We start from the raw sequence: 72,089 nt of genomic DNA, 5'->3' as shown, positions 1-72,089 counted from the left end.
TCTAGTTTTGTATGTGACAGATACCTGAAAAATTGATGCACCTACTATTAAACAACTCAAGGTCGCCAATGGAATATAGTTATATAAGGAATAAAACGACCCATCCATTTGACATTGCCAAGGGCTGTAATTTCTATACCAAACAAAACAAGTCAAAATTTGATGCATTAAGAGTGCGTCTTATAAATTTAATGGATGTTTTATCAAATAAAAAATGTATAATATTTCATACAATTTAAGCGAATTCTTTATATTGCTCAGGTCAGTTGAAGTATCTGAATGAATTTTTCTCCTTTTATCGTTTCCAATGAAAGGGTCAATTGAAATTCGTTTATAAATATACCCGAGTAACAATTTGGCTCTGTACCGGTATCTCAAAAAAGAGGATGACGTCACACATGCTTGTAGACTATTTTAGAGACACAAATTTCCTTTGATCTGGAAAAAGGACAACATCTCCATTGAATGCAGCATATCCGCCTCCACATGTCGGATGGGAGAGGACGAAGCAATGAAATAAATTAATACATTACCATTAAGACTGGGTAGATGTATAATCATTCTTCTTTAAACGACGACGGCGCGGTAACGGCGCAATTTAATTAGGAATTATAAACATACGTTTCAAAAGGACATTGTGATTGTCTGGGTAAATATGTAAATAAATTGTGTTTAATTTTTACTTGAGAATGTGACCTGCGACTTTACTGCAAATTTATTGATACCTATGAGCATATACCAAAATAGTTGCTTGTCATTTACGTTGCATTGAGATGACTAAACGAATGATTTTCTTTTTGTGGACGCTTCATCATATTAAGGTATCCGTGCCAATAAAATTTATGGTAATATTTAAGAAAACTTATAATATTTGACATCGCTTGAATATATGTCAATGTTAGTGCATTTGTTGACATTCTTCTAGAATATTCTTATTTTATTGTATTTCCAGACGTTATCGAGGGGATTCGAATTAGACAATATTTTTTTTAATATCCGGTATTTTTAGCTGGATCAAATAATGAATCATGATACAAATTCTTAAATACGAAACAACAAGTATAGAGTATAGTCTTTTTATACAATTTGTTTTTTTTGCATAGTATGCAAATTTTCAATATCGCTTTAGAAAAATTATTTTTACGATACAAAAACGGCGTATCTACTGCTTATCTAAATATTCATACAACGGAAAGAAGAAAAAAATAAAGAAAATGGTGATCTCATTTGCAATTTTATGGCACAAAGACGTACTTGTTTGAACTGAAAATAAAATTAAATCCTGTTTGGTCTTCTGGAATGCGAATTGTATTTTCTATTTTGTTAAAAAAAGGTATAAAAGATTAAAAAAAAAAAAAAGTTTGTATGATTGGAGGGAAACATGCATATTGAAAACGGAGTCGGTTATTATCCTGATAAACATGAGCATTTAAATTGAACAGCACAAACTTTTGGAATATTCTGAAATAAAATATTTTGTAATGAATGTTATAATGTATTTGATCTATTGAGTAACTGTGATTTGGTGAAAGTAACCGACGTGATCTATTGAGTAACTGTGATTTGGTCAAGTAACCAACGTTCTATTTAGTAACTGTGATTTGGTCAAGTAACCAACGTTCTATTGAGTAACTGTGATTTGGTCAAGTAACCGACGTTCCGGAATTGACAGTTTGGTCAGATACTATTTTTTACAGATTGATTGCAGTATTACTGTACAAGCATTCTTAGAGAGTTAGTATTCATAATTGTTTAACTTGCTCCTTGGTTTACATTGAATATAATACTCATGTTAGGCCTCTTAAAGTTTTTTTTAACCTAGTGGTGCTGTCGATTTGCTGTATACCACATGTATGCTCTAGTGCTTTTTGTAAATAGTAGTTTTTGTTTTTCTCTCTTTCATGTGACAGAGAAATAAGCTAAATTAATACATTAATTTTTTTTTAATCCAAAAAAATATGTATACTATAGTATAAACGATGATTGCAATAAGTGGGAAAATGTATTAGAATATGACAATGCACTCATTTCACGACGAGGGTGGGGATTGCATTGGGGTGGGGTGTTGGTGACATTTTCTACCCATGAAGGGGTTGCACAGTCGGTTGTATGTTTATTTCATTTCATTTATCAAATCATTAATTGTATTTATGATAATACGACTAAAATATTTACATTGTAAAACCTTTGTAGCAATTTTCCATGTAAGAAATGACTGTAATTATATTTATAAAGGAATCGCATTACTGGAATTCTTCTAACCATGTTTGTCACATGTTTGTCACATGTGAACCTTAAATGTCAAGTCATGTGACAGCTATTGTAATAACTAACTCTCAACTGATCAGTAACAATACTTGTCTGTTCCGATTTTCATATGTTTGAATGATTTACTTACAATCATTACAACAGTTTAATGCAAGTAGCCTTGTTATTATCAAACGATAGTGTGTCAAGGCAAGATTCTGTCAAGTAATAAGAGAATATTTAGGTCGATTTTAATAATTAAAGTCATCACAATTTGATGCGGGTATTTGCTGACATGTTGTCTGAACATGATACATAGAATGAGGCTGAAATTGAAAAACTAATATGTAGCTGTGAGAAAATACCGGTATAAATCTAAAAGACAAATATTCTATGACGTTTAAATAAATAAAACCTAGTAGAAGAAACATCGTAACAAACTCACAGAAGTTGAGAAGTACCTCATAACAGTAAAAGCACATCATATAATAGTAAATAGATTAATATGAATGGAATAAGACAGTTTTTGCGTTCCATAGTATACACTGATAATTTTTTGTCTTGTACATGTAAACTATTGATGTTCCAATCCGCAACAAAATCAGATTTTTATTGGCAATGCATCATTATCGCATATGTTACAACACAACAAAACCGAGGGAAACACGTCAACCAATAGAGGAAAACAAAGGAATAACAGGAACACTGAAGTGTACATAAACAGACGTCAACACTCATAGAAACGAACCATCCGACAATATTTTTGAATAGTATATATACAGAAAAGAACATATTATCGATGTTAAATTCATCTAAAATCAAAAGTGCTGATGGTTACAATGTACCAAATAAAATTACATGGGCGCAGCCATTTTATGAAGGGAACATGACATAGAGATAAAAATAGATGGCTCTCTGTGATTGGTTGTTATATCTTTTATATATTTTTCTTCTGGAAAGCATTATGAATGAAGTTTCATGCAAGTACAAATTTGTCCTTAAATGTATAGTATGAAATGCCGAAAATAATTTTTTTATGTTGCTCAAAATTAGGGAAAATTTTCTGCGAAATCGTCAGGTATCGTGAAAAACCCCAAAATTCACCAAGAAAAGCCATGGGACCATATATATTTGAGTGCGGTAAAATCACAAGTAGATATCGAGCTTCAATTAGAAAACAACAGATTTTCCGTAATTAGTTTAATGAAAACGCCTTTTAAGGAGATAATTGCTAAAAATAGCATTGCCGGCAACGGGGCCACCATTTAGTACGTTATATCCTGATAACTAGGCTGATGATACCCTCGTGGCGAAACGTCTACCAACAGTGTGACATTGATGCAGTTGCTGAATATAAAACTCAGAAATACAAGGGTAGTATTTTTCGTGAAAATATTTCTAAAAAGCACAAAATCGAGAGTTTCGTAAGAAACAGATTGAGAAGAGTATTTGAGATTTCATCGTATTCAAACTTGTATACTTTGTTATTAAATCGAAGGTTAAACACTAAGGGAAATGTTTACTTTATCGAGGAACATGGCATTGTTTATAATATTCCGCAAGAGCGAGAAGGTATGTCTTAAGGACCAATGCAAAGATCGCTATAATCGGATCTCATATAAATACCGTTTTATTGTCATTATCTAGTGTGAAATTATGCATATAAAAATAATAGATGTACTTTGCCTTTAATATCATTTTCACCCTTGAGTTATCTTAACCATTGTATAATAAACAAAGAATTACGGAACAATGATTTATACATGTGTGGATTTTATCAAGTGTTCTCAACCCACCATGTCGTGACCCATTAGGACTATATTTTAAAAATACTTTTTCAAAAGATTTAAGTATAATTATGTAAGAGGTCGTCCAAGAGATACGTCTAAAGTAACTAGAATGTCTTTTGATTCATTTGATAATTTTATTATTTATATCGTCTGATTTTTATAATGATAAAACTGACTTTAACAATGGCGAACAAATAACTTAAGTTGACAAATTATGGGGTTCTCCATTAACGGTGGTATCAGTGTTACATTGTTTTGTCAGGAAATAAAAGCCCACGACAGACTTCGTTATTATTGAAAGTTTACATAAAGAAAATGACTTTCACGTTAAGATGTCAAGAAAAACAGGAGGTCTTAATAGTAGCTTGTATTCAGTGTGAATTTCTAAATTATAGGGAATATAAACTTGTATTTCAAACAAGGTTTTAAAACATTTTGTTAAATATATTCGGTATATCAATCACTGACAAGGTTTTCAAAGCTTTTAGAATCATTACGATAGCATAATTTTATACGTTTAAAAGTACAACCATACAAATCTGTGTTTTTATTTAACTGCAGCTTACTTCTAAAACATGGAATTTGAACTTAAAAGGACATCTAGCCAATTATTCACATATCGAACTACCGTTTAATTTGAAGAATCTGTGGTTTTCACAACGTATCATAATTTATGGTACCCTTTACCTTGTAGATTTATCCTTTCGTGACAAAATTGTAAATACAAATTCCAAAACAGAAATATTTCTTGTTGATAAAGTACATTTAAATTCTTTTTTATGTGGCAATCAATTACATCTTTAATTCAAACATTTGACAATTAACGTAAAGTTTGAAAAAGATTCAAGAATATTTGTTACATCGAACTTTTACAGAATTTGCTTTGGGCACACAAATTTGCCATTGTAGACTATCAAACTGTTACCGTATATCTTATATCACGATCGTGCAACTTGCTCTTTGCCACCCGACAGAAAACCAATCCAGATAAAAACGGTAATTTGATTCTTTAATTATGTTTAAAATGTTAGTATGTCGTCACTAAAATAGAATATTAACTTTGATTTTATTAAGTTAAATGAAATTTGAAGAGAGAAACAGTTAACAGTATCAAATGCAATGATAGCAGAATGATGCAAAAGTAATGCATTACTACAATTTAAAGAACATTAAAACTGTCTGCGTAGTATTGTCGTCGTTCTATAAAAAATATTTTAGCTGAAATGTTAAATAAGAAATTCCTTACTTTCTGGTTCGGTTAAAACATTAATTTCCATGTTTTTGCCACAAAAAAATGACTACAGATAATAAAAGCAGATAATCTGACATCATTATACATCATGTATGCACATTATGTGGATAATTTATACAAAAGACGTTAAATATACATCACATTCGTATGAAACCATATTTACTTTCCCTGTCTTTTTACCAGCACTCTAGTTATGCGAGAACTAAATAAATGTTTGGAAATCGCTATTATAAATTCGAACTATTATATATATATATATAATTAAATGTGAGTAAATTAAATTATAGTTTACCACATATTCACTAACCAGTGTTTTATTCCTAGAAATTAACCATCATTGTCTATTAAGAACTGAGCTTTATGATATAAGAGAAAAATTCAGCTTTCTATCTTCAACTTTACATGTAACAGCACTCTAGCAGTTCCATCATACATATATGAAGTATGTATCTTCCATTCTAGAGCTTACGTTTTTTATCATGATTAAAAAATTTCCTTGGCAGAGGTTCGCTTCGTACAAAGATGCTCTTTAACCAACCTTTGGAAATGTTGAAGTCAGCCATTCGAAAAATTTATGGACACCATCATGGTTCGGTTTATCGTCATGGAATATCTGATTCACCGTTTCAAATTATCGTTATCCAGTTCTCTATTCTTACCGAAAATGACTTGTTACCGAATTTCCCATATACAACACGATCGGTGCCTCTGTTTGAGCTGCTTATTCTTTCAGACCACCAGAGATCACACCTATTTAGGTTTGGGTTTTGTTGCTCAGTATTATACTGTTATTTGTCTTTTGATCGTTTTCTGGTTTTTTTTCATGACAGTTTGCCGTCTACTTATGAGTATGAATATCCATTTGATTTCTCCAGACTCTTTTTTATCTGGTCGTTTTTTATCCTAAAACTGATAATAAGAAGACAGAAGAAATATGTTACTGAAAGCTTGTTTAACAGCTGGATAGTTGTACTTATCATATAAACACATGCAAAATCACAAATGTTCATGCAAGATGTGAAATTACAGGTTTGTATTAAAAACTGATTTTCGTTATAATTCAATGTTTAGTTGTAAACCCTTGCACCTAAATGATTTCAAAATATACAAGCTTGTTTGTAAGTATAAATCATTTCAAAATATACAAGCTTGTAAGTATGTTAGTCTTAAAGCTTTATAGTATTTTTTTGTGTGTAAAACTCCAATACATGCATGTTTTTAATGTAATGAATTAACCAGAAGTATCCCTAGTACTGACGAACTCCAATTTATTTTACCCCAGATGATTCGAAATGTAAATGAATAATCTAAAGACATATATTGCTACATTCTTAATCCTCATTTATCTTCTTAACTGACGTCTGTCTTGCTTCATGTATCAGAACTTTAATGGTTAATTATAGTTTTGTACCGACAATATCAAAATATTTCATCTAAACCCTCCCGAACCGTATTATTACGAGCAAATCAAGTTGTAATATGCTATACTAAGAGTTTCTTTGATCTTTAAATGTGCTGAATTCAAGCTATTTAAATCAGACATAGTATACTTATTTTTGTGAAATACAGCTGAAAATTGTTATCTCCGATTTAAAAGATAACGCATTAATTAAGACAAATATGTATTACTAAAAGGAGTGATTAATAAGATTCGTTGAGCTAACAAAGAACGGTCCATTGAATATATCCACCCCTAATACTTAAAGGTTGTGATGTGCATATTGAAATTCCGCAAATTTCAATGAAAGTTAATTAAGTGCATTCATCATGCAAACGCACCAGTCAATGATTGTGAAATCTTAAATGAAATACGGTTTATTTGATACAAATTACATTAATATATACACAGGGCGAGTCGAGAATTTTAATGCATAACCTTCAAAAACATATATATCAGCGCTTCGGAAACATTGGTAATAACCTATATGTCAATCTTACTTTGAGTAATCTTATTTTTCGTTTCGTTTATCCCTTTTACAGTACCAGCTATCTTTATAGTAGTAGTAAGTATACTTTCATTTGGTATCATGTCATAATAATTAACCTAAAAGAAACCTGCTTAAAATATTCATAATAAGACGAAAAATAATGTCTATTACTTATAGTTTATTTTCATCTTGGTGCTACAAGTAAAACTTATTATAAACGGGATATCACATCCTATTTTTTATCCTCCCGTTACGATGATGATGTTTATAGAGCCTGTAAATTAAGATATGATACAGGTAAACTTATTTATTTTTCAAATAAATGTATATTCTTCAAGGTTATCGCACTTTAGAAATGTATTTGGATATATTCTTTTCTGTACTTACATTGATTTTGTTTTAGTAAATTAAAACATATTAACTAAATACATATTATATTCATATAAAGTTATGAGTCTTTACGATTATACATCCTGTCGATTCTTATATTTTGACATTGCTCCAGGTTATATATGCCTTTTTCAGACTGTTTAGTACGTCATTGCACTCAATTCGTGGGATGTGCAATTGCGAATAATGTTTTGTTTTGTGCTTCTGATCTGATCAGTCTTCCAATTTCCAAATAATTTTAAGAGTGTTCCAATGTTTTCCTATTATGCCACTTCACAGGTTATAGGATATTGAGAGCTCAAAATCATGTTTAGCTCTGTGATGTTACCTAAGTTCATGTGCCAAGTCAGAAACCTGTAACTGTAATGATCTGGCCGATGGTTCTCTTTTTGGACTAAGTATGTCATTCCAGATCCTTTTTACAGCTTCCTGTAAGGTATGGATTTAACTCAATGTTAAAGAAAACGCTGATGAAGACAACTTTCATATTCCGTGGCATCAATCAGTTTAATAGTGGTGAACATATTTTGAATATTTTCATTGTTTGTCTTGATTTTCACATCTTCTCCATTCTCACCAGATCGACTTTCAATTGTGTTCACCCTTCAATATTTGATAAACGGATTTTTGTTGTTTATTTTATAATTTTACCATCAGCGGATATATTGTTGGAAAAAAATATACATGTATGATTATTAAAAGCGTGACATAAGTACAAAAGTACTGTCAATGGAATTTAACACAATATTTTGATTAATTTGTGAAATGCAAAGACAACATATAAACTTACATATAAAACATATAAAATGATTTTACATTCATCTTGTACTAAAGGGTCGATCGTTGTAATAGTGTCAAGGTATTTAAGAAAACTTCTGATGAATTGTTTAATACATGTATTTTAATTAATGTCAAATTAACATGATAAAGCTTGTATCAGTCGAGTGCTGAATCAAAACGCATACTTTCATAGAATATGACCCGTACTAATTTTACAAAATTAAATAATTGACAATACGACCGGCATGCATTACTAACACAGATATGACAAAGTACCGTAAAATTCAGAAGTACATAGTGGCACATATAAAAGTATTTCAATTAGTTCAAAGTATACACGAAATTTTACTCTAATTTCCAAAGATAGGAAGGTATGTAGGTCGAGAATTGACAACTAGTTTTAACAAAAGTCCATCACGTTTGGTAAATAATGTGTCGTCTGCCATTTCGAAGGCTGTTAAAGGATTTTTTTTTAAATATTTTACATGCAATAAATGAGGCCATTTGTAATGTATTTAGATAATTGGCTTATGATAAATGATTGAAAGTACATGTAGTACTGAAAAGTCATGCTGGTATATTATTGTCTGGTATGTACTGCCATTTTCAGTTGTGGTATTTTTCAAACTCAAACGAAGAGTTTGGAGATTTATTTTAGAATTTCTCTATGAAAAATTGTTAATTTGATATACATATTATATAGTGTGTGTGTTTTAGGTCTCATACGATTGATATAATCATTATAATAATCTTCAGAGTAAGAATTAGCACCAATCTCATTTTAGGACAACTTCCTCTTTGTCACACCAAGGAGGTTAATATAACCTCCTTGGTCACACCAATTAATTGTTTATAAATCTGTGGTATATGTTTTTCAATGAAAATAGGAGAATGAATAACTTAACAAAATCCTAAAAATATTCAGTTGTTCTTTTATTTACTTACTCGAATATTTTAATAAGAATACATTCCATTTGAGACTATTGTGATGAGTATAATTAGTAGATAATTTACTTTAAGTTTTATCATAAATCACGCGATAAGATACAAAATATCCCAAAACAAAACTGATATTGTCAAATCAAATAATTGGTAGATACTGAATATTTTACAAAAAGGGGTCCCAAGGAAGGTTCCTGCAGATTTGGATAATTTTTGTGATTCCCACTATAACAAATAAGACATGGAATTTTCACATTAATATTTATTTACCCAATTTGTACCCGTCAGTTTTTAACATGAGAGGTACAATTACAGTTATTACATTTTTTTTATGTCCACGGTATCATGTGACTATTTATTAGGATGTTAGGAAGGCAATAAATATAACAAAATAGTGAATTAACTTCATGCAATAGAAGGTATTGCGGATGACATCGTGCGAAATGATATCAAATAAGACAAAAAATGCATCTTAAATTCTAAGCTCATTCAGTTGATAAATTAAAATGTCATCTTATATTTGCTTTCCCATTCATTTTAAAACGGTTTATTTTACGCAAAAGATAACTAACCTTCAGTCTTTACTCCTCTTTAAGATACACTTTGTGGATGTATACCGTCATATAAATGGATATAATGCAAAGTTGAATTAAAAAATATTTTTCAATAAACAAAAAAGTCTATGTATGCTAATTTAACCATTACAACTTCTAAAACTACTTGATTTGCGATTTAAATATTATTTTCCCTATTTGCCCCAAATTCCACGTTTTAAGCCTATTTTTGTAGAAACAGTACGGTAATGTATACCCCAAATTTAATTGCGGAAAACATGGTCGGAGACTAGTGCACACATGTAAGCTAATTTGCGAAACTGCCGTGAAGGTGTAATGCAATTTGAAATTAAATTTATTTTTATTTACATTGTCTAAATTGAATTTTAACACGTAGAACTGTTTCTGATCTTACAATTAAGATTTGAGATGCTGCCAGAATTTAACTATGAATTGTAATTACATAAATGGGGTTATACGCACTGGTACTATATGCTGTTCCTATGCATTTAATTCCACTACTTTTCAAGATTCATTGGCTGATGCATTCATGGAAGTGACGTAAGACGTGAAAACTTCAACGACACATGAACATCTGACCAATCGGTATGGCATAATGCTGGGAGCTCTCACAACTTAAGGAAGACCAAGTGCCAATTTTTCTTTTCAAAAATATATGTTTAGTACAATAAAGTAAATCATACATATGATGCTTGTGTTAAAGCGCTGTGCAACTTAAATCGCTAACAGGCATAATTTTAAATCAAATATGAAATAACCACGTCCAGTATGATTGGTGCCGTTAAATAAATAACATGTGCTAGAGAATGCCAGGATCTCTGAAATCAATCTGAAAATTATTTTTGTTTTTGCTGGTAGTGATACCATACGTTTTAAATTCCATCTAAAAGTATAAAAAGGGGTTTACATTTGGTTTCATAGCAATACTAAAAACTTCTTTTAACACAAAATCCGAATGTTTGAAAATCGTTAGTAAACCCACCTTCCTAACATCCATAGAGCATATGCCTATATGCTTTGTGCAGTACATACTATACCCTGTTTACTTTCGTACTTGATTTCATTCATCACATTCATCTAGACCTCACTGCACATAAAAAGCATATTACAGATGACAAATCTGAACCTTTTGAAGAGCAGTATTAGAGCACCATTCTTTTTTTATATTGGTAATTTCTTAATTTCAATATTTAACCCAATATATCATCTCTTTTCTCAAATAACTATTCTTGACCTGTAAACGTCCAGTTTACAAGATTTGGCGTCTTGGTATCACAATGTTACAAGACTGAGGACATTGTACAAATACCAAGTAATTTAATTATTAACGGTTCGTACGCTTTTAGTGCATCGTTGTTAATTATTCATTAGTTCTTTTTAAACAGTTTTCCTTTGATATACACATTTCGTGATTAGACACACTTGCTCCCTTTAATAAGCGTGATGGCAAAATGCATTATTTCATCTTTGTTCTTTTAATGTTAGCCAAAGGCTTGTAATTTTATTTAAGGTCTTTATATAGTACTTTTTATATCGCGTGTTTCTGCGTAGCTAGTCCAGTCAAGTATGTGCTAGTTACATACGGTAACAGTTTATCCTTGCGGCTTCTTGTCGTTAATCGGCGGCTTTTTTATCCATCAATTACATAAAATGAAATACACATTTGCACCAGGAAGACAAATAGTTTTACACTAGTATGAAAGGATACAAGAGATATATACAATATGTACGCAATGTTGCAACTTCAAATAACCCAGAAAATATCGTATCCCTGTTGGACGATTCAGAACGTGCGCATGCACAGGTTCATCAAATAATTATCAACTTCCGTTTAAGTATTCATTATTCACAGCGTACTGACCTAGATAGAGGGTTCTTCTAAATGCTGATGCAGCATTTTAGCTTTCCGTCACTCTGTCATTGTAAACGTCTTGTTACAAAGAATAAGAATTAAGATAAAATAGTATAATTATGGATATTGTTGAAAACATACTAAAATTCATTTTAACGTAAATTAAACTGTTGTTGAAGATCCTGTATTGACCTCTATATGTCGTATCTTGTTTATTCTGTCGTTTGGTTCTGTGCTGTTTTATTGACGAACATCTCATTTCGCAATTCATTATCCGAAGGTGTTTTCACAATTATTTAAATGATATTCTAAGGTTTTGAAGGTTACGTCTAGTCTTAGTGTTTATAAAGTTGAAATGCATGATATAGTACTCGAATCAAAGTAAACATATTCAAGGACTCGCGAACTGAATCAATAATACAAATACCCTGGAGGTTGATTTCCTCAACAGAGGAGAGTATACTGACTTACCTCTGTCTGTTAGTGCGTGTAAACATAACATATATATCAGCATCTACTAATCAGAGCTTAATGCTATTTTTTAGTGAACATTATATAAGTAAGTTATACCATGTGACATATATTTTTCTTTTAAAGTTTATAGTAAACTTTGTTTGAATGCTTTAAACCAATACTGGATATAAAAATATGATTTATTTTAATGAAATGTAACAAGCTTATATTACATTGCTGACCAACATATTAAAGGAATTTATATTTTATCGTTAGCGAAACCGGGCTTTCCCTATTGAAATCGACGCCAATATGCTATTTGCTTTACATCCATAAATAAAACAATTACAAAGTGACAGACTTGTTTTATCCTTATCTCAAGGCTGTGGGACTGACATTTGACGGTGCAGATTTGACCGTTTCTGTCCCCAAGCAAGTATTGTAACTACTAGTCGTCGCCACTTAAGCCTACCTATGTAAACCTAGACAGAAGAAATGAAAAATTATTAAGATGAATGTAAAATAAAATGAACTAGTCAGTATATACACCTTTAATACCTCGTTAGCACCGTCTAATATTTCATACAAAGAAGGAGCACTAATAATCGTACAAAATATTTATATGTAATATTTCATACAGAAATCTTCAACCTGAACGTTTAATTGAAATACCTTTAACAAACAAACATACACAAATGGTGTCGTGGGATTTCATATTTTCAAAAGATAAAACGTTTGGTCAAGATCTTTATTATCTATAATTTTCTATGAAAAATCTTGTCAAAATTTAACCAAAAACATAAACCTAACAAATCTAAAACATATGCAGAATATACACTGTAGGGAAAAGGGTATCAATAATACCATGAACAGTTGGTTACGTGTTCGATACTTTATCTATATTTGAAGAATTGCAAACTGTAACTAATTGAAAGACAAATCTCTACCAGATTGTAAGTATTGAAAAGCAATGAATGGAAGTATTCTAAGACAGAAATTAATCAGAATATAAGAATTTAAAAGCAGATCCCTATCAGAATGTAAGTATTGGAAGTCATAACTCTACCAGAATATAAGAATTGAAAGAAAGACCCGAAAAAGAATGTAAGAATTGGACAGCAGAACCCTTCAAGGACTTAAGTTTTGAAAGGTAGTCAATACCAGAATATACGAATTGAAAGACAGACCTAGAAAACAATGTAACTAAGAATTGGAAAGCTGACCTCTACAAGAATTTAAGTATCGAAATGCAGACCCCTACCAGAATGTAACAATTGAAAGGTATTCCCCTACCAGAATTTAAGTATTGAAAGGCAGACCCGTAACAGAATGTAAGAATTGAAAGACAGACCTCTAACAGAATATAAGAACTGAAAAGCAGACCCCTATCAGCATGTAAGAATTGAAAGACAAACACCGACCAAAAATTAAGAATTAAAAGCAAACCCCTAACAAAATGTAACAATTGAAAGGTAGACTTCTACCAGAATTTAAGTATTAGAAGGCAGACCACTTTAAGGGTGTAATTACTGAAAAGCAGACACCTACCAGAATAAAAGACCTCAACGGCACATCCTCCCAAAATGTAAGAATTGAAAAGCAGACCCATACCATAATTAAAGTATTGAAATGCAGACCTATAACAGATTTAAAGTCATGAAATGCAGACCCCTATCAGAATGTAAGAATGAAAAGTAGACCCTTACCAGAATTTATGTATTGAAAAGCAGACCCTAGCAGAATGTAACAATTGAAAGACAGACCCCCACCAGAATTAAAGAATTGAAAAAATAGACCCATTCCAGAATGTCATTAATGGAAGGCAAACCATACCAGATGTATGAATTTGAAGACCGACTCAAAACATGATTTAAGTATTCAAAAAGGAGGTTTATCTTCAATCAAAATTTTTTTCCTGATTATTTTACTCTTAGATAAATTAAATAATATGGTTATCTACCTGTGAACGTCTACAACATTGGTAGAATTAGTTATGTATAGCATAATTATAAAACGTACCACAATTATGTGGTACCATGCTATCTGAGGTTTAATCCACCATTTTCTAAATAAGGAAATGTCTGTACCAAATCAGGAATATGACAGTTGTTCTCCATTCGTTTGATGTATTTGAGGTGTTGATTTTTCCATTTAATAAGGGACTTTCCGATTTGAATTTGCCTTGGAGTCCAATATTTTTGTTATTTCATGTTTTTCTGATATATAATTAGTTATCAAAGATACCAGGATTTTAATTTAGTACGCCAGACGCGCGTTTCGTCTACATAAGACCCATCAGTGACGCTCACATCAAAATATTTATAAAGCCAAACTAGTACAAAGTTGAAGAGCATTGAGGATTCATAGGATTCTAAAAAATTGTGCCAAATACAGCTACGGTATTCCATGCCTGGGATAAAAAAAAAACCTTTAGTTTTTCGAAAAAATCATAGTTTTGTAAACAGGAAATTTATGAAAATGACCACATTATTGATAAAAAAGATAAACGTTTTGTTCTCAGCCAGAATAAAAACCAAAGGTGATCAAGGTCAATTATTTAGTCACACTAAAAAGACAAAAGAATAAGATTTGCTTTTGTTAACTCAAAGTATATCAATGAAACAGCACACAAGTAAAATAATTTGGTCTCTTTGAGATATGAATTTCAACACGTTTAGGCTGCAATCTTCATTTACATATAGTGTGATATTTTGGTAATGATTTACTACATTTTATTTTTGAAAAAAAATCCACAACAGTTTTATCACAATAATTTGCATTTATATACGAAGATGCGAAAACAGCATGTTTTTATGCATAAGAGTTGAATGGATAATTCTCAGGTAAAGGTAAAAGATCGCCACAACCTTCTGAAACATGTAAACTTCCCTTTTCCCATGAAGCATTTTTTGATTCATCCATTCATTTCAGGATTTGATAATTATCTAAATTGATCATTTTGCACGTATTTTACCTCAGACTTATCTCATTCTACGTTTGACCTTATTTGAAATTATATGCAACTTAAATTTCAAATGCATTTTATATTCATTTTCATTCAAATTGTAGCCCATCTTTTTTCGATCTACAGAGAGTGCGGTTAAACACAACCAACAATTTTTATCCCATCAATAGAAATGATTTTTAAAACGTTTAAGCCATATCTAAATTTCTATGTTAATAGATTCCGGAAACCTTTCTTTTCTTTGACGTAATGGTTCTCCTCTATTTTTATTTATGGCGCTTTCACATGACAGTTAAATAAATTTCCTTAAGGATATGCCTAATATATGTAAAATGAGACCAAGTTGTCCAAACTTTGCCCTGCCGATATTGTATGTTAAATTCAAGCTTTGTGTCTTTAAAATGATAGAGGCCTTAGATCACATTTACGATGTTTCAAAACTATTATGTATTAACATTTATTTTAATACGAGAAACTCTTTTTCGTCACATGATATAGGGTACTTTTTGAACTAGATCACTTTAAAATATTGATAAATTACCATAAATAGTTCTAACACACTTAATAGAGGTTAAATTTTCACATTGATCACAATCACAAATAAAATCTTCTGTGTTTTCAGCATACAAGGGCGATTTACACGATTAAAAATTTCCGCCAAATTATCTGGCTGCACAATAGACTAGCTTTACGTGGAGTCAACGAAGGATACATAATGTTTTACCCTCGATGTCAAACTTCATGTGAGTCCCATTATAGTAGCTCTATTTTAACGTAAAATCTTGTCTAATTTTCGATTATTAGGTATTGATAAATTATTCATTTTCGTCCATTAACGTGAAATTGTACAAAATAGGAGGACCCTCCGCGGTACGACGTATTTCAATGAATTTGACTTGAGAAATCTTTATCTGTATTGATGTCAGTGTGTAGTATTACGCACGAATTCTTTCTTTATAACGATGATAAGTGCTGGTACGTTTTTCTCTTACGTTCTGATAAATATAGCACTATACTTCTATATATACTGCGTCCGTATGAATGTTTAACCACTTATTTAACTATTTATTACAGCGAATTAATTTCTTATGCATCAGCTGAATTAGTTGAAAATAGTTTAGTAAGTAGTGGTAATGTTTATATTATAATTATTATAATTATGACATGTAATGTCCTTGTAAAGCATATTTTACATAAGTAAGTACCATTGTACACTTTTAAAACATTTTCTAGACCAGGAGTACATGTATGGACGGCAGCTTATCTGTAGTTCATGATATAAAGGCATAAAGGGATGCATCAAACAATATTTTATCTGTTGTGGTACTTTGAAGTTTATCCCAATCAAACCGTTCAAATCATTACCACGTGCATACAAAAACGCTACTATGTAAAGATTGCGTCATTTTAGATAATATTCAATCCTTCAAAGGTTCATCTTTATCAATCTGTTGTTTGTCTGTTTTGAATCTTCTTCCGATCGGAAACTAGTAGACAATAGACAATTAATGTTGTCATGATGCAAAGGAAGAGGATTGACTATTCATGATACACAATGAACTATCCACCATTTCCATTAAGCGCCACTGCATAATATTGATTTACTTAAATGCGTTTGGCGTGTGACTTCGAAGAATCGATTCTAGTACAGACTACTACCTTGTATCATGTATGAAACCCATAGCTTAGAACTACGCCGAGCCTACATCATTACTTTCTCTTGTTTTGAAAATAATTCGGATATTTGGAATTATCAGTTCAAAACGTTGATTGTTTTCTTTTCATCAATTTTCAATTCTCTTTGACTGTGAACAGTTGTTTGAACAATGATTAACATATGACGGCAAATTAGCAATCCGACTCCCAAATTGTACATGATAGTCTCAGCGTTTCAGTTTTCATTCAAGCATTTTGCAATTGGAGAATTTTATGATAATGACGTTTCTAGTGAAGTCAATTGAACGTTTGAACCCGGGATGATATGAATTTGAACTGAAGTGTAGTGTTCAATAGAATGTAGATTGAATCAAATCGTATACCACGGTAAACAAATATTGTTTTGAGATTTCGTTGTTGACGGTAAAATCCATGCCAAATGTGCATTGTCTTATTGTACGGAATAGTATTTTGCTTTGATCGAAATTTATATTGGACACACAATAATAGTCGAGCGTTAACAGTTTTTATAATATGTATAAACATATTTAGTTGGTAAGCCAAATGGGTCGGAAAATATCCTGATTTTTTCTAAGGGTACGGTGAAAAATATAAATTATATTCAATTCACCGAACCATTATCCAATCCAAATTTTGATAAAAAGTTATATTTTCTTACTGAAAAATAAATAGCCAATTCGCACTACTACTCCATATATCTGTTAATTTTATTTCTTTCCTGCTTCAGTGATTACCACTAATATTATAATTTGAATGACCACACTCTGATACAACTGCTGATACTATCATTATAATAATAGCTTTAAACACAATAACTACAAGTAGATATCTTTGCCCTGTTATTACCTTCCATTTTCATAATACATATTTTCCTAATATAACGATAGTTATCATAAATTAGTTGATACATTTATGTGGCCACTTATCATAAATGGACATTTCACCATCCAAAATATTTCCCAAAACAATTCACTTTTCTTGGTTCATTGACTTAGTACGTGAGTACTTCCAATAACCCCAGTTTATGTAACATTTTCGTTTTACAAACAACCCTAGTCTATGTAACACATACGCGTATTATTAACAACCCATATCAGTGTAAAACACTCTAGAACCTCTAATATAAAATAAGCGTACTCTAGACAAACTTGTTTATGCAACTAATACTTACCCCAAACAACACCCTTCTATCTAACACTTCCGTACCTTCAACAACCCTGCCTTTGCAACAAATACGTACTCCAAACAAATTGTTATCTAACATTTGTGTACTCAAAACAACCCCTAAGTCTATGAGACAAATACGTACCAAAAACAACACCCTTCTTTCGAACACTTATGTACTCTCAACAACCACTGCCTATGCAACACATACGTACTCCAAACAACTTTCTATGCAACACTTGTGTACTCACAACATCCCCTCTGTGTACAATAAATACGTACCCAAAACAACTTTCTTTCGATCGCTTATATTATTTCAACCCTTTCTATGTAACAAATACGAACTTCAAACAACAACTTCTTTTGTAAAACTTCTGTTCTCGCAACAACCCATTTCTATACAACACATGCGTAAATTAAACACCCCCTTTCTATGTAACATACAATTAAAAATGGAAATTTGGAATGTTATAAAGAGACAACGAACCGACCAAAGAGCAGAAAACAGCAAAAGGCCGCCAATAGGTTTTCAACACAGCCATAATATCCTTTGAACTCAAAACAACAACTGTTTATACAGAACATGCTAATTCCCTACACCCTCTTTCTATGTTAACCATTTGTACTATAAACAACACCTATCGATGCAGAACATGCGTGCTCCGAACAACAACTTTCTATAACTATTGTTCTCAAAACATCCCCTCTGTATGCAAAAAATACGTACCCAAAACAACAACTTTCTTTGTAACACTTATGTACTCACAACACCACCCATCTATGTAACATATACGTACTCCAAACAACCCTTTTCTATGTAACACTTGTGTAATCACAACAAATCTTCTTTATACATTAAATTCATATACCAAAAAGCCCTTTTCTTAGTAACACTTTCTTACCGACAATAACAACTGTCTATTCAGCACATGCACATTCCCTAGCATCTCTTTCTATGTAAGACTTTCGTACTCTCACAAAACCCTGTCTATGCAGCGTATGCGCTCCCAGGCTTTTGTACCTCAGGAATAGATTACCTTAGCTGTATTTGGCAAAACTTTTAGAAATTTTGGTCCTCAATACTCCTCAACTTCGTACTTTATTTGGCCTTTTTTTTATTTTTTTGGATTCGTACGTCACTGATGTGTCTTTTATAGAAAAAACGCGCGTCTGGTGTAAATACAAGATTTAATTCTTGTATCTATGATGAGTTTATTTACAACCATTGGGTCGATGCCACTGCTGGTGGTTCCCCGAGGGTATCAGCAGCCCAGTAGTCAGCACTTCTTGGGACTTCTGTGCCGACATGAATTATCATTGACATGGTCATATTTATAAATTAACTGTTTACAAAACTTTTGAATTTGAGAAATACTTAGGCTTTTCTACCTCAGGAATAGATTACCTTAGCTGTATTTTGCAAAACTTTTAGGACTTTTGGTCCTCGATGCTCTTCAACTTCGTACTTTATTTGGGCTTTTAAAATTTTTTTGATTCGAGCGTCACTGATGAGTCTTGTGTAGCGTCTGGCGTAAATACAAAATTTAATCCTGGTATCTATGATGAGGTTATTTATCCAAACAACCCTTTTCTTCGAAACATCAAAGAACACTTTTTTATGAGAAATTTCAGACTCCTTATAGCCCTATTCTATGTAACACTTTCGTTGTCTCAACAACTTCAATCTATGCAACAAATACGTACTTCAAACGACCCTTTTCTCTTTAACACTATTGTACTCACAATAACCCCTGTCTATGTATGACATGCAAAATTATAATCGTAAAGTGCGAAAATTATATCTGATCATATCATTCGTTAAATAACAGAAACCAATTTGTAACATTATCGAATTCAAGACATGTGTGAATGAAAATACACTTTATCAAAGTGTTTTTATGTTGATACGGGCACTTTACAGTTACTATTTAGTAATAATTATGAAAGACAAGTCGTTTGATAAAATCAAACCTATATTATATTGTGCATAAGTTAAAGCTGACATGATAATGAATAAATTTAAATATGAATTTTATTTGATGTGCAGGAAAATGTAAATTATACCAAATACAATTGTTTATCGTTTCTTTGATTTTTAAACAGGTTAGTTAATCTGACAATATACGTTTATAGAATTTTGTAAATCTGACGATAGACATCAATATAATTTTGTAACACGTAAACCCTTTCTAATCTGGTGCGTTTCATGTTGCATTTTGTGACGTTTCGATAAAACGTTTTTTTACGTAACTTTTTCTAAAACAGTGAAACATTGATAACCGGAAATTCCAAACTTAAGTATTATTAATTATATATGTAAACGATATTTTAAATTTGAATATTATTTGAAGAAAAACACCATTGATTGATTGATATACATTTAAATTATTTTTTACATAAAAATATAAAAATATAATGAAAGTATTTAACATATTGTTGAAAATTATCGTGACGCGAGTTATAATAATGAGAGAAGTGACAAGGCGAATTTTAATTGATCCAATTCAATCTAAAAAAATAAAATAAAATGGTAACACAAACAGGAAACTTGCACTTAAACAGACAAGTCTTTTAGCACAACGAGCAAACCTTTCTTCTTATACGTCATGTATACCGAAATGGTTGAGGCACAAATAATAAACATGAATTGAAGAATTCATTTGTGTTAGCTTAACATCAAGTGGCGACTAGCGTATAGTTCATGCATATCAAGGATAAGAAGGAAAGGGATAGGAATTTTACCTTGTTACACATACCCTACAGAAGAGAGTTGTTGCAAGGGACCTTTAAAGTGCAGAAAGCATGGGCAATGTGATTTAATGTGTTTATTGGTAGATATAAACCTGCATGCGACACCTATATTATCACCGTACTAATGGAAGCTAGTTTGTTAGCTTGTTATCAATTTTTTACTCAATTTTTCATTCCTTTTTTTTCGTATTGATTTCATAAACACCCTGTAGAATAAACAGCTGTTTTCGTTGTTGTTTTTCTTTTCATAAATTTTACCCACTTCTAGTAAAACAAAAATTAAATAACATTAAAATAACGGATAGAAAACCACATTACTAGTATGAAAAAATAATCACAACACCACCACCAAAACAAGGGATGATTTCTTGTGTTCCAGAAGCGTAATGATAGCGTATTTCAACATGGAAGTCATGGCAATATGTATACTCAAACAGTAAATAAAAGCAACAGTGCAATACAAAAGCGGATTTATAGTCTCATAATGTACGATAAAAATTGTCAAAGTTATTACACAATAAAAAGATATTCAGGACTTTTCAATGAATAATGTAAATATGTTATATATAAGGTTTTTAATTTCTTTTGATGCAAAATAATGTTAATGTCATGCATAAAATAAGCTTTAAATGGTATTATTGTTAGAATAGGATTGTGTTTAATGTTAGTTTGGTACAACTGCCAAGAACATTCAAATCAAATTGAAGTATTCACACAAAATCTTAAACGTTTAAGAAGAAAAGACAGTTCACATTTATGAAAATGATACAGTGTTATGATAATCAGTACTTCAAAGACATCGGTGGTTGAATCGAATGAGAACAACTTTATTTACCCCGAATAATTTTATCATATTGACAGGGCAGATAATTTTCACTGTCTTTTAATTTCAATCTCATATTGGAAGTCATGTTTGTGGTTTCAAAGAGAAGTCATGATATTTAAGAGAGCAATTATAATGGCTATAAACCGGGTCATATTATTCACTAACTAGTTAGGTTTAATTCGAAATTAGTGACAAAAAGTTCTATTCTCCAGTCATCCTTGGGGGTTTCATTCGTTTGATGTGTTTAAGCTTTCGATTTTGCCATTTGATTAGGGACTTGGAGTTTTGAATTTTCTAGAAGTTTAGTATTTTTGTTAATCTACTTTATTCAGATTTTAAATATTTAAAGCATGTTCTATATTACTTAGGAATATTTATCACCATTTAGATTCTATGAGTGTCTCAGGAATTTTAGTGAACAGATGACTCGTCGTTATTAAAGAAAAAACACATTTGTCTCTTCTAGCTTTAATGGTTAGGTGCACTCGATTTTGACCTAAAAAAACATTTTTTTGGGGAAAAGCGAACGACAGGCAAAATAATTCCATGTTAACATTTTCATATCATGGAAATCAAATGTGAGCTACACATTTGATTGTATACAAAAACTCTCCAGCTACATTATTAAAATACTTAAGAACTTGACAACTAAACAAACATACATTTAACGGGCGAAATATTTGCACGCCTTCACGCAACTTGAGATGTTAATGTACAGAAAGTGCATTTCCTGTTGAAGATGTCACCTTATGACAATGCAAGGGTTATAAATGATTGAATACGTAACTACCGAAAGAATTTGCAGGGTTTGCATTACCTCTCAAAAAATTAGAGGTCTATAATTTGTTGATGACTTAAGTTCTCTCAACCAAAACATTTACTACTCTTAAATTAATTCAGTACGTTAAACAATACAAAACAATTTTAATACTTGCACAACTATTTATTCGGACAGCAGAGCGTTGATGGACTAATTATGTTACATGAGCTTATGTTTTTTTTTGTATGAATGTCTAACGAAATGTTTAACAGTTAATCATTTGGTTTTTTGAGATCTGAATACATACAAATTGGTTACTTGTACTATTATAATTAACAATATTTTAAAAATGACGACACTGTGTCTTCAATGAATTACTATCCCCATTCATTTGAAGGAAGTCTTTTCAATAATTTTTGCACGAATCTTCTCTTAATGCAGTGTAGCTTAAGTATGCCTTGCACGAAAAATACAATCATATACACTGTTTAATTATTTACATGTACTCTTGCATATTTGTTTTCAATTTACAAAACAACATTATATTATAAAGGCCTTGGGAATTTCATTTTTCCATATTGAAATAAAATACCATAAATATAAACCAAATATTTGAAAAGGCAGATGATACACCAATATACATTGTATTTTTTTTTTAAATATATGACATCAAAGTAAACATGCATTTAAATTTAATTGAATAAAAGCAAATCCTGTTTCCAAATCCATTTTACTTATAGAGAAATGTTTGATAATGAGAATTGTGTAATCATATATAAGGGCTTTCTTAAGTGATGTTTCCAGAAAATCTACTCAAGAGTTCAACACCTGAGGTTTTCAACGACAACCACGTTTATACAAAAAACCTAGAAATTTGAGTACAATGTATCAGATCATCATGATCATGATGAGATGGAATGTGCTCTGTCTAATCAGGATGTTTAAAACATAGAAAGGACTTAAATTAGCTATACGAATTTTATAAAAAAAAAATAGGAAAGGAATAAAGGAAATGAAACTAAGTATATGTAATGCAGAAGTATATTAGTTAAATATAATTTTTGAACAAAATTGATGAGATATAAGTTTTGACAAATATATTCTGACTTAAAATTCTGAAATAAAACTTCAATCAGCTTTTCCAGTTTCAATATGTTATGGTTGTTTGAAATATTTGTTTGATAGTGGTGACGTGTTTATACTAGATGAATGGTAACTTGGTTCAACAACCGAACAAGCAATATAATGAAATTGCCCTTACAATGATGTATAAATGCGATTTGTGACCTCATTGCTTCGAACAAAGCATTTATATGATGACCATTATTAAAATTTTATCTTCTTTCGTTATTTGATGTTATCTCACTTTTTCTATATTGGAAATGTTTTGAATATACTTATTATTTAGTAAACAAATTATGGGTGGTATTTTGCATATATGAAATATAAAGACATTGATGGGGGTGTTAAATTTCAAATATATTATCAAATGGGAAAAAATATTAACAACTATTCATCATGTAAACTTTCTCCTTATTTCCAAGATATAGATTACCTTTATTGTTTGTGTTGAACTTGACCTTTTATTGCAAACATTATGGTATGTCATGTGGTTTTTAAAGCTGACCAAACAATTTAATCCCATGAGTTTGTGGTCTATGAAATATTATTGTCTAATAAATAAAAAAATTGATACGAGTTGGACATAGTTTGAATGACAGCACAAAGGTTAAACCCGAACTTCGAGGTATTATTTAAAAAATCATTCTTTCTATAGCATCCATGAAATCATAAATAACGTTTAAGTTGTGTGTTTTACTGACTGTGTCCGACTTTAATTATTCAGCCACGTTGTTAAATGTCCCCTAAAGAGAGAAATGAATGTCCAACAATAACCTCTACATTTATATTTTTGTCATTCCCAACATTTTTTCTCCTTCCCACCTACAGTACAATACACGATACCATCACGACGGTTTTGTTAAATTTACATACATGGGCTATGTGATGTCGGGTTTTAGAATAAAACTTCACGAAATCGAAGAACAATTGAATATATAGAACATTCCAATAGCAAATTACCCTCTTGGTTTGTTCTTCTGGTGCAAGGTTTCAAATGATAACAACGTATATTCCCTTCCTTCGTTAATAACTTTCCAAAGGAAGTGAAAATAATCTCATCAAATATACCAGCAATGGTGACTTCTAGACTAGAAATATTCTCGGGGAAGAGGGTATCCTTCAAAAACAGTGAAATCGACTCTAGTTGTAAAATAAATCATGAAAGATAGTAGGCTTGTAATTTTGTACGTCAGTTTTTCGACATAAAGCTGAAGTAATTTATATCCATTATGAAATATTTAATATTTCGAACATTTCAAAGTTTTGCTAAAAGTTAATTTATGAATATGACCATATCAATGATAATACAATGTCAACACAAAAGTGTTGACTACTTGGTAGGTAAAGCTCTTACGCTCTTAGGGAAGGAAACCTACACCACCTGTGGCATCAACCAATTGGTTGCAAAAAACTCATAAAAATACCAGGTTTATAATTATTCTATTCTTATTTTGAGTATATCGAACAATATAAGAATTCGTAAGAAGTTAATTTATAAACATGACCATACCAATGTCAACACATAATTGCTGACTGCTGGGCTAGCTTTATGGTAAGAAACCTTCAACACTAGTGGAATCAACTCATAAGTTGTATAAAACTCACAAAAGATACTACGTTTATAACTTGTTTACGCCAGACGCGTCTACAAAAAGACTAACAACGATGCTCGAATCAATAAAGTAAGAGGCAAAAAAAAAAAATCCTTATTTATCCACCATTTTCTACATTTGAAAATGTCTGTACCAAGTCAGGAATATGACAGTTCTTGTCCATTCGTTTTGGATGTGTTTTGTCATTTGATTTTGCCATGTGATTATGGACTTTGCGATTAGATTTTCCTCTGAGTTTAGTATTTTTGTGATTTTACTTTGAAGAGTAATGAGTACATATAATGTCGAAAGTTTTTGCATTGTCGTTTTTTTTTTGTATTGCACTTCAGTGTTTCTGATGTTTAGTTGTTTTCTCTTATAGTTGATGAGTTTCCCTCAGTTTAGGTTTGTTACCCGGAATTATTTTCTCTCAATCGATTTATGAGTTTTGAACAACGGTATACTACTGTCTGTTGCCTTTATTTGCCAAACACAACTAACATAACTTAATATCTGAGAACTGCTGTAGTATTTCGAACCATTCAAAGTTTGTAAATAAATGTTTAAATGTGCCCCTAGCAATGGTCTTATTCGAGTTTCGCATACGAAAAACTCACCAGTGGCGCTCGATTAAAAAGAAAGTTAACAGGCAAAACACCAATATGCGAAATTGAAAAGCATCGGGTACCAAAAATGTTGAAATATTTTGTCAAAAACAGATATTGTAATTGATTTCTGGGGTAAAAAGTCATAAATATTTCTAACAAATCATAGTTTTGTAAATAATTAGTTTACAACTATGAGCATATCAATGACAATTATTATCTACACTTAACTGCTGACTACTGGGTTGGCAATACCCGGGGGGGGGGGGGGGGGGCGAAACCTCCACCACCAGAGGCATTGATCCAGTATGAGTAAATAAAGTCATCGAAGATTCTAGGATTCGAATTTCCTAAGCCTAATGGTCTTTTCGTCTGCAAAATAGATATAGGAAGATGTGGTGTGAGTGCCAATGAGACAACTCTACATCCAAATAACAATTTATAAAAGTAAACCATTATAGGTCAATGTATGGCCTTCAACACGGAGCCTTGGCTCACATCGAACAAAAAACTATAAAGGGCCCCAAATTTACTAGTGTAAAACCATTCAAACGGGAAAACCAACGGTTTAATCTATATAAAAAACGAGAAACGAGAAACACGTATAAATAACATAAACAAACGACAACTACTGTACATCAGATTCCTGACTTATGACAGGTGCAAACATTTGCAGCGGGATAAAAGACGTATTAATGACGCTTGAATCATTAAAGTTAACAGGCAAGAGAAGTACGAAATTAAAGAGCAATGCGTATCCAAAATGTGGAAAGGTTTTGCTAAATGAAGCTATCGTAATTTATTCCTGATGTAGATCATTATTATATATTATTAAAATTACACCCTTACTGAGCTGTTATTATTTAAAAAAAAAAAGGCATACATTCAATTGCATTTAGAAGGAATTTCTACTGTAACCAAAAATAACATACGTATGCAAATTATTCTACAAATGTGACTTTGAAAATTATCAGGCATGTTCAGCTTTAATATGATATAAAGTTTACTTGAATATCCTTAAATATCCTTCATTGTTCAAAACTTTCAATGCATTGAAGGAACGACTTTTATGAAAAAGACACTATTTTTAAATATTTGCTCCAACTGAGCATCCAAATTAATAGTTCTTTACCTGAATACTGAAACGTATCTGCTTCCGATCTTATATTTCATATGATAAATGGAAGCAAAAACAGTATGTGTTTTAATTCATGCATATCAAAAAATAAAATAAGAATAAACTGAAAACTAGTCCGTTAGTTTTCTTGCATTATATAAATACACATTGATCAGTAGACCGAAGCATACAATGTATGTTATATTTATTATCATTTATAGAGTGACAAATGATCAACATAACATTATGTAGTTTTATATGAGAAAGATAATACATATTAATATTAATAACAGAAAACATAATTAATATCATCAACTGTTATTCATGTACATTCCATTTAACTATGTAACCTCTGAGGGAGAAAAACAAAATGAACAGAATAAAGATAGTTTATACTTGATGAATACATTGTACTATGAACATAAACGGTACCAATTTCTGCACCAGATGCGCATTTTGACAATCACTGTCGTTTAAGTGACGATTGAGGCAAAACTATTCGAAAATCCAAAGCTTATTAAAAAGATAAAGAGCTTTCAAGCAAAAAAGGACAAAAAAGTAAACTGAATTCATTCATTTGCACGGGTACCAATTTTCACATGAACCACGAAATCAAGGAAAATTGCTATCCAACGAATCACAATTAATCCACAGTTTTCAAAGTCAGGGAAGGAATCAGAGTTTTGCATGAGTAAGATACATTAATTTTAAATGATTTCCAAATTTGGAGCTTAATAGTAAAGAGCAAGTTCCCTGTTGTGACAACAGCGTATCATGCAGAAAGAATGTGCTAGCTCTTGCAAACCAAACACATTAACAAAAAGTCGCGGATGGAACCGAAAAGGCCAAACGTTTTTTTCTTCGAATCTGAATTTGTGACAAAGGTATTAATAAAATTATGATAAGATATCGCAACGATTAAATATTTGTAGGGTAAACAAGTACTTCAAATAACCCGCGTAAATCTTCAGATATTAACTTAAATGATAATCAGGCGTTTAGTACAGTATTGCCGCTTTTTATTCATTCTCATCATATGTTCCTACAATTACAACGTGTTATGCTGTAAAACGGCTGTAAAATGTATATATATCAGTCTGTCAGTTTTCATTGAAACTATAATATGTCGTATGAAGTTCCATATATGGTTTTTTGCTTTGACATTGTGTATAGTTATAGTAGAAATGGAATGAATAACCAAATTGTTCAAATAACCAGTCCTGTTTTATGAACAACTTGTTTGACCTTGTATTTGTCATCTGTCATATTTAAAATACTCGTGCATTTAGTTGACCAAGTAGATTAATAGCAATTTGAAACAGTTGTGTTTCATGCATAAAATGCACATGGATAGTTACTTTAAATGAATTTCAAGTTAATTGTATTGCAGTATTAGTTAGTGCAAAATGAGTCCATGCTCTTTAGGGCACACACTTGTTTCTCTAGCTACATATAAATGCATCTTTGACTTTTGGCGCCAATGATGAAGCACTATTATAATTTTTACTTTGATTTTTATGTTTTGCAAGCGCCGTTTTGTTTTCCGTTGAAAGATGCTGTATTGTCTGAAGAAGGGAACTAATGACACAAAGACTCCACTTAGGTCAGCAATTATATCATGTGATCTGGGAAATGATTGTGTGTCCTTCAAAGAATATAATAAAAATTCTATTAGCATATCGTTTTATACATGAAAAGTACATATTTTTTGTTGTTGCAATACACATTAAATTTTAAGAAAAAAATGGGTGGTTTGATGAATAAGTACAGGTTTAAATCGTTCGGTATCAAATAAAGATTTGATGGTTGCTTTTTGTTTCAGCATCAAATATCTGACAGTAAATATTTAAATAATCTGGGTTTTTTTTTTGGTACAAGAAAAACATAAACAAAGGCAACAGTAGTATAACGGTGTTCAAAAATCATAAATAGATTGAGAAAAAAACCCAAATCGGATTACATATCAAAACCGAAGGAAACACATAAACTATAAGAGGAAAACAACAGGAACACCGCAATGAAACAAAATTAAACACGCATACACATAGAAACGAACAATTTGATAACAACTGCCATATTCCTGAAATTGTAAACGAGTCGGATTTTTATGTTCTCGCCCATAAGGTAGCAGTTTGCACTAAGATATGTCTTCTCATCATTATATAACTTTGAATCTGAGAGTTTCGGTCTCTACTTTAACCTGAATTTACCTCATTCTTTGAGAAAATAAATGAAATAAAATGTCATAATGTTGTTTGCTGAAATCGACAGCTGAATGAACCATCGACCAACAAGACGTCGAGAACATGCTATCAAGAGATCACTGTGGCCGTTTAGAACACCAAACTTTATTCCACCTATACAATTGTGATCCTTTAAAACATATGATGACAGTCCCTAAAAAAGGCATTACATATTATTTAAATGCTACCACCGAATGTTTCAGAACGGCAAACACACCCTTAGTAGAAAACTTTCAACCTTGTATTGACCTCTAGCTGTCTAACTTCTATGTAATCTTGTACCTGATTTATTGTTTTAATCATTTAATAAATTCTAAATTCATATTTCGAGACGGGTTTTAACCCAGAAAAGAACGTTTATATGTAGCCATTGGTCCAGATACTGTCTGCATGTGCTCTATGAGATATTCAAGCAAAGCAGATGATTTATTCTTACATGAGAGACATGATACAATGTAAACACGGTAAGCACCTTACATGATGTCCTCGTTATTGACTAGTGTAAAGGCCTTGACTAATAGAACTATTTTTTGTCTCCATGTATAGCTTGTATAAACGTACCACTTTCGGCATAAACAGCAACAATGTTATATTTATATTTTTTTATTTCTGCGATTGTATCTACTGCACTATGTGCATAAATACAAATTTGATGGGACATTTATAACAAAAAATTGCAATATTTAATAAATATATCTTTGGCATATATAACAATATACTACAGTCATATTTACATACAAAACAATAACAATAAAGCATATATAGGCACCATCATAATATCTTTACTGGCCAAGTTTTTCCAGTAAAGGTCAAACCAAAGTCGGAAAGGAAAAAATCCGCATTATGCACATGCCTAGAGTTCTCTATCAAAATTTGGTTTTGATTTCAAATTTTACCGTCTCTTGTAATAATTTGATTACAGTATGATTTCAATTAGAAGAAAAATTATAGTACAACATGTTTTGTTCATGCAAGTCAACAAAATTTTTGATGCTTTCAATAGTAATGGAAAATACCTAAAAGCCTCATTTCTTAAAAATATTATTAAATTTTGTTGAACACATTGTGGGTTAACTTTATGTGGAGCGGTCACATATTCAATTGAGAATTATATTTTCTGTTTGCATTGTTTAACTTTGCGAAATATCTGGAAAACCCTCAACAGGTTTTAAAAGGAGTTATTCATTTGTACTGCACATTGAAAATTTTATTATTTATATAATCTAGCAAGAAAATGTTGTTGATTCGTGAAAAGTTACGGAAATTTCTTCATCGCTGTTGCTAAAAAGAAATGAAAAAAAAATTATTTCATGCTATTTAGAAGGCATGCATTTAATGTAACAAAATGCCATGTTCATGACTAGATATAAAATTACAGAACTCATAGCTCGTATGTGTTTACTTTTTTCATATTACTACTAAGGAGTATATGCGATAAGTCCCTTATTTGGTCCACTATATTAACAATAAATAAATAAATATACTGTAAAACTACATCAATGGTATAACTTGTTTTAGTGATAACGTGATGTATTTTGTTTACAGGGGTGGAGAATACACATGTACAAGAATACAAGAATACAAACTAAACGATGAAACCAGAATGATATCTGTTGTGCACAGATTAAGTTTGTTTACACTTGTATATTCCAGAGATGCATTTTTGAGCTGATAGCCTCACATGTAAATAATTTAAATCAAAGATACTGTAATATAAACTTGCACATACATCGAGCAAGCAAAATAAAACATATTTTTTTCTCTCTTATTTTTTGGGGCAAATAGTGTCCTATCGCACATACTCCTACAAAAATATCAGAATTTTAAATAATTACAATTTATTGCAGAAGAAGACAGTTACATTTTCATCATGTCTTTATTGGATGATATATATGAAAATACCTGAATTGGAATGTGTAATGTAATAATAATATAATGACGTAATATACAGGCATAAGACAAAATTAGGATAGAACATAACTGCTATGCAGATTAGCTATTTATGACAACATTTATTACACTATATATGTTCGTTTAACAAAAAAATTACTTAAAAAATATCACAAGAAGGTGTGTAAAACAATAGATGACATGATCTCCGAAACAGTGGATTTAGATGTCTATTTTACGTCATTACATTAATTCAGACTAAAAAAAACTTGCACTTTCATATTTCCATATGAAAATATTATGAAAGTAAAAAATATCGAAATCATGAAAACCTTAGTATAGAAACTTAATTCTATTAATCAGACAAAAGACACAATAGTCATTGTTTCGGAGATCTATAATAGCAATGCTATGGTCTCTCTATAGTGTGATTGCATACGTAATGCGTAATTTTACCCGTGTTTCCGACCAATGTTTCACTGGTAATAAATGCACATTTTAGGTCTCTGGAAATTTATTGGTTTTTGCTCAAGGATTTCTTATATTTTACAATGCCTTAATGGTCAATATTTACTTAGGAGGTAGTCATCCTAGTTTGTACAACACTATACATTTTCTTATGTGTTCATGCATAAAGCTATAATCTCGTGTCGTAAACGAAAAAGGTTAACATTCAATGTAAGATTACACGAATAGGAAGTTTCCATCCGTTATGAATAAATTAACCTCCGTAACAGTCCCTCTGTCACTGCTCATTTTACAAATAAATGAAAGCCCGTAGAGTTGCATTCGAATGATTTATCAGAATTATCTTCTGTCACGTGCTACACAAATCACAGCCTCTTTCCCATCACAGCTCGTTCTCATTCGGAATGCATATGTTAAATAATTGAAAACAATGCTAAGTTTTCTATATTCATCTACCAGGTGGTTTTCGCTTCTTAGATTTTTTTCTATTCTTTTTTTGCCGCCGTCTGTTCATTTTTCTGTGTCCTTTCGTAAACATTCCTTCATATTTTTTCATATGTCTTAATTTATGAAATGTCTTTTGTGGGTTCCAATTATCACTATATTCATTAAAATTCACTGGACTATACGGTGACGGCGTTGTATTATGTTGATCTATCGGTATTAATGTGAAGTCATAGCACCTTTCTAAACGTGAGTTTGGCTTCTTTTTATAGCCTGGTAACGCTTTACCTCGAACAGAATTTCTTAACTTTTTCTTCTTGAATCCTATGAACCAGTTGTGTTCTTCGTCCGCTAAACGGAACTGATAAAATTTGTCATGTGTAATGTTGTAAACTAGATTACAACTATCAAGTGGATGATGCTGAAAATAGAAAAAAAAATGTATTAACGGAATCATTTATGTTCAGAAAATTACAGAGTAAATATTCGTACGAAAAGATAGATCTGAAATACCGTTGCATAGGCACTGGAAGTATTATACTTTTATATAACGTAATACTGCCATGGATAGGCTGACCTCTTCAATAAATAGTTAAATGCATCAATATAACAACCCCGTAAATTAAGACCAATTTAAAACACACTAGACATCATATTGGAAGACTGTAAAATTAAAAAACCTCCGAACTGCAAGGAAATTCAGAACGGTAATCCTTTATCAAATGACAAAATCAAAAGTTCAAACACATCAAACAAATGGAAAACAACTGTCATATTTCTGACTTGGTACAGACATTTGTATCGTAATTAAATGTAAATATATTATTATACATTTAGTTTAGAGTATGGATCTTTTGTTTATTATTTTAAAATATTTGAACGATAATGGTTTTGTCTTTGTTCATAGTTTATTTTGAAATCATTCGACATAGGAATGTAGTCCTTAAAACTGAAGACTTTTTTCCGAGTAATTTCAGGTGCGTTGTACTTTGCCTTTGATTTGAAATATTTTAAAGATTGACAGTTACTTTCCACAACAAAGGATCAAATTTCCACTAATTACATGACGAGCACCTGCATATTAATTGTACAATTGTTTAAATTGTTTAAATTACTATCTTTATCAGGCATTCCTATAGCCTTCGACAGTTTTTAACCTCAAACCAAATTAATAAAAACCTTTGCTGAGGGTCTATATAAAAAAAAGTGTGCAATTACAGTTTGACGTCAATCTAAAAACGAGTGACTGACATTGAACAATAAACTATACGTTACAAATAGACGAACGCTTTTATTAAAGACGACTGTCAGTATATGCTGAACTTCATTTGTCCATTTTTTGTTATGGTTGTCGTTTTCTCAGGACCCTCATGAAATTGAAAATATGATTTATAGTGTAGTGTTCAATAAATTCTCAAGTTACAACCCTGATAAGTATTTTGTATTATTTGTCTTGTTCTAATGGTTTTATGAGCACCTGCATATAGCAATTTGTTTTGTATTTATTCACATGTGTTTAACAGAAAAAAGACAAGGGTTCTTATTTTAAATTTAAATGTACTTTTCGTCAATGATATAATTTTGTCGTGATTTACTTAGTGCAAAGTTTATCAATTTCGCATACTAGCTCTTATACTTAACAGTAGGTTGATAACTATATTTACTTAGGAACATGAATTCTGCTTTACGAATGAAAATTAAATAAGAATTATTCAATATGTCTGTTATGAAATAAGTAGGGTTCGCTCAAGTTAAAATTATGCACCTTCCACTTCATTTCATTAGATATGATGTTCCTTTCAAAATAGAAACTTTTCATTCTACAATGTTAAATATTTTGGATGAACCCAATTTAAATTCATATTTGGATTAAAACGTATTCAGTTAGATTGTTTGGATAGAAAAATCAGGTGTTCCTCAAGTAATTTAAATAAAAAGACGTGTTATAAAACCACAAAGAATAATCTCTTTTTATTTAATACATTCAAAGCTGTATTGAATAATATTTATGAAATACTAACGAGTTCAGCATGCCATCGATCGTAGAACGTATACATGTGTATTTTACCATGCAAATTTATCATTTATTATAACACCGCAAATGCTAAAGTATGGTTGTCGATTTTAATATTAATACCCAAGACCCTGATGGTTCGGGTGATTGTCGTTGTTCCCTCTGTCATTTCGATTTAAAAGTTAGGTAATCCCGAGAACACATTACACTGTTCTTTCTATGTCAACCCTACGTAATTTGTAAAGAAATAGGATTTGAAATTCGCTTGTTATTAAACAGGTTGATTTTACAAGTTCAAAAAGAGTTTCTTGATTAAATCCTCATTTCACTTACATGTGACAAAGAGACAAGATTTTTGTACCCCCTGTGGTTTTAACCTATCAAGATTGAGCTAAAGAATCAATATGTTATTTTCACATTTGTTTAAAATTGGTATATAAATCAATGCTCACGTTAAATGCACAGTGTAGAATAACAGTGTAGTTATGAAAAGTTCAAAGATTTAGCCGAAAGTGTCGATGATTTAATTCTATTAGAAACTGCATTTATAGACTAGTTCCAGATAAATAAATGAAAAAAAAAAACCACAAGCAAACTATATGCAATTGTACGACATCCATATAGAATTCAAAATACGAATTATACAAGTTAAACATAAACTGGGCATCATACGAATGATTACAGAATAAGACATTTATAATTTAAAGATCAACATATTCTTAACACAACATAAGACTTTTATAGATCAGCAAATAAATGACACAAATAAGGCATCTTTTGATCAACACACAAATGACACAAAATACGACATCTATTGGTAAACAAAAGAATGACACAAAATAAAGACATTTATAGGTCAAAATACGGTCGACTTTAAAAAAATAGACAATCGTCTAGCATATTCAGTATATACAAATCATAACTGTTCGAGTCTACAAGTTGTAGATTTCAAAATGAAAATAACACAAACCACTAGTAAACGAGTGATAGTTTAAAACTTTCATTTTGATCTTACCATCTCCTGAAAAGTCTGCTCAATAAATCATTTAGCCATGTTTAGTCTTTCAGTCAATTTTGAGTATAGTAAAAATTAATTTGCTTGCAGTCAATTCAGTGTGATGTGTACAGGTAACTTACAATTACTGAACAGTATGAATCTACACTGAACAAATATTGACTACAAACAAATCGTCTGAACAGTACTGGATTAACTGCAGTGGATAAGTCTGAAAATTGACTGAAAGACTGGAAATGAAATAATACTTTAGTATTTTAAAAGAACTGTTCAGATTGAAATGACCGGTTCAGATTAAAATTGACCACGCAAAACCAGACCTTTTACATAAATGGAAAATGGTATGGACAAAAGTATGTTTAATCAATTGAATAAAACGCAAATCCTAACTAACAAGTGATGACTCTAGTGGAATTATGCGTCTTAATTACATCAATTGAGACTGAACAAAAGAATTATCAAGTAGCCTTGTTCAGCTTAAAAATTGTATGAAAGGAAGTAAGTTCCTAAAACATATAGAGTGACTATATTTTTCATTAAAGTTATTCCATTTCATATACATGTATATATTTTACTTATGCTTACCCGTGCTCTTAATCTTCCTTTATTGTTGAAACATAAGTACATAAGACTATCTTCACCTTGCAATCGTACTAGTCCGTTACGACCTATAGATTCCATGATTATTGATGCTGTAAATATAAAACAAGAAACTAAAGTTGGAACTCTTGGCAAGAATTAGACAGGTTGGGCATTTTACTCTTAAAATGTGCAAATTATACAACAAAATAACAATTTGATAAAGACCATTACAGAGATCGAAAGTTGAGAAATATTTCTATAATCATTTGTCTTATATCTATTATATTTTTTTAGGGGGAGGGGAGGTCCTTAACTGGCATTTTTGTAAACTCTGCTATGTATATAAATGGCAGTTTCTGTAGATCGGAACATTTAATGAAAATATTCATTGTTTATCAAATATTTTTAAATGGTCAGTAACACTGTTATACGTAATTTCATAGCCCACGAAATTCACAAAAGAAAATGGTACCAAAAAATTAAGTAACTACATGAAATATAAAAAGGAAAACATGTTTCAAATATATGAAGCTTAAATACGAATAAAAATTCCACTAAGTGTGGTACTGTGTCAAAGATTATGATCATTTACAATCCCTTTATCTTCTTATATTTTAATTATTTACTCTAAGATCTAAAGAAATAAGATTTAGTCAAGCTGAGCACATCTTGTTGACCCTAATCTCGTTGAAATCGCGTGACGTCAGTCTGAATTTAGAATGCAATATTTTGTAACTTAACTGGCAAACCAACATTTTAGATTTATAATAATTGGGAAGTACTTTTAAATGAAACGAGAACAAGCGCAAAAAAATATTTGTCGCCATTTGAAACTGAAACTCTAAACATTAATGACATGACACATTTTAAGCTACAAGTAATTTAATGAAAAGAAGAAAGTTTAAGGTATTTATTATTAAGCAATCATTCCGTAGTACGTTATATAATACACTCAATGCATGCAATAATATAAATGACATAGAAAGAAAGCAATATATATATAGTGTATGAATATGAAAAGATGTCGCCTTAATATCAGTGGGACATTAAAATAATTTTAACGCTAGAATGAAAAGAATGCAGTTTGACGGATAGAGTGACAGTCAACCACTGCAAAAATTAACATGGATTTAAATCTCCATAAATTTCATTCTAGTAAAGATTCATACTTCTACGTGTGTAGAATATGAACATACAAGAAAATGATTATAGTATAATATTTTAATCGAATCACTCGCCTTGGGAATACCTCATTTTTATCTTACAGTCAACTTGACGCTCATCTTGTCGTTCAATGAAAGGAACAGTAGGACACAATTTCATTTACCTCTTTTTTTCATTTTCAAAAACGACTTGTAACTTGAAGGCGGTCCGCAAGTCGTCCTTAAATCAACATACAATTAAAGGGTTGAGAGCATCTGCTCTGACAGTAAACAGGCCTGTTAAACAATCTTTCTGAATTAAATCCATTGTCCAGAAATGGACACTGCCAGATACCGAATTAAACGAAACATAGCGCAAATTAACTAGATGTCTTATTTTGATTTATTTCAATGCATGTTGTGCATGACTTTATACCCTAACATCTGTCAGTTTTGGATGGACATGACTTAATTTGAATTTAAAGAAAACTAATCATTGTTTATGAGCTTGTTCCTCGGCTTGACCACAGGAATTGAACATGTAGAATCCATGGTTAGTGTTTATTCTTATTATAATCTTCAAACTGAATAAATAGGACCTTTTGTTATAAATTTCTAAACGAGCAAATGCAGTAATTCCGTAAGTAAAATATTTTACTCGTCAAACTTGAATGAACGTAACTGTGAATCAATTTCAAATTTTTTGAAATTTTTTAACGAATGTCCTTATTTGGCAAAATTACCACACAGTGATCTTTTGTCGGAATTTTATGTCCAGCCTACCATTTTCGAAAAACAAACATCAAATGATGCAATAACCAAAGTGGTCAAAAATCAGAACTTGTCTGAGATCACCGATTTTTGAAAGGGTTAATAGATATCAAAGGTACTATGATTATAATTTAAAACGCCAGTTGCGCGTTTCGTCTATGTAAGACTCATCAGTGACGCTCAGGTCAAAATAATTATAAAACCAAACAAGTTGAAGAGCATTGAGAACCCAAAAATTCCCAAAAGTTGTGCCAAACACGGCTAAGGTAATCCATGCCTGGGATGAGCAAATCCTTAGTTTTTCGTAAAATTCTAAATTTTGTAAACAGGAAATTTATAAAAATGACCATATAATTGATATTCATGTCAACACCGAAGTGCTAACTACTGGGCTGGTGATACCCTCTACATCAATTTATAGACTATCACTCGTTTAATAAAATCGAGTGAGTTCAGAAGCTTTGAAAGGAGAATAATTTCCTTAGCACTTCATCCAACTAAGTTGCATGATTCATTTCATAGGAGCAGCACTTAATTCCAGTGTGACTTGCAAGAATTTAATCTATATAAACTTAGACAAATCACGCCTTTAAATAACCAAACTGAAAGTAATAGACAGTGCATGTCTTATACCTACTATGGTTAGGGAATGACAACTGAGGTTAATTATCATTTCATTCATCTGTGTAATCTATTATGTAGGTAAGATGGCGATATAGGTTTGGTCATGATAAACTGATATAGAAATTATCATTTACACGCAAAATATAAGATATTTAATCAGCATCGTTCGAATGACATCCAGTTAGGTCTACAGCAATGCTTGTCCACTGTAATCAAGGAATAAAGTAAAATAGCAAACATAACGCAATCCAAGGAAAGATCAAAATGGCAAATAGCAAAATCAAAAGCTCACATACATCAAACGAAGTGAAAACATCTGTCGTATCCCTGACTTTGTAAGTTGACTATGAACGTGTTTTGCTTTTAGCTAGTCAATCCCATTTAGTTATACAGTTGACAATGTTTTATTTGTCTGGATTTCAAAGAATTTGATCCAAGAACATTCACGATATAGGTAAATTTAAATAAGATTCAGAAAATGGTACGCTTATTAAGTTTGATGGATATATGACATTAAAAGTAATATTACAAGGTATGTTATTTGCAAACTACATAACAATCTGACAGAACAACAAGCTACATAACAATCTGAAAGAACTACAAACTACATTACAATATGAAGGAACTTCAAACTACATTACACTATGACAGAACTACAAACTACATAATAATAAGAAGGAACTGAAAACTAAAATATTAAAGTAATTAGCAGAATACAGAAGGACACTAAGAACCCATAAATCATCTTTACTGGATGATCAAAGTAGCATAATTAATCGCAGGTATGTTAAATCCAAAGTCAGAGCCAAAGAGTATTGATGACAGAAAAAAGAGAACCACGAAACACTAAAGAATGGAGATCAATTAGACAGTGTTGAAGCATTTTTAAAAAGTTTGAAGGTATAGAAAACACGTATATGTTAATGCCAATAACAGAACACTAGCAGCGATCTAGACAATGTAAACAGTATATATATAAGGTAAAGCACTTACTATAACGACCAGGTGGCGTCTTTTTGCCTGATGCATCAATAGAATTACGCCTTGTTCCTGGTTTAATTCGAACGAACATCCCACTACAGCGAGATTCGATCCAATATCGCCGTCTTCGACTTGGTTCTTGATTCTCTTCGTCAGGAATCGGGTTTTCATCAATGCCTAAGTTTGGTTTAAAGTCTTCAGCAAATACGAAACGATTATCAGTATTTATCTTTGGAAAGGTGCTTTCTTTTAAACCTAGATCGGGTTTAAATTTTGTAGAAATCTGAAAAACATAAAAGGTTAAATTAGTTAGTCTTATATTTATCGTACATGAGTTTAATGAACATTGAACACAACTGTCTATAAAGGAATATCTAACAGATTTGGTTTCCAAATGTTGATACACCAACATCGTTTGAATATAAGTAACAATAACGGCGTTGAAATCAAGCATAGTGTTACTATTGCTTTGGTTATAACTTGATTCCCGTGAATGAATCGGTGACAAATTCAAGTTTAAAAAAACAAACTCATCAAAGATACCAGGTTCGTCTACAAAAGACCCATTAGTGACGTTCGAATAGAAAAAATTATCAAGCCAAATGAAGTACGAAGTTAAAATCATTGAGGAACAAAATTGAACATTTCGATAAGTTTTGCTGAATGACCTGAATACTTGATAGGTAATCTTCCATTCAGAAATTGTCTTATCATTTAGTTATAACATGTTATTTTTTTTTATATTGTGAAAAGTACACAGGCATAGAAATTAAGTTTAAAGATTACCATAGATATCACAACATTATTACTCTGAAGTGGATAATGTGGTATCATTGCTGAAAATGATCGGGCACTGTGTCCCTCATTATATTAGTTCAAGGGTCAGATTATTCACTTATGTATTCAATCAATTTGTATCAAACCACTTTTAAATTCTTCGTTATGCTTTGAATTGTTGAAATTCTCACCATTGATTTCACAAGAAAGTACACTTTAAAGGGCCTGTTTAAGAATCTAAAGTATTTTTGAAGTATTTAAAGGACTCGTCCATGTGGCTATTGCATAACTAGAATATAAAGAGTCCTTGTAGCCCAGAGAACTTGCTGAAACATTTACATTCTTTAAACCCATCTTAGATATTTATAATGAAGTGTAACAAGATTTTTTTCATAGTTTATGAAGTATGAGGGAAGTAAAAGATAATAAATTACATCCTTATAAGTTTCTTTAGCTTTTAAATTTTAAGATTTATAGCCGTATTTGTTTGATAAACACAAGATCTATAAATGAGATGAAAATATTATTCAGAATAGTAATAATTTTAAAGTTTGATAAGGCATTCAAGTATGTAAAAAAACAAATCGTTTGACTTAAATATGATCTTTTTCTGATTTTGTATCAGACTCGCATAGGTAGACCAAGTCTTTTATCGACATAATGGATTGAACGTATTTCAAAGTTATATTGTAATGCTTCAAATGATTTGAGGTCCTCCATACGCATAGCCCAACCCAGCTTTGGCCAACCGAAAAATTATCTAACGTTATCTCGGTATTTATCTAAAAACTGGTTGATTACATATCAAAACTGCTCTGAACTTAAGGTATTCTCTCATGTCAAAGTAAATGTGAAGTGCTAAGGGTCTTCTCGATTATGTTTTCGTATCTGGTAGCTTGGAAATGAGACGGAAATATTTGTAATCTAAACTAACATACATCTTTTATGCAGCGTTAATTGTGTAATGTAAAAACAAACCACTATACAGGTATAAATGCCTTTGAAGGCGTGACGTTATAAGGTATATAATAAATTATGAAAATATATCTGAAATGAAAAATCTCTCCTTACAATATATGGGCTTTTAACATTATTTTATAACTTTTTCACATATATTACAATCACTTTGTTATGTCCTATGTTACGCATAAAATTCTTTTCGTTTTGAAATCTGAATCTTTATTAAACAAGTTATCTATTGATGTTGTTTTCAACACTTTGCTCCTAAACTTTGTACTAACTTAAAATTTTCTAATTGGTATCCTGTAAAGACATAAATTTGAAAATATGAACAATATATTTTACATTCTTCATGGTTTACCATTTTTTTCAGTGCTTTCTTTACTTTAGTACATCGACACCTGTGGTAAATAGTTCCCACGATTACTAATTTTATTACGTGTTTTGTGCTATTAGTACTTTGTTTATGATGCTATAGTCTTTTCATAAAGAAAGTAATTTAAATATAGATGGTATATTAGTGTATTCATTTATCTATACTATCTAACATGCTAAATATAAAAGGTAAGAAAACGATTTTCGCCTCCTAGTTAGTCGGTTTATTAAACTTAATGACCATATTAGTTTCGTATACGTAACTTTAATTGAATAGCCAATTCATAGTAAGGTCAACGCCTTCAATGCTTTACGAAAGTCACGTGATAGGATTCTGGAAGCCACGTGCATCAACAGCATTAGAATATCTGTGCCATTCGTTCAAACATAAAATTAGTTTTCTGAATTTCGAAATTGTAAAAGAAATTCATTCTAAAATGTCGATTTAATCAAGCAGAATCGGTATGCATAAACTATTCTGCACTTGCTTGTCGCCATTAATCAAAACGAACATCCCCGGTCGGTGATAGATCGTGCAGTAAAAAGCCTACCAATCACAGGAAAGAATTCTAAAATTCTACCTAGTTGAAAATAACAATGATTAACCATTGTTATGTAATCTACAACCTAAATTAATCATTGGTACAATTTTTACTGAGAATGGAATATTTGTTTAAATAAACATGCTGCATGATAGCCTTGTTTTACTTCAAAGTCTCCAAATTTCTTAAGGTGTTCATCGCGTGTTTTTGCTTCTGCAGCATACGTAGCATTTACATGTTAATATGGGTTGTAAAAAGACTGAACTAGGTGAACTTCTTCCAGATTGTTCTTCTGCACGCGACTAGACAGGATTTTAGTCGGAAAGCGAAAAAATATCGAAGAATAAGCCGATTTTACGGATTTGTTGTACATGTATATTTTAGTTTACCGAAATACCACTATTTGGGGTTTGGGTAATTAAAATGATTGTTTCCTTCATTTTGATTATTTTAAGGAGTTTCACGGGATTATTATAACTTAAGTTACAATCACCCACAGCCTTCCTTTTCTAATTAACGAATTGATACCAATAAATACCAGTTCTAAAGTCGACGGTAGATGTTTTAGCAAATCGAAAAGTTCTAAAAACATAAAAAAAGGGGGGACAGAATTTAAAAACCTAAACGAATCGTGTTTAAATTTCTCTTAGTACGTATAACTATATCAACTTTTTTCCGTATTGAACATAACATTTATCGATATATATATATATGTGTGTCTAAGAATTCAAGTAAATTTCACATGAAATCTTAATTCTTCCCTTTTCAATTATTATGTTTACGCAAGACATGATATTTGATTTATTGTCTTGTAATAGTAATCCTGTATCATGGTGAAAGGTGAGTCTCAAACACAAAAGCTCAATAATTAGCAACAAATTCTTTGAAAATTGTTTAATTGTATTCAACTGTTGCTTTTTTACGTTATTTTCCGTCCTTCAACGAGACGTATAATTAAAGATTTGTTGTTTTTAAATGAACCGTTCATGTATTGTTCAAGTACTGTTCAAGTATTTGAAGTCAGTTTTTTTTTGCCCAATTTGTAAGAAATTTACTAGTATGGTTAAATCTATAAGTAGAAATTGGATGGGTAAAAAAACTAAATGCCATCAAGGTTTACGTAGTACTATCTCTAAGGATTTCTTGTGACAATGCTATATAAACCAAACTGCATTTCAATAAAGAATTAAAGGTCAAATGTGACCCTCAGAGTATTGACAATTCAATGACACATTCAGATGTATTAATCCATGCATGGGGATTTATTTTGAAATTATTATCTCTTCTTCCTATCGAATGATCTTTGGCAATTGAATATCCTTCTTTTTAACACAGGATACTCAAATACAAGCTGTTCAAACACCTATCTAAATGATTGGGTTTGATTTGAATAGGGTTTTGTGCATGAATAATGACAAGAAAACATTGTTATTCACAATCTCATAGGTCTATGTGCATAAATGCCTAGCACATTATATTGAGATGGAAATACCGCAAATATCTTCTCTTGCGCAACTTTCGCTCTTCAAGAAAGAGATTGTAAAGTTTAATTATGTTAGTAACAACTATAAACTATTTATTCTCTGTCACCTGCTTTTAACTTTACGACAGGTAAAACAAATTCCTTCATAAAGAGGTTTCAATTTTTATGGCATATTTTTTTGTTCTCATGTTCACTCAACTGAAAACTGCATGCACTTACCTGAAACTGTTTAAAATATTTCATTTATCATATTAATTCTCGGTTTTGATTAATTATACAAGTAAATATGTCCGTAATTTACATTTTTTCTTCATATTTCATTGAGAAAATGTTCATTTCATTTTAAGCAGACGTCCTGTTCAAAAGCAAAAAATGCATCATAATCATTTTTATACATGTATCATGATTACTTTATTATAATTATTATTATTTCACATCAGACAAGTAAATCAAATTTCATTGTACAATTTTTAAGTTAATTTATAGTTTGAAGAATTAGCTTTATAGATGATTGATCTCCATATGATACCATATAAAACGTTTCACTGCAAGGATAAAGAAAAAACTCAAAAATATAGAACAATCGAAGAGATATACCATCAATCCAAATGGGCGTTCAACAGACAAGAAAGTTGAATGAACAAGAAATGCTCAGATTATATAAATGTTTTTTTTAAAAGTTAAGATCTTGTTTTTTTTGTTCTGAGAGTTTAATTGGTGGAAGGGGCAAATTGTGCTGAGAGTTCAACTTCAGGTAGAGCCAATCAAAGACAAAACTTTCCGCTCTAGGCATACAGTCGTAAGAAGTGATAGCACAATGACAGTTTGCGCATTGGGTCCGTGTTAGATGACAGATCAACCTTCTCATTGATACCTTGCTGTATCAGACTTAACGTGTCCGTCTATGCTATTTATGTTACCGTACAGAAAAAAATCATGTAATAGTATAAAAGCGCCCATTAGTTAAACATTTGATCTAAATATGCGTTAACACTGCAATCGAATAATAGCAGTTTTAGTTGTTAGAATCAGAAAAGTTAAAAGTTACGCTTTATGAGAACATTTCTACAATTGAAATTATTTGTGGTAATCTTTTGAGCTGTAAGTGTGTCATAGGAGACAAATAGATTATCTCGGATATAAAAACCATATATAAAAGGAAGTTTCAAAATGATAGCTATCTCAGGTAAAAATGCTGATTTACAAAAATATAAACTTGTAATATTCTTACAACTTATTACGTTTTAAGTAGGTTGTAAAATTTAATTTTATGGCCTTAAAAATAAAGTCCACTTGTCATGTTTCGTACTTTTCTTTTTAACATTGATTTAAAATGCAATCTGTTTTACATTAAAAACTTAAGAAGAAATCATGGCGACTTGAGAGGGTCTTCTCGAGTAGGCTAAATCGTTCGGAATACTTCTAGATATTAAGTAGATTAAGTTGCATAATTCGAACTACCATATAAACAGCTTTACTTCAAGTTTCATTATTTAACTGGTTGCTTTATTCATGAATTTGTTTGACTGATAGCGGACTTCATAATCGCATTTTCTATTAAGGCTCACACAAATCCGCGACACCCTAACTTGACATAAAGTTATAAAGACCTGGGTTTTGTTTGTTTTAACTTATACTTGACAATTATATTTGTATTTTCCATTAAATAGTCGAATACAATATTATGTTTACATATTTGCCTTTGTAAACGAAATTATAATGAACGAAGCTTTTAATTTTTCAGTTTATTTGAATACTCTATGAGACTGTTTTGCAATTCATTTGAAATTGCAGCTTCTGTCAATCATATCATTTAAGAGTTTTCACTCTTTTCTTGTCAGATTTTAATACCTTTTTTAATTCTCATAATGCCGTTCGTTTTTGTTTACCTTCTTAAATTTATTCACTAATAAAACGATTTTGATGTCCGGGTGGTACATATCTGACACGAATGTAAAGTTCAAATTCTTACATGTACAACCTGTGCTTGTCTTCATGGTGACTAAAGACGATTCCAAAACCGAAAGCGACAAGCTCATCTGAGACAATTATCAAAATGCACATACAAATCTCCATTTCAACCCGAATAAAAAGTTAATAAAATGATGAGAAGATATTTATAAAAGTTTTTTGGTTAACGTCTAGTGTAAATATTATATGCATATTCAGAGTGAAAAAAATCCCGATAACAACCATGTAGGCTCGAAGAAAAAAAAGACTGTCGGTGTCTGGTCAAATTCATGCAAGGTTCTGTTTGAAGCGTGCGTTATGTATAAAAACTGTTTTGTATTCGTTGTGACATAAGATAATCTTCAAACATAATACCTTTAATCAGCACCTTAATTTATTCCGCATTCGACCACGTGTTTCAATAATTATTGTTTTCCTAAATATAGTCTTAATTCTTACAATTTTTTTATTATGTAATGTCTGTATACTTGTTTTCATAAATAAAAATTAAGTAAACAACGATCGAGTAATGGAAGTTTTTTTTCAATTTGCATTTCCTTTTACCATGTACACATGATAATCAGTATATGCGATTATGTTGCAATAAAATATTACGTATAAATTCCCCAATTTGACATTTCATTCAGACAGTTGCGTTTTGGTTCTTGATTTCTTTTATGTGGTGTCTTTTCAACATAAATTAACTGTTTTGATGGTGTCAATTTAAGTTGCTAGATCATTATACAGGATGTAATTTTTATGCCAAAAATAATCAGAATATTTGTCTTGTTTAATTATCTTTCGTACACTTAAAACAGTTAACACCTATGGGGCATCATTTATCTTATTCAGACCTGCGTGGGCGTTTTTCATTGGTAAAAGATGCATCACAGACGACATGACCATATATGGATAAATTGTCTGCAAAAGATTTGAATTCATGCCCTTTAAGAAGACACGATCCATGACGTACAAAAAATTACTACTCTCGTTTTTTGATGTAGTGTTACATTACATAACAAATTTACTTTCTTTGTACCTATTTATTTCAGTCTTTGTGAATTGTCATGTTAGAATGTTCCAACACTGGTAAACTAAACAAGTCGACAAGAGCGATTGTTACAGAGATAAACCACGCCTTTGATCCTGTTGATAACATAACTATACAAATCTTCATCAAAAATTATACTACACTTGAAAATGCATATGGCCTGTACATATTACTTTGTAATAATGTAGGCCTCTACATGCTTGTTTGAAGTATGTAAATTCTTATTAGTGATTTAAGGTGTCATTAAATGTTAAAACGTAAATGTGGTGCAGGTGACATGATTAAAAAATGAAAAATATGGTAATAAAAACTATGATTATGCATATTTTTATCTATATATACCTAACCTTAAATCATTCGCGGATTAAGCAAACACACATCATTTAGGTCTATCTTGAGTATTCCCTTTAAACACACCAACATAACAAAAATAAAACAAGTTTTGAAATATCTTCCTCCTGTCCACCGACTGATAAAAAAAAGTTGTTAGGGGATTAACAACATGGACCTATATTTAATCACACGTATATAGTAGTATCTTATTAAATACATTATAATGGTTCGCGCAGTATTTTTACTGACTTTAAAGATAACTTGTGGAAAAGGGGTTCATCGGAAGTTAAGCATTTGGAACTAGTGTAGGACGATTAAGCGATAACAAAATATTATTTTTAACGTCTAACTGGTTATTGAATTACTTGCAGAGATAAATTAGTCAATATTCACATGCCCTCCCCCAAAAAAGGTTGCATCAACCTTATTTGGTATCCATGATAATAATAATAATAATAATAAAACACAATTATATGCCATAAAAGCGCAAAAAGTAGAATTTGACACAGAGCAGAAGATGGAAGTTTTTGGCATATTGTTGCTGTATGTGGTCGCTTTATTGACCAGTAGGTCAAAGACCTCGTTTCAGCAATTGAAATAATAAATGAAACCATGGACAACCTTGGCGCGTTGTCAACAGTATTGTAAATAAACTTATTAATTACAAGTCGTTGCAAGATGAAAGGGTTCAAAGTAAATATACATCCATAAATCTGTCGAATGCACAGCTAACACGGTATCTTACTCTTTTCGTATCATTTAATGTATGGTACAGCATAGATGTATGGGTACAGCAACAAGCAGTTGATATTTGTCCATAAGTGGTTAATAAAAGGGAAACATGAACATTATTAATAATACTTCATTCAATTTCTTTACCATTTGAAGAAAAAACTGAGTAATCCTGACCCGACCCAATGTTTAAATCAGTATTAATAAAATTTGAACATATATACACGTTTTTTGACTGAAATGTAAAGAAATCTATTACTCTCCTTTTCTGAGTACAGCTATCAACCGCTGTGTTTTATTTGAGAAGCTATATTAGTAAAATATGATATACAACCGTATATATATATAAAACTTTTTGCTTGTAGTTCTGTTTATCATATTCGAAGCTTAACCAATCACTTGGACAAAAATTGACAAAGAATCATTACTTTCATGTGGTATCCGTTTCATTTTCTTTCTTTAAAACATTCTCTAAACCAAAAAACTTCTTTTTCTTTTCAGTGCATTAGTACTGTTTAATATTGATAAAAGTAACTTTAAAAATGGGGTTGTTCTCTTGTAAAGTACTAGTACATTATAAGTATACTGTCTGGACAATACACTGTTTTATAAGTGCCTAAGTTCGGAAAGATTTTTTTATGAAAATCATTGTTTTTTCCAAACTTTTGAAAACAAGCATGGCTCCTCTTTGATAATTTGAAAAAGGACAGATTTTAGTTGAAGTATTTATGCATCAGCCATTGAACATATATATGTATATATATTTAATAAGAATGTATATATCGTAACACGAACTAAAGTACCACATATAAACTAGAGATATAAGGAACGATGTTATAGTACAAAGATTTAAAGGATATCAATCGATTTGACTAATAAAAGGAATGCTGAGAATGTGTCTTTAAGATGGCGGGTAAATATAGCACTGGTTCCCCGTCTAATCTGTACTGTGTACTGGGTTCGAATAGTGAGCAGGACTTAACAGGTTATGATATAATTAGACAATCTTACATATCATTACTTACCTTAGAAGCGTCAACAATATACACTTGTAAAATGAGCAGCAGAGTAGTCAACCTATAAATAAAACAAAAAACCCATCAATAAACAACAGTAATTGTTTACAAAACATTGAAATAGACATGTGTTAATTGTCTTTTCAGATTGATAACACAGAACCTGGGATAATATATCTACCATTTGTACGGTTTGCTGGATATGTTCAGTTCAAAAATGCAAAGGTCGCGCACGGAACAGTAGATATCATGTTTTTTTGGTATAATCAATTGCATGTATAATCACAAATGTAGTAACGTAAACGTTGAATTAAAACGATTGTTGAACTGTTTGATTGTTAAAATTGTAAATACTTCTGAAATTGTCTGTACAAGCCGTTGTTTGACAGAACCAGCATGTTTGAATTGGTTTTAAACTTGCGGCATTTATTCAAATCTATGTACTCTTTATATGAATAACTAATCGTATCAGTATCATTACGAAATATATCGATAATGAATCTACCGAAAAAATACGCATGCATATTATTCAGAATAAAAATATCATGGATCATTTCAAATATGCATCATATAATAAATATAGATGCACATTACATGATCTTAATTACTCCAACTCAAAATTATGAATGAAAGCATAACTTCTATTAAATAACTATAAAACGAACAGTCATTTAATTGGTTCACGCCAGCATGGCAAAAAGTTTGCCAAACTTTCTAAACACGTAATGATAACAAGTCATAGTAAACTGAAACAGGAATGTCGAAAGCAATAAAAGTATTCTAAGATTTTAGCATAAAAGAAAAAAGAAAAAGACGTGACGAATCATTAATACATGCAAAAAAAAACATTTCTCTGATCTTCACCTTACAAAGCGAAATAAGTTGTATTTCTAAATGATTCATTGACAAACCTCCCAGAATGGGAGAAAATGAGATAAAACAGATTGTTTCGTTTCACATCAAAATCTAACAACTTAATCTCCATGTTCTTTTGTTAAACAGATCTTCTTTAATATTTTGACAGGAATAAAATACCAGATGCACTTTAAGGTGACAATAACTTGCATAAACTTACTAATTTTACTTTATTACTTGTCAAAATATAATTAGCAAAGACTAAAATCGTGCATATCACGTTATCTCGTTGATAAATGTGCTTTTGGAAACTAGTGGAAAATAATGGAGTTTATATGTAATAGATGAAAGACTAAGTGTATAAACAAAGCGCAAGGGACCCATCGTACTTTGAAGAGTAACAAAAATAAGAGTAAAACCCTACATTATCAAACACGATAAAAACTTTCACGACTTCTGCGATACTTTATCTGTTTGTTACAACACTTCTGAACGTTTTGGAGAGATAATGAAAATACTGTTCCAATTTATGGTAAAATATTTGTCGTACACAATCCCATTTCTGATCACGTGCTCGGTACTACAAGTTTCCATTACAATTTTTTTTAAAGATTTATTGCCATTGGTTTTAAAATTGCAGCATTGCCACGTAATATATACTGTTCTATAAATTTTTGGTTTAATATTATAAAATATAAACCTCAAGATAAACTGTGTCAAAACTTATCACATTTTTCATTTGGCATATCCCTTGGTCTTTGACAGAAGAATTAAACTTGTCGTTCATATGGATGAAGAGCGATTTGATCAGACCTTACGATATTTTATATCTCTGTTATCGAAATAACAATAGTATGTTCTACATTGTAACTGTCCTCAATGCTCTTCAACTTCGTACTTTATTTTGACTCTTTTTTTGATTCGAGCGAATCGAGCGAAACTGATTTGTCTTTTATAGACGAAACGCGTGTCTGGCATACAGCATTTTAAACCTGGTGTCTATTATAAGTTTATTTATTGGTTCTGAAACACAAATATTTATAGTAAGCGTACTATTCTAAATGCATTGGTATGCTTGCATTGAACAAAAAGTAACAAATATAATGTAAGGTTTAATCATTTCAATATTTAAATACTAATATGTATTTCTGTTAAAAAAAACCAACACAACATTACACGTATTTAACAGATTTAAGATTGTCTTCATTCTTGTAAAACTCAATTTTTGTTTGTCACTATTATTTTGAAGGATTAAAAAGAAGATTTAAGCCTAACAAGATGCGGAGGGATTGTACTGTAAAACCTGGGCAAATTTGAGCTTTCTGTAGACATATTTTTTTGTCTGATTTGTCCATGTTAAAAGACACTTGGTCTAATAATTTACGAAAACGTTTGTAACCGCAAACTAGGAACATTACTTTTAAGAGTAGGTCGAATATAAAAACAGATCTATAAAAATACATATGTTTAACCAACTTTAAAACTGAATTGTCATTTTGTGGCCCTTCGTGACCTTGTCAAAGTGAAACAAAGCATAGTAAAATATACTATACATGTTAACGTACAATTATTGTTACGAATGTCGTCTGTTAGAATCTTATTCAAAATATTGCCCGAGGAAAATGAAATATTTCGTTTTTTACTTTACATACTTCAATTATTTGTCCTTTTGTAAGGCGATTTTCAGTTTAAATATTGTTGTTGAAAATTTATTTCCTGAATAAATATTACTGCAAATGTTTTCCTAACAACAGATTATGTGACATTATACGACCATTCAAACTAATGCCACAACAATAAAATAATAATTAAACATACTTCACACCAACAGGTGTAAAATTTCGCTACCTTATCAAGGTGAATATGTTAAAAATAGATTTGGTCTTTTTACGACAATTCTTTGCCAGAAATATTGCTATGTTGGCGGGAATTTACAGGCATGAAAATGAATTATACTGAGAACAGTATGCAGCAACGCTTAGAAAATTTTTACATTTTGTCTGCTTAAGAAGCATAGCAGGTATGTAGAACCAGAATACATAAACCCGGACAATATATGTTCATGGCACATCAAAAGCAACGAGGCATGTGCACTGAAAAGGAGAAAAGACGCATCCGAGAAGAAAACACTTAAAATCAACGCTTTGCACAAGACTATAGCTCTCATCATTTTTATTGGCATTTAATATCGATAGCACTATGAGGGGGACAGAGTAGCGACTTTCAAACGCATCATTTTTGCTCTTGTCCTTACAAAGGCTCTTTTTCGATTTTTATAATTGGTCTGCGATAGGATTAAAGTCTCGCGATAGGATTAAAGTCTCGCTCCAAAGATGTCTAGGATTCCAGACGTATTGGAATGAGGAGTTCAAATGCATGTCTCTTGTCAAACATGTGATCTTTAAACTACTCGGTATGCATTAAGATATACTTTACATGCTGGCAATAAAAATCCACACTAATTTGTAACCATCAAAATAGATTACATCTATTAAGTGATATTTACATTAAATAACAATTTAAGGACAAAAACCATCCTTTTCCCCGGGGCCCGTGTGACACATCTTAGTCAAACTTCAAAGGATCTATATAATCTCCTCTAATGAGACGTTTTCCTAGCCCTATCTTCAAATGAATGTATTAAGGCCTTAAAAGGTTTGTTTTAATACTTTTTATGTGTATTTTGATTAGATGACCACACAAGTGTAACCTGACATTTCAAATTGTGCAGTAAGCCCTTTAATATTTTTATTCTACAGGTAGACTTCTATTGAAATATAAGGTGATTGTCATTCTCAACGTCAATATATCGTGATAAGATTCGGCCATACAAAATCAGTGAATACGTTCCAAGATCAAAACTTGACAGGCATAACAAAAAAAGAAGTAAAATTGAACTTTGTCGAAATCAATGAAAATAATAATCTAATTGTCCGGACGTTGTTTGAGTAACACCTTTGATCATCTCTATAAATACTTCCCCAGGTGTTCACATTCCCTGGACAATGGTTAATTTGAGGAACAGCCATTCGAAACAAGAAGATGGTCACCAAATCTGAACCTTTTTAAATGATAGATTTATATATGATACAATCTTTGCTTTGTTGCAACAGGTTTGTGATATACAGCTTTTAAATAAAGAAACCACAAAAACTTATTTTCCCATATGTACAACCCTTAAGTAGTTTTATTCAATTGAAATAAACTCTGTGAACAAACTATTTCGAAATTGATGATGTGCAAATGGTTGCTGCGTGATAAATTGTCCACCTCCACGAAGAAGAGCTGTTTTTTATTGCAACGACCGTTTTGGTATCCCGGGTTCGAGACATGGAAGTATTGGTATGTGACGTTTTAATACACGTACAAATCAAGTTGAACTGACAAAAATCGGCCCTTTCTCAGTTTGAATGTTCTTTATCTTTGATCAAAAACTTCATTGAGGAAACTTTTGATTTGAAATATATGTAAATTACAATATTTTTGGCCTTGATAAGGTTCTATCTTTAAAATCAGAATTTGTTTATCATTAGTGAATTGATAGCACAAACTGACCTCAATATTTATCCTAACACTGCAAATGTTCATTTGATTGTGAAATTTAATCTTCAAATAAATATTATCTATGATATTTAGAATGTAAATATTATCCATACACGGTCAATATACAAAACCTGCATGTTTTATTAAATAAAGTATTCACAGTTGTTCAGCTTATGAATTTTTATTGAATTTAAAATATATTCAATTTCATATGACAAGAACCTTTAATCTTATGGCAGACAAATTTCTGAAACACAGATAGCTTTCTATTCGCCTTTGATTTTTTTTAATGTGGTATAAAATTTAAAACACGATATGGAATACCAAATGATTGTCAAAAATAGATTTTTAACGAGTGTTTGTATAGTTCTTCTCAAAGAAAGATGGAGTATTGGAGGAGCACGGTTCACGTGAACTGGGTGTCGTCTGCTGCTACTCCCCGGCAAACTTCCGAACAGATTATTTTACTGCCAGGATGAAATTGTCGCACAGTCGTAACTTATTCCGAAAACAAATATTAAAACAAATATTTTATCTTACATGTAGAGATATGCATGTTTACCTTAAGACAGAAAAGAGAACTTAAGTCAAGTTGTATAGATTTATCATAGTGAATAATTGCAGTGTGCACGAAGTTTAGTCTCCGGTTCAAGGGGACAAGATCAATTTGTCTGAAAAACCGACTACAATTTCACAAGTGACTTCGGCGCAAATTGTCCGTTCCTTTATGTATACCGTGAACATGCACACCATGGGAATGCATGCTACATAAACATGTGTTTATTCAACAACATTTTTAATCATGTAGAAACGAACAAATAATAAAACTTATAATTTTATAAATATGGAATTTTGATCTACAAACCTGCATCGATAGCTAAATCCTGTAGCACTTTTCCTCATAATGCGTCAAGACCCCGGTATCGGAAGCTTTTGGCCATGTTAAGATGCTTAAGAAGTCACTTGGCCATCTATAGGGGTTTACTTTCATGGAAAACATACGGTAATTATTCCACAGTAATCACTGCTATATAGTGGTGCGATAAAATTACGAATTATAAAATATATGAAAATCTCTATCCGAAAAATAATGAAAAACTATGTTTGTAAGTAGGTTTCCATGTTAAAACTGAAAATAAAATTTGCGCAAAGAAAACATTTAATCCCAAGTTACATTTCACAAATGATTACATTAGACAAGTATCACATACTACAAAATGAACTAGATATAAACTAATACCACTTTTAAAACATGTGCAGTAAGATATATCCATCTTGTCGAGATTTTTTTAACTTTTAAAAATCAAAACTTTTTTTGTTGTAATTTAATCCAAACTGATATGCTTTTATGGTTCTTCCAATATTTATAATTATAATGCACATTATATAACACTCATTATGACGCTAATTGATTTCACTTTTATATATTTCATATTCGAGGCTAAGCGTACACAAACTAGTCTCACAACAGTCACCTGGTATAGTGATAAACTAGAGTTCATCACCGATTCGAATGTGTGCTCTTTTTACCGTGACTCTCTCATTTGATTGGCCAATGGGAAACAATAGAAAACATGAATAAACAACACACTAGTCTTTTTAAAATACTTTAAATAGGTTTAAATAGTACAAAATTTAAGATTGTTTATGATCTTTTTTCTATTTTGAGTGTTTAAACAAGGAATATTTGCAATCATTCAAGGTAGAGCAAATTACCAATAAAATGCAGTTCACATCTTCGCTCGAAATCGATTTTTTCAAACGGATGTCAAAATAAATTTTGGATACACCTACTTTCCCTAAATTTAAATTTGCATTTATACTAAAAAGCTTTTAAGGGAAACACCTGAAAGCTTACCGAATTTTAAAAGAATTCTGATTATAACTTTTATATTTAACGTTTTTTTTTCTTACATGTAGTTATATTTTTTTGATTATTTCTTTGATTTATTTTTAGAACATATCAACACATTAATTTGAACTTTTGACTTTATTACCATTTACTTTATTACCGTTTCACCTAGTTGTACACAGTGCATTTATTAAACGACACTGCACCTTAATTCATTTACATAAGTTTGATTCATTTCTTTCACATATCTTTATTACAAAATTCGCTAGTATTTAATTTTCAATCATTTTTTTCTTGATAAAGACACGACAAAAGCAAATGCAAATATGTAGTCGATACTTTTTATTTTAATATGCCTGACAAAATAACAAATTGTACAATCCAAACTGTCTGTGTTTTGTCTGCGTGTATAAAGATTTTATTTCAGATTATTAAAACAGGTTATAGCAGTAAATCATATTTTCGCATATTGCATCCTACTATATTTAATTTTTCAAATAAATTGACCATGTACATTTCAACTTTATCAGATTTAATATAACCGTTCAAAAGATCAATATTAAAATTTATTTTTTATATATAAAATGATCGCAGATAACAAAATATGGAGGTAATATACTTTCGATTTTGCAGATAATCCCTCAAATCTCCTGGGTAATATGTTAAAACCCGAGACCACCCCGAAGGTTGTAATATTTGCTCGCTTTGACACTGTTGCAATTATTTTCCAATTATGTCTGTCAGGTGTGTAAATTTCGATTACCTCCCCTTTCGTGTTTTTTAATAATTATCTTTTGAAATGTTCAAGGATCCGAAGGCAAAGTATAGCATATATTCCACCAAAATGAACAAACTGAAGTCATATTTGATTAGAATTCAAAGGTGCAAAGCACTTTAAACTGTCTTACAACTGACCAAGTTCAACAAAATTTGTATAAGTCGTCAAAAGATTTTGTCAAATTAAAGACAGATATGAAAATCAGCGGAAAACGCGTTATTGTATAAAATGATAACCGTTTACGTGAAGGCTTATGTTGATGACAAAGGATTCCGGAGTGTTGAAAGGACTGTGAGAATATATCCGATGGTGAAAACGCTTTTTAATGCCAACTTAAACCCCAAAGTAAGTCTGTAAATACATCGGCAATAAAAAAAAACCAATCAAATTGTGACTGCATGCCAGTGAAACAATATATATGTATAGGTATTCCTCTAAGGCATCTTGGTTACACTCGGATTGAGAGAGCTGAAGTTTGAATTATTATTTTTCTTGCTCCTGTCTTATTAAGGTCTTTTATTTTAGTTCTCCTTCCATACTATGCTATTCGGTATGCATCTTCGTGCTCAAGCAGTTGTAAGCTGGTTGTTGACTCCAGTAGGACAGTGCTTCCTCACTCCTTACAAAAAACTGTCTTTTAGTTGACTGAGATATTAAACACAATTGTCAATTGACTTTTCCCATTCTGTTGTATTACCAACGAGCAAGACGAACGACCATATTGCTGCATGTTATACATACGCAGCCACGTCTGGTCTGAATTCTGACGCTAAATCCGATGTCTTGTATCAGAGATGGTTAAATCTCTCAGCACGTACAAGAATTATGGCAGATACTATGTTAGAGGTAGTAGGCTCTGTCATTTGTCCCGATCAGAACTCTTTGCCAAACATATCTGTTGAATTTGTAATGAATTTGCCATTGTCCTGAATGTGCATGAAATATCTGCAACTGAATGTTACGATCATTCTAATAACAAATCTCCGAAATGACTTACCAATTGAAATATATAACTTTTTCTATAAGGAGCCTTATGGCTTTAAATATTTTTATGCAAGATTTTGATCCAATCTTTGTTACAGTATATACATATGTACACTTTAAAACTGTTCACAGACAATCTTGATTGGTTCACAGGGACAGTATTTTCGCTAACAATTTTAGAATTCACGCTTAAAATGACCCAGGCCTTATTTTTTCATAACTTATTTCAATGTTCTATCGCATGGGATCGTAAATTATAATACATATTCACAGGGGACAGTTATCGTATTGGTTGTTCGGCATGTTCATGGAATGTAATCTCTTGCAGAAAAAATTCGAACAGATCTAGTTATTTTTTTATTAGAATCCTTTTTTGCCAATTTGCACTAATAGTGTCTACTCATTATTACAAGCTCTGCATCGTCTACTAACTAAGAAGCAAACAACACCAAACTTTCAAAATTATTTGTTTTTGATTTGGTACATCCATATGAACATCCACCTTATTGGATGAATGGGGTTCATTCAATACAATTAAGAAAGATGATGATGACGATGGGGTTTAACGACAAATTGCAGATATTATGTGAATATCAGGGCGAAAATATGTTATTAAGATTTGGATTTTAACCCTTCATGCTCTTATAACGACACATTGAGTCGACATTTTAAAGTGCTAGTTTACAAGATTTCAGTTCGCAGTCACCCTACCAAAAGAAAATCTTTTAACTTTGAGCTGACCTGTAATTGCTTTTGCTCCTAAATACCATGTGCTTTGCGAAGAAGCAACAAATATTAATTAGCCAGTCTTTTTTCGATCGGGGAAGGTATCGAACCCATCGTTACCTCTCGCAATCGAGCCAAGCAACAAGTCAGTTAATTCAGAGAGACGACCATAAAGCATACGGATCCTTTAATCTCGTAAAAGTGCAGAGAATAAATTTCATGATCGTAATTGCGATCAGTCGAAGAAATCGTCGTTTATAATATAATTACAACACAACGGATATTTTTTGCAAAATTGAAATTTTATTGGTTTGAGTATGACAGGTTAGTTAAAACTATAATATCATTGGTTCTACGAAGTTGTCTAGAAGGGCTTCAGAGGTCAATGAAGACATTACAAGAACTTATCATTAGGATTTCATATCTTCACCCTAGGTTTTCTCAGCCACTTTAGATGACTTTTGGATTACTCATATACTAGAATTATTTTTCGTTCCGATGTTGTTGTAAAATGTGTCCCGGAAGAAAAATAAATACTGATGCTTAATCATTACAAAATATCAAGATAGCGTAGCGATATTAAAAATAATCGGGGGTTTTTGTTGAATATTTGAAATTATGAAGACAACTGATAAACTAATGTACAGTGTTAAGTCATTAGTCACTAGATTTATACATCTACATATCTGTCTATATTTGTACATATTTCTTATTATCTTATCAAAATTAGGTGACCCTTCCTTTTAGGAGGAAGCTAGTTTACACATGAAAACTATTTCTACGATAGGTGCATGGCTGATAATGTTGTTTGTTTATACTGCATAATAGAATTCGAAATTTTAGGGGAAATCCTCGTCTTAACTGACGATAGGTAAAAATGGAAACAAAACAACCTTTCTTTAGTTGAACCATGGAAGTATCATATTGACAATCAAATACTTCCATCTTTGAATTCAGCAATTGCATTATCAGACACCTTGTTTGATTTCTTTCAAACCATCACGATTTTCAAAAACCATTAATGTAAGTAAAATAACCACCCTGTCCAAAGTCTCTGTTCTTTTCGGCGATTCAAAAGGTTAAAGAACACTATATAAACAAGAATACATTACATGTATACATATGATTGCCAACTATGCAATTTTTCACAAGAGACTTCATAACGTAGATGTAAGCAACTTTAGATCAACGAACGGGTTTAGTTTTTACCAGTACGCTTTCAGGGCTGCAAAATGCTTTTAAACTTTTAAAATAATACGATCTTTCAAATATAACAAGTTTTAAATATATGCTAGTACTCAAATGGCTATAAAAACACATGTAAAAAGACTGCATTTAAAAACAACATTTTTTATGATTGTCTTCCTGCTCCCTTATTCAACGAAACCGTCCCGTATGTAATAATCTTAACCATGACTTCTCCTTAGAATTTGACAATCAGACAGCGAAAACAATTGCTAAGGGAAGCTGTGATGGTCGAAAGTAAAACAAAGAAAATGGAAGACAAAGCATTAACCGACGGACCCTCTTCCACCCTCCATAAAAAAGAAGAGAACACCGAATCATTTTACTGTTATGACAAAGTTTGATTAACACATGGGAACGCGTTATAATATAAAACAAATAAGGAGTATGTGGTCTGGTTGCCAGTAAGACAACCATCCACCATAGTTCTAATTAAGTGGGTATACGCATTTCTAGGCCGCCGTTACACTACTTTAATCGTTTTTATCGGCGCTTTGTATTTGCACTCTTCGTCTTTGAGCTAAAATATATTTAATCTGCGCCAAACACTATATATATATATTAATTATTCCGTACGCACCAATAAGACAGGTAAATTATAGGTAAATTTTTAATTAATTACAGTGCAATGTAAACACGATTAATATCTCTTCTTGGTACATTTTATGCAATAAAAATAGTCTATGTCTTCTGATGTAAAATTATCTTATGATAATTCGTCCAAAGATTTTGCTAGTGGCAATCATGGTACCGCAATCATAACCACAACTTGTCTCCGATGCCAGAAGCTAATCGTCAGATTTAAGTTAAACGATCTACTATTATGTAATAATTGTTTAATTATTTTTATTTAATTTTATTTTTGAAAAGTCTTTATCAGAAATGATCATTCGTTACCTATCACTGTTGAAAACAGCGAATACATTGATTTCAAATCTAAACTGATTAAAAATACAAGATAATTATCACCTTGGTCATCTTAAACAAACCACCTACAGCCATCAATACAAGACATTAGGTTCCCACAATTTAACAAAAGTTCTACTAACTAATTATTAAACAAATAGTTTCATTATTAAGTACACAATGTACTAGATGAAGACATACTGGTATAATTCAGCATTTTCGCTTATTTTTTCAGTTTAAGTTAATGTTTTAATAAGAAGCCTCTTACAATAAGTACCATATGCACAAACTTGGAAGAATAGGAAATTTCAAATTGCTGTATTGGGTAATTAAGCACTTTTCAGAATACGGCTTGCGCAAATTGTTTTTTTTTTAAATTGCTCTTATATTTAGATATTGAAGATAACACCCTTTATAGCAAGCATTCTGTATGAATTGTTTCTTTACTTTAATGTAGCTTCCATACAATTTGACCTCCTAACTACTTAATGGGAGGTTTTTACGGATTGAGGAGTTGATATATCAAATAGCATTTCCCCGCAAAAATGAGGAAAACAGATATCACAGTCCAAAATATAATACACGGAAAATACGGATCAACCTTACCAAAACCTGTTTCACATTGTGAATACGTATTAACCATACTATATCAGACTAGGGTGTGGGTTCCTCTTTTTCAAGAATGCATATTATATATTTTGATAGAAAAGAAAAGATATGGGTTATCCACCCGTGACACAAATCCGTACAAGCACAACAAAAACACAAAATACAAAAGAACAACACTTGAATTGCTGTTCTTATTCTCATTGTCACAGTGAGGCCTTCAACACGGAGCTACAACTCTTAAATTCGCTTCAAGTTTAATATATGTTATGATTTCTTGGAAAAAGAATATAATGCATATATTTAAACCAAAATAGATGAGAAATGACCAACAACTGCGTTAATTCGGGACTCTGTTCTCTAATGGTTATTGAATTTACATTTAACTATCGTCGATTCAATAACTCTTTAACGCTGTTTTATCATAATTCATTTCATTCAAAAGATTCGATTACTGATACTGAAAGGCTTTTTTTCCCTCTGTCTCTTACATTTGAAAAAATAAAAAGACGAGATCTATTTCTGCATCAGCAAAAACAAGGCTATTTATCTTACCACCTGCCTTGAGAATTTTAAGATATAAGGCTGAAAATAACTTCTTAAGCAATTATCCTTTTTATTTCATTTAATATCAAACATAGAAATTACCATAGTCCTTGAAAAATACATAAACAGGAAACCACAGTATTGTTATTTGTTTGTAGGTACTTATGGATATAAGTGTCGAAACAAGATTGTGAGTTTTGTAAGTAAGCTTCTGTTGATAAGTTAGACAATGTATAGTTCGCTATTCCGCAATTTACTGTATTTACTATACTATATATATAGGACAAATAAATAAATACATTTTAGTTGAAAAGAGACGGACACAATTACGCTGATTTATCGAAAAGTTGATGCATCCTATAGTGAATTTGAATACAACTTGTACTTGTTTTTCAAAAACTTGAAGTATCAATAAAAGTTACAGATCATTCAGTGCTACGTAGATTATCGATTAAGGCAATGGAGATACATAATTAATATTGCAAACACCCCCACCCTACAAATTATTTGCATAAAGGTTACAAAACCAAATTGAGTTACTTTGTGACAGTAAGACAATAAGAGTTTTACCTCTCACATGCTTTTATTTTTGTTTTGGTATGTATTTAATCATTATATGATTGTTGCTGTAGATAAAAGTCTGCAGTTGATTGTTTATTGAACAAAAAAGGTCCATACCGCGACGAGGTCAGTCTTAATTTTCCGACATAGGTGTGTATCTGCTATAGAAATTACAAAAAATGTTTGAATTTTCTAAATTGTTGACATCAAGTATATTATATTAAAAGGAGCTTGTTTGGGGTAGACATTTCTTTTAATGCCATCTTGTACTTGACGTTTCAAAACCCGTGCAACCTTTCCAAAGGAGGGCCCTAGCTTTTATTCTCCACAAGTAAAAAAAATAATCAGTCTTCTGACGCATTTTAATTTCCAACCTTAACATCTATTATGCCACTATCTTCCTGAATATACAGGATATTTGCCGCCAAGTTTTAGCAATTCTTATGTCATGCAAGTAGAAGACAATACGACGAAAACTTAAAAATATACTTTTACATTGATGAAAGTTTATATGTCGCAGAACATTTATCATCTTTTCTCTGTACATTTTTCGTTATTATAAATTTTAGTTTATTAAGCAAGACTTATTTTTGACAGAAACAATTTTTTATTTCAGCTGGATGATAGAATACAGCTGATGCAAATAGTTTTCACTTTTGAAACATTAATTTTATTATTTATGCATTAAAAACATACTGATGCAATGTACTCGGTTTAATACCTTAAACATACCGTATTTATTCCAATTATAAGAAAAATTAAAGTTTGTAAAAATGCCATACTTAATATTCTGAGTTAAATAAGTAAATTTTTCAAAATGTACAACGTCAAATTGTCAAATGATAATATATGATCACCTTCGATTATCGGGGACAATGTTTACTACATAATATAATAGTTCAACATTTATAAATTAAATAATTGTATTTTAAATGTCACGTTCATCAATATGATATTTCTTTATTTGAGCGCTATAGTTTTAGATATCTGCGTGATATTCATAGCCCACATAAAGAAACTTATGTATAGATTGCTGACCTCTTTGAGTTGAGATTATGTCTATAACTGCGCAATTATGGTTTGATTATTTTCTCATTCCAATGAAAATAAACGGCAATTGAACTTACCTTTTGCATTTAATAAACATGGACTCTGAGAATTGAACCGTCCTTTGTGTTCCACATATTAGCAGATAAGCCTCTATTTTGACATATATTACTTCCCTCCGTTTAAAACACTCTAAAGTTTACTGAGATGATATATAACTATATACAGATATACATGTACAGTATGAATGACGTCACAAGTCGGAAATGATTTGAATGAAATAGTACGTAGGTCCAGTTTCAGCTACGTGAAAAACAAAATAATTCAGATTCCTACCATTTTTGAAACTTTGTCTTAATCTCGAAGGTAAGACGGTATGTTCTCCTTATCTGACAAAACCCTTCAACCTGCATAGGTTGGGCTGTAAACATAGACTAAGGACGATTAGTATTTACTCTCTTTTAAACAGTTAAATGCTAATAACCTTTCACTAAATGCTGTTTCATACCTGTACCGGGTTACATAACACATTATTAAACTCTTGATTGAAGAAATAACACAAATGCTACGGAAACAAGTGTTTTTAGTATAGTTATCACCGAATCTATTCCTATCTTGTTTTATTTGTAGGGTTTTTTTCTTCTCATAAATTTTTACTTGTTTGATCTGATAGTTGTCTATTTCAAATAAAATAAATAAAGGATTCCATACTTGCATAAAATAGTGATTTTCTTGGAAGTCTCTGGGTATCAACATTCTCCAAACTAGTAGGTGGATATAATCCTTATTGAAAGCTAAAGGCACTGGGTGCATGCGTAAACAGATGCATTAATTACATGTTTTCTGATGTTGCATTTATTCTGTACTTTGGACAATTTTTTCTTCAACAGAGATTTTGTAATATTTACGACCAAGACTGCGATATATATGCTGATGATATTGATATATAAGTTGCTTTTTTAAATTTTGAAGTAGTAACTGTGCAAATTTCAGTTTTACAATCGAATTACTCAATATTCGATTATATTTTGGACTTAAAATCCAATGTCCACAAATTATGGAAGGGCCACACATTTTGAATTTTTTAAAAGAGTCCTTTTAACAACTCATGCATAGGTCCGTCTATGCCAAAATGAGGTGGGGAGGTACCAAGGAGGCGTTCAAAACTGACAAAGCCATGGTAAAAGCAGAAAGACTATAAATGATCACTGTTACATCCATGAATGCATCATTGCAGTCAATATATGTAGCTCTGACCATTCCTAATGACAGCCAATAAGGTAAAGCGAACAAGTCTGCATGTTCACTAAATTTCAATCAATCAAATTAAACTAGTGCTTTCCAAAAAAAAAACTCAACTCGTTCATATAGAATGAAATTCAAAACAGTGTAGCTGTGGCCATTGCTTGACACATTAAAATCATCCATTGACTGGGACAATTTAGGTGAACGTTTGTCTGTAACGACCACTGTTCACGACGTACCTACGATAGACATTTAAACTGTGGGGTCACCAAAGGTTTCTTAACGCCTTTAATTATAAAATAATTCGAAAAATTAATCAGGAATAACCTTTATGTTTTGATTTATATAATTGATATAAATCAAAACATCGTGTTATTTCGGATTAATTTTTCGAATTACTTTATTAAGGTGTTGAGAACCTTTGGTGACCCCATAGTTTAAGTGTCTTTAAAAAGTACATAGTGAGCATTGGTCGTTACATACAAACGTTCACCTAAATTGTCCCAGTCAATGGATGATTTTAATGTGTCAATCAATGGCCACAGCTACACTGTTTTGAATTTCATTCTATGATATCTGTAAATCAAGTAATACGGACTTTTTAGCGTTTGGTAGGTAGGACTAAACAATCCACGTAAAACATGCAACTCGAGTGTTTCAGTGTTTGTAAAATTACAATTATGTCATGAGTATTGGCGAATTATTTAATATAGGGTGGATGGTATATAAAAAAGAAGAAAAACACAACGAAAAGACAAACAATAGGCTACGAGACATGAAACATATAGATTGTGTGCATACAAAGCCTAACAAAAAACTGGGATGAACTCAGGTGGCACGGAAGGGTTGGAAGTTCCTCTCCTCTAGTGAACAACAGCATCGTTGCTTATGAAATGTAAAATCGGGTTACAGTCACATTCGATGTTGCAAGTAATCATATATACTGACCTAAAAAGCTTTTTTTGATCAGGAAAACGGTTGAGGAATCTGAACATCCCGAAAAACTTAACAGTAGTCAAACCGACGTTGAACAATGGAATGCAACCATTGTCTGAAATTTTAAACCTGAAGATACATCAAACCAAGAGATGAACAGCAAAACGAACAAACGAATCCACTGTGACGGTGGGTTAATGTATATCGATGACGTTTACATCTGCGAACCCCACCTGTTTTTGTATGAATATGGACTTTCTGAAGTTATCTGTAAATATTGATATTCAGGGAATTTATGTATTGGAAGTTCCCTTGAAACCGCATCCTGTTACACAGAGGTACCATTTCGTGACACAAAAATGTTTGATCTGTTTGGTTATAAAAAATGATAAATGATAGGAAATCCATTTACACTTAAACTTTTTTATGATTCCTTGGTAACTTTTATAGACTTCATCAATTTATTTAAAATAACTGAAACAGTCAATTTATACGTGTTTGGTTGGATATGAAAAAAAAAAGTTGTGTAGTAGTATATAACTATATTTATATGACACTTGGACAGGCATGGGAAACTAGATTTTATGTAAATAAATCCCATGTTTTCACTTCAGATCTTTGCAACTTCAAATAATGTATACTAGTATACGCCTATATTTAATTTGTGTACTTTTCATTATGGATTTGGTTGAGATATATTTCCTTTTTTATCTGAAGTTAGGAATTTTGTATTTTTTTTTCACTTAATTAAAGAAAAGATAAAATAACGTTGTTCAAATCTATTTGGTATGTTTCATACATTTTCGAGTTAAAAGATTTTTCACAGTCAATATACTTCACCACTTTTGAAAACTTATTTTCTCAGAAATGGAAAATGTTATTCGTTTAATGAAAAATGGCTGCAATTAACCTGCGTTAAAGAAATACAGAATAAGTGAACACAACCAAGAGACAAAAGACAGCAATCTATCAGTACAATAAACCCAGAAAAAAGCATCTAATCCCGTGAATGCCGTGGTTAGCTGTCTTTCACCTATAGTTGTTAATGTCTGTGTCATTTTGGTCTTTTGTGGATAGTTGTCTCATTGGCAATCATACCACATCTTCTTTTTTATATTTCATAATGTTTTTCATTTATTGTTTTGTACCTTAATCAGGCCACTTATGCCAGCCGGTCTCCTCACTTTTCGCAAAAAGCCATTGGGGGAGATTGCGCTCGCAAACAGGGATGTAAATCCTGCCACGTTCGGTCTGTGTTTTTGTTAGATGGTTTCTGCTTTGTATCGATCTGATGAGTTTAGTCTTTTTCAACAGTTTGTTCTTAGGGTGTGCTGTGGCACCATTGTGACAGATTAAGGGAGGGTTGAACGCCCACAAAAATGTTTAACCCCATCACATTCTGTATTTTCCTATCCCAAGTAAGGAGCCTGGGGCCGTGTCAATGAAAGTATCCTAGGACATGTCCTAAGATAGGTCTAAGGACATTATTTAGGATGGTCTTAGGACGTGTCTGAGACATGTCTTAGGATGTAAAACAAAGCTGTCTCAGGACAGTCCTAACTACGATGGTCCTAGGACCATCCTAACACATTTATTTAATTGAAAATATATGTAGAGATTTGTACGACATAGATTGAATTGTATTTTAAAACCTATATGTAAAGAGAGGGAGGATGACTCTTGTGTAGAAAACAATTAACGCAAAATAAAAGTTAAAGGTTTTACGGAATACTAATAAATACGTTATTAAATATGATAAAAGATATAAATGAATTTAATACGAAAACAAAAGTAAATGGTCACAAAACTTTGTGATATTCGTGCTGCGAGGTCCACTCGATTTCATTACATGTATCGAATCAGGATTAGGTGAAAAAGAAGTAAACTTTTTCCCATATTTGAAAATATGTTGCTTGTGATGATAGTATTGTTTAGGCTTCAAAAAGGCATCACGAAATAATTTAATATAATACAATTAAATCTTTAACAAACATTAAACAATATTTTTTTTAATCAATTTTATCTAATAATTACATAAGATGTAGGTTTCATTATAATACGTTATTCTGATTGGCTAACTGCACATCACATGTTATTCCGTAAACAATTGCATTAGACAATAAAACTTATCATGCATGATGACACGAGGTCCCGCAATAAAGTGCACACGTGAATTAAATAAAACTTGATAAAAATCGTGTTTTCATGATTCTAGCGTGCGTGCATTTTTAGAATGAAGCGCTTCCGCGCTTCATACAAAATGTACTTCGGTCAACGCTTTTACACCCCAATAAATTTACAAATAGAAGCATTCAATTCTTAAATGATAGTTTAATATTGTATTAGTATTTTTTGTATTGAGTTTATGCCATATTTGTTGTTTTTATTACGTTTTAGGACGATGTAACCTTTAGGACTATCCTAAGACACCTAATTGTATATCCTAACTTTAGGACCAAATTTAGGACATATCTTATTTTAGGAGACTTTCGTTAACCCTATTTAGGACTAAGACGTGTTCTAAGACCATCCTAAGACATGTCTTAGTCCTAGGACAGCTTCGTTGACACGGCCCCTGTATTTCAGTGTGGTTGTCGTTGGTTCATGTCTGTCCTATTTGTTTTTTGTAAAGTGTTTTGTTATAAATTTAGTTGTTAGTTTTCTTAGCTGAATTGTTTCATATTTTCCATGAACGGGTCTTTTATATCCAACTAAACGGTATGCATTTTTCTTATTTTTGTAGGCCGTACGGTTGCCTATGTAATTGCTTTCCTTTAAGTAATTTAGTCTCTAGTGGATAGTTTTGCCACAGTAATGAACCAACGACAACCACTGAGCTACAGGCTCCTGACTTGGTACATGCACATACAAAATGTGGTGGGGCTGAACATGAGCTCTCAAACTTCCCTTGACCCGGAACAGTGATGTTACAACAGAACATAAAAATAAAACAATAAAAATCAGTTGAAATGGACTTAATTTAACAAAGCTGAATAGCATCTAACACTAACCCAGACCGGACGTGGCAGAGTATTTATACATCCCTAACTATAAAGACGCAAAGTACGGATCTGACAGTTCTCACATCTACTTCAAACCGAATAACAACTAATATAAAAAGAAATCATGTTTCTTAGACTAAATATCAATCAGTTCACATCCAACACCTTATGGAATAAGTGTAAACACGTCGTTAACAGTTAGAGAAAAAGTCATGACTAGTTGAAATGCCAAAATATAGGTATCGACAGATTGTAGAACCGTGAAACTGCATATTGATTTAATATGTTTATTAAAAGTATAGATTAGTTAACCCGTTCTAAATTTCCAGTCTCGGTAAACAAAACCACCGTTCAACTTAGGATGTGTTATTCCGTTCGAGGTTTAGCAAAACTTGAAAACCAAATCTTTGTATCCATGGAAGATTTTAGTAAAGGGTTTTTAGGTTTTTTTGTAACTGAATAGTTAGATTACGTTCATTGAAATCCAAAACGCTAGTAATGCCACGGACATAGCAAACGAGTTGGGATATATAAACAACGCAGACAGTGCTAAAGTAGTCTATTTCCCGGCCGTTATTGAAATTCTTGACAATAATATTCGTATATTCCGAAGGCATACTGAATGTTTTACGGAGGGGACCAACCTAGTGCTAAAGGAACATTACCGTCCAAAAAAAGGAAAATCAACGATAGGAAAAGAAAGATCCTCCCTCTTGTCATTAGTTTCTGTGTAGAGTTTCTGGAATATTTACATCTAGGAAGGGACAATTATTGATGTTAATAAAGTTATTTTGTTGATATAAATGTCACCAGTGTATTTAGAGAATTCTTCATTATTCAATGAAAAAATATCATCAAGATAACGCTAAGTATTTTTAATTTATAAATGAAATGAAATTTAGAAGAGTCTTCATAAAGCAAAACAAAAACACATAAAAAAGTCGTCATCTTAAAGTATTAAAACTAAAAAATCCGATAATTTGCTGATTTTTTTTTACAGCAATGCCTCAGACCTTTTTTTCCCATACTGAAATTGATCAAAGCTGCACTTAAAAACCTTCGTCCATATACGAGTATACGTACCGAAAATGTCTCTATTTTTAGCATTCATTATTTATATGTCATGAATAATCAAAATATTTATATAACATAAACATACTTTGTGTACCATGTCCAATATCTGGGTTTTAGCGAGAAATCCAAATGTTCTACATACATTTATGTATAATTTGTTTAACATTAACATAATTATGATAACAAACTATCATGCTTCAGTTGTAGACACCTCTTTACTTTATTCATTTGCTAAAACTGGTAGTTTCAGAGTTTCAAGTTGCAATTTTAATTGATATACCCAATGAGCCAATGTTGATATAAGTTAACCACAATTTGAATCACCAAATGAAGTTTTGGGGTTCGTGATGTTTATTCTTTAGTTTTCTATGTTGTGTCATGTGTACTTTTGTTTTTCTGTTTGTCTTTTTCATTTTTAGCCATGGCGTTGTCAGTTTGTTTTAGATTTATGAGTTTGACTGTCCCTTTGGTATCTTTCGTCCCCCTTTGCAACTAGTTTTGAAATGTGCAAGATGGACACCGTTTCCATTGAAACAGTGATTTTTTATTAGAAATTCTAAATCTTTTATCTTTTCATCAAATCTACTGAAATTTTATGGAAATGTGGCCCGTTATTCCTAGATGGGAATTCAGTATTAGGAACTTCAAGAATGGCCGCCATTACATGGAAGCTTGGGGAAAAGTATTACATTGAACCTAAATTGTAAATCATTTTCTTAAAACATATGATACAGCAAACCCAATGAAAATTTATCGAAATGTTACATGTTATACGTCAATGTGGCATCTGCCTTTGAGATTTTGAAAATGGTCAACGGACTGACAGTTAAAATTTAAAAAATAAATGCTCTAAAGTTTGACCAACTTTAAACAAATAACAACTTGCATGGTTAGAGATGTTATTTGACTATGGAATTTTTAAAATGACATTGGTTATTATGAAAACAGTAAAAATTGAAAAGATGTACTAGTTCAAATTTTTGCCAAGAGGCCAGCTGAAGTCCGCCTCCGGGTGATAGATGTTGGCCAGCTGAAGTCCGCCTCCGGGTGATAGATGTTCTCGCTAAGTTGCAAACCCGTTTGTTATCTTGGTTTCTATTTTTTGGTCGAGTTGTTGTCTATTTGAGGCATTCCCCATTTCCATGCTCAATTTGATGGAACGAAAAAAAATCATTATATACAATGTGTCAGCATGTTTTTTCATATGATTTAAGATGTAGAGATAAAAATACTATCACCATCCAAACGGGGGGAAATTATAAACGTATGCAATTGTTTTGATGATAAAGAATCGGATTTTTTTTTCTTTTATTATGTTGAAGAACATAGCCTTCAGAACGTAAGGTTATTTTTAGAGAATATCATATATCTTACAGGGTCTGTAATTCAACTCAACTATGTATATGTATTTTGGAAACTAAATATACTTCAATGAGAAAAATAATGTGAGATAAAAACACATATATAAGTGTCAACATAGCCGACATTTTCTCAGTTATGAAAATTGCTCAATGCTTTTTTCACTAATAAAGGCATCAGTAGTATACTGCTGTTCGAAAGTCATAAATCGATTGAAAGAAACAAATCCGGGTGACTGTGTCGCGGATCATCCTTTTTTGGCAATCCTTTATATTTTAGGACAGTATTTGTTTTTGACTATTCATTTCTCGTTAGTTATCGTAAAGTCTCAATGATCATTGCAGTGAAATGCAATTGAGGGACCCACAGGTAGACAAGCACAGATGTTCAGACAGTTTTCCGTTTTGGCACGAACACAAATTATTTATCATAAATCCCACAGTGTGATGTCCACCAGGGTATCATTACAACGGGCCATATCACTCTGTGTAAACACTTACCCGTGAATGACTTGATAAGATGATAACATTTACCCTGTCAATCAAACAACATCAAATATAGACGGATCGTCCGTGGGCTTAGGAATCAAGATTTCGGAAATCACCTGATGTAACAAATGAATAAACAAATATGGGAAAATAACGTTAGAATATGAATGGAAAATGCCTTATTTTCAGGACTTAAGAATCAAGATCTCGAAAATCACCTGATGTAACAAATGAAATAAACAAATATGGGGAAATAACGTTAGCATATTAATGGAAAATGCCTTATTTTCAGGACATTCATCCTTGGTTAACATCTTCTGTATACATGTAATGTAACTAACTTAGTTCATGGTCACATCTAATAATTATTGTTTAAATTAAGTTAGTTTCCTGAACAGTCTAATAACATATGTATGTCTTGATTTTTTATGTTTTCCTTTTTTCTTTGACGTTTTATTGGGTAAAATGTGAATTATATTAAGCCTCTTATGACGTAGCAGGATAAACTAAGAATCGATGAAAAAAGTTAAATGTCTCAAACGTAAGCCACATTTTGAAAGTAAAAAAAATTGACGGATATGGATTAGAAGACAACGATAATGCGCGGTCCAGAATTTTTGGTTAAGTTACTTAATCAGCAACAGTGACATGACAAAAAAGACAGAAAGTTGACATATAATCGGCCATTTCTGTCAAAACCAAATCGTGCCAGGCACATTTTATGTTTTTAAATTGACAAAGCTAAGTAGAATTCGTGACATATACACGATTGGAATGACATTCGATTTTTTAATTGATCAAAAAGTTTTCTCCTGGTGTCCCGGGTCGATACTGCGATGAAAGCTCCTGGATGGTTCAAGATGTCTCTGGAATTTACATAGCCCGAACAAGCTTGTACCACTTTAGTCGAGAATGTTATCCATGATAATGGGATTTTAATGATAAGATAAAACATTACTAAGATTTTTAAAACTCAATTAATGTTAGTTATATAGGATAAATACCTTCCTTGGACATATTCAAAAGGTCAAATGGAAAGTGGCTATCAGAGACGTCTGATAACCCAAGAGGCTGATAAAAGGTGTTTAATAAATGACCTTAATTGTACCAAATGTCCGTAATCTATGGATCAAGTTATCACAAAAGTCGGCTCAACGTGTGTTATTTGGGTAATTTTCGTCACCTCAAGTGTCCACAAACAATTTAATAATGAAATTACCCTCAGTCAATTGCCACAAGCATTAAAGCCAATGGGGCTGAAAAAGCAGCTGACTTGCTTAAAGATTAACGTTGAAATGGCCATAACTGATAATTAGAAGTTGGGGTTTGGATTTTCCTTGATCTACATTTTATTTTCCATAGCAAATTAATTTGTATGAAATCAAATAATGAATTGTTTATTTTGCGGTTAGAGGAATTCTGCAATCGGTTTAAATACTTGTAATAAAACACATTAGTTCTTCGACCAGGCTTACCAAATATATTTAAGGATAGTGTTTAAAGAAGTGCCTTTGCAAACGGGTCCGAATGAAAGGTCAATCAAGGAAAATAATTGGAAAACTTTGCTGAAGTTATCAGTTGGTATTCCCAATTCTCGATTTTCCCCAAATAAAATCACTAGAAGCAGGAAGTAAACAGAAAGTAAAGTAAAGTTTGTTCAATGGCATTCCATTATAAGAAGGATTTAATGAAAGTTACATTGAAGGTTTATAATTTGCGTTACATTATCTTTCCCGTTTAATACATATGCAACATCATTTTTAACTAAATATAGATCTTTATAAAATCACATTCATTTTCGATTTTGTTTTGTCAGTCTGTTCATAGTTATCTACGTATGATAAAATTACGAATGCTTCATATTTGATTTGAAAGACTGGATTCATTTTATTATATTTTTGCTGATTGCCAACGAAGAAACTTTATTCCAATAGTTTGTGATGAGTTATCAGTGTTATTTTGAGTTGAAGAAGGGTTTCTTGACGTTTTTTTTATTCGTCAATGTGTGTTATTCCATATTTGTAACGAAATTTAAATTAGTATATTTTATAAGTATAGTACCTGATTTCTTCACAATACACAGCCAAATTTCGCTCACGTGAATTTCACATGAATTTCACGTGAAATTCACGTTAACTTTTTACGTGAAGAGATT

The 72,089-nt window shown here is 31.4% G+C and overlaps 1 protein-coding gene across 2 annotated transcripts; it reads right to left on the bottom strand.

The window, feature by feature from the left end:
* Nucleotides 1-29,691: 29,691 nt before the first annotated feature.
* On the bottom strand, nt 29,692-62,357 carry LOC139520335 (uncharacterized). 2 transcript variants are annotated; one of them, XM_071312883.1, is made up of 5 exons: nt 61,911-62,357; nt 48,191-48,242; nt 38,975-39,245; nt 35,448-35,554; nt 29,692-32,254 (listed from the first exon to the last, which is right to left on the bottom strand). In XM_071312883.1, exons 1-5 carry the CDS (start codon nt 61,928-61,930, stop codon nt 31,838-31,840), a joined length of 867 nt encoding a protein of 288 aa, XP_071168984.1. In that variant the 5' UTR covers nt 61,931-62,357; the 3' UTR covers nt 29,692-31,837. The 2 variants fall into 2 exon arrangements, with proteins under 2 accessions (XP_071168984.1, XP_071168983.1); XM_071312882.1 differs by lacking the exon at nt 61,911-62,357 and adding an exon at nt 53,445-54,102.
* Between the last annotated feature and the right edge of the window lie 9,732 nt (nt 62,358-72,089).

Source organism: Mytilus edulis, chromosome 4, assembly GCF_963676685.1.
Source record: "Mytilus edulis chromosome 4, xbMytEdul2.2, whole genome shotgun sequence".
Lineage (NCBI taxonomy): Eukaryota > Metazoa > Mollusca > Bivalvia > Mytilida > Mytilidae > Mytilus > Mytilus edulis.
Note: the sequence above shows the minus strand (reverse complement) of the source record. Positions and strands in the feature narration are given on the sequence as shown.

What these genes read in the sequence shown, in the direction of transcription:
- LOC139520335 (XM_071312882.1), bottom strand. Translation starts at nt 53,482, where the DNA reads ATGAGGAAAAGTGCTACAGGATTTAGCTATCGATGCAG. An exon ending in ATATTGTTGACGCTTCTAAG is followed by an intron (nt 39,246 to 48,190) that starts GTAAGTAATGAT and finishes TATGTTTTTCAG; the next exon opens with ATTTCTACAAAATTTAAACC. An exon ending in GACGCCACCTGGTCGTTATA is followed by an intron (nt 35,555 to 38,974) that starts GTAAGTGCTTTA and finishes TTATATTTACAG; the next exon opens with CATCAATAATCATGGAATCT.